The 70,878-nt window shown below is 49.3% G+C and overlaps 2 protein-coding genes and 1 non-coding gene across 5 annotated transcripts in view; all 3 read right to left on the bottom strand.

Moving 5' to 3' along the window:
* Window positions 1-11,617: 11,617 nt before the first annotated feature.
* TMEM268 (transmembrane protein 268) lies at window positions 11,618-46,442 on the bottom strand. Of its 3 annotated transcripts, none has more exons than XM_075560378.1 (9): window positions 46,185-46,442; window positions 40,871-41,200; window positions 30,582-30,691; window positions 26,508-26,615; window positions 25,403-25,552; window positions 21,989-22,099; window positions 19,545-19,625; window positions 18,569-18,754; window positions 11,618-15,385 (listed from the first exon to the last, which is right to left on the bottom strand). In XM_075560378.1, exons 2-9 carry the CDS (start codon window positions 40,977-40,979, stop codon window positions 15,206-15,208), a joined length of 1,035 nt encoding a protein of 344 aa, XP_075416493.1. In that variant the 5' UTR covers window positions 40,980-41,200; window positions 46,185-46,442; the 3' UTR covers window positions 11,618-15,205. The 3 variants fall into 3 exon arrangements, with proteins under 3 accessions (XP_075416493.1, XP_075416492.1, XP_075416494.1); XM_075560377.1 differs by having other exon boundaries at window positions 40,871-41,197; XM_075560379.1 differs by having other exon boundaries at window positions 40,871-41,059.
* Window positions 46,443-51,399: 4,957 nt separating this feature from the next.
* On the bottom strand, window positions 51,400-51,505 carry LOC142460393 (U6 spliceosomal RNA). The gene has a single exon (XR_012786605.1). It is a non-coding gene; the product is annotated as a U6 spliceosomal RNA (small nuclear RNA).
* Window positions 51,506-66,288: 14,783 nt separating this feature from the next.
* ATP6V1G1 (ATPase H+ transporting V1 subunit G1) overlaps window positions 66,289-70,878 on the bottom strand; it is a 6,429-nt gene continuing 1,839 nt past the window's right edge. Inside the window, exons 2-3 of the mRNA XM_075560376.1 lie at window positions 68,743-68,843; window positions 66,289-67,493 (exon numbers count right to left, since the gene is read on the bottom strand). Coding sequence (XP_075416491.1) covers window positions 67,320-67,493; window positions 68,743-68,843 — 275 coding nt within the window. The 3' untranslated portion in view covers window positions 66,289-67,319. The remainder of the gene's footprint in view (window positions 67,494-68,742; window positions 68,844-70,878) is intronic.

Raw genomic sequence — 70,878 nt, 5'->3', positions numbered from 1 at the left:
AATGTTATGGTGGGGGTCGCCACAACATGAACTGTATTAAAGGGTTGCGGCCGTAGGAAGATCGAGAACCACTGTTTTAAAACAAAACAATAAAAACATAGTTGATTCAAAAGGAGAGGAAAAAAAGATGAGCGCTGGCCTTGAAAACCGGAAGAGGGCCGTACTGTGTCCATGGGGGTCTCTCTGAATCACAATCAACTAGGTGGCAGTGAACTTGAGTTTGTTTTTGTTCTTCGCATCCCTGAAGGAGCAACCAGGTCTTTCCCCCGTTGGAAAATCCAACCCACCAGCCTTCTGGTGAGGAGCCGCGCTTACTTGTTTGGGGCACAGAGCTCCGTGGAGTGGGTGCCTCGCTCTTTGAAAGCTCCTCACGGGGTGCTAAAGTGCAGATGGGGCGGAGAACCACTGCTGAGGTGGGCAGGGGCCTGCACAATGCAATTGAGTCGTTCTCAGCCTCGATTACACTTGAGGAGCTCCCAGAAAGTTCCCTTGGTGTAATCATCTAGCTGGGGCTAGACCCTGATGTCTGCAGGACTTGGGCCAGGCAGCCTGGAGGGATGGAAAGCCGTTAAGGTGACCAGATCATAGTACTGCTTTCTAGGTGACCCTCATGGGCTGCTTTACCTAAGGTGACCAGACGGCCTGATTATTTAAAAATTTTCCCACATCCCACGGTGTTTTTTAAAAGTCCCGATTTTTGGAAAGAATGCAAAAGCTAGGGTATGTGGTTTTGGGCTGCCATGTGGCTATTTCACCAGGATCTGAGTTTTATCACTGGTGTCCCACCTTACCAATGTTAAAATCTGGTCATCTTAGGTTTACCCAAACTCTCACAGGTTTGACCTAAGGTTCCATCCCCCCACAGTGACGCCACCACCCGGAATAACTTCCAGAAGTGTGCTTTCTCTGCTATCGTCTCTTCCTGTCGTACCAGGTGCCCTTGAGAAGATCCCAAAATAGCCCTGATTGAGAACATGTTCACCTAGTTTGGCTAGAGAGTCCCAGGTTGTCCTCACGAAAGGAATGGGACCGGCGCCTAGGACGTAAGAGACATGGCGAGGGACTCAAAGGTCAAGTGAGAGCCCTTCTTCAGAAGAACCGCTGGGAAAGAGAATGTCTTCATGTACATATGACTGACAACTACTAACCACTGACTCGGTACTGCATGCTGACACTGTGCTGTTTCTCATTTAATCTTAAAACCCACACAGCAGACAGCTGAGGTAGTTGGTTTATTGTTCCAACCTGGCCATAAACACATGTGGGGTTAATTGAAGGACACAGGAATAAATAAATGGCTCTGTGAGCCTCACCTTTCTAGTTCTCAGGTCTCTTGCTCTCTGGTGGTCGGACCAGGGTGCAGCTGTTTTAGTCAGTTCCCTGCTTCAGTTGGCAAGGCTCACTTCCTGTGAGACATTCCTGAGGAGAAGCCACATGGACCTATCCCCACACAGCCCTGGGTGCTTTCTGAAGCAGCCGTGTGGAGACCCCTGCCAGTGCTGAGATGCTTACACATTCACTGACTTGGCTTTCCTCCTGCAGTCGGCATCATTGCGTCTGTTTTGTGAGATGGAGGAGGACTTTGTGGATTGGTGTCGGACATATGAGTTAATGCGTTAATGTTGGACTTGTGGGCTTGGGCAGCACTGGGTTGGGATGTTTTCTTGATGTGCACTTACCCTTCCTATAAAACTCTCTCTTATACAAAGGAGTGCCTGTGGAGTGGTTTCTCTAAAGTCCCCAGACTGACACAACAGTGCACATTACTTTGGGTGTACTTTCATAACAGCTGAAGCATTCACACGGGACCTGGAGTGGTTGGTACTCCCACGTTGCAGGCGAAGGCACCACACCGGGGCCCTCTTTCCTTTGGAGATCAAATGTGACCCCACTGTCCCCCCTGCCCCCCAGCTGTCCAAGAGCTGGACTTCAGGGCCCTTTCTGAAGCCCTTTCAGAAGACGAGGCCATCTGTCCCAGTGCCTGAGGACAGTGTGGTGGTCAGATAGCCGGGTGCCCAGAAGGAAAGGCAGTTGGGCAAAGGGTCAGCTGACCTCCTCCTCCCTCTTCCTTGCCTTTGAGCTCCATCCGAGCCCACTCTGCTCCCAGCATTCCCTGTTCTCCAGCTCTGTGACATCACAGGCAGCCTCCTCTCCACTCTGCCAGCCGCAGGTGAGTGCAGCCTAGAGGTTAGACCCATAGCAGGGAGGGTGGTTTTCTCTTCTAAAAGGGATTCTGTCCCCTTCGCTCCCAGGACACCTGTTCTGCCCCCTAACTGACCTTGACCCCAGTGTTTTCGCTCTCTCGGGAACTCTGTCTCCCCAGCTGTCCTCTAGTGACCCCTAAGGGCTCCACAGCTCCAGAAGCCTTCCCCTTTAAACTCCACGATCTTACCTGTTCTGGCACAAGTACTATAGGACAGTAAGACCTGAAGTTTACAGTCCACAGGGGACAACCCAAAGGACCTTTTCTTTGGCGCCTGCTTCCCTCTAGAGGATAGCACTGGTATTGCAAAAACTGCCACGTTGCTGCCCTCCCTGGTGGGCCTGTCACCTACATTGCCATCATTCACATTATTGAGAGCAAATGACGCCAGGCATCGCGGGAAGCACGTTATGTCTTTGCAACATTCCATCTTAACCAGGGAGCAAGGTTTTAACATCACCATTCTACAGATGGGAAAATCGAGGCTTCGGGAAGTTAAATTGCTCTAAATTGCACATCAAAGTGCTGCAAGAATTAGTTCCCGAATCCACTTGATGCCAAAATGTGTGCTGTGAATGACTACGCTGCTCTTCTGAGTGTCAGGTGGCTTTTTAAAAGCCATACCAGGAGGGTAGGGGGAAGGTGGGGGAGGAAAGGGGAACCAGTCACAATGATCAATGCATAACACACACTAGCGCGCGCACACATACACACACACACACACACACATCCACCCCAAGGGGATGAACAACAGAAACGTGGGTGAAGGGAGACAATGGTCAGTGTGAGATATGAAAACTAATCATTTATCAAGGGGTCATGAGGGTGTGAAGGTAGGGGAGGGAGGGAAGTAAAAGGAGCTCATGCCAAGGGCTCAACTAGAAAGTAAATGTTTAGAAATTGATGATGGCAGCCTATGCACAAGCATGCTTGATACAATGGATGTATGGAATGCTATAAGAGCTGTAAGAGCCCCCAATAAAATGATTAAATTTTTTAAAATTTCAAGCCACAAGCCATGAAGTGTCAGAGGAGGAGAGTAAGTATCAACAGCCCTTTTAAGAGCAAGCACAGATCGGGCATCAGCGAGGACTGCAGTAGACACCCAGCTGTGAGACTCAGGACCAGTCACCCACCCCCACACGCCCCATGTGCACAGTTGGCAAGGCCTACATTAGGTTATGATTATAAGTTGAATGGGCTTGCCCCTAAACATTAGGGGTCTTCAAAAAGCTCGTGGGGAAAAAATCCCCCTATCTTTGAATTCCATTTTCCCCCAAACTTTGGGAAGTCCCCTTAAATCAGGGCCATTCTGAAATGCTGAGTGAACGCAAGTGTGACGTTCCCTGTTGGCTGTTTCTCCTCCCACGTGCTTCTAAGATGGAGCCATGTAGGAGAATGAGGAAGTCGGGAAGAAGGATGCTTCTATGCACTGCCATCAGCCAAATCTAAAAACCAAACTCACAGCTGCTGAGTCCATGCTGACTCATAGCAATGCTGCAGGACAGAGGAGCTACTGCTGTGACTGGCCCACACTGGAACTGTTTACCAGAGTACAAAGCCCGTCTTTCTCCCTCGGATTGGCTGATGGTTTCCATTCCTGGAAGGGAGAAAGAGGATCGGATTGGGCATACTATTGTCCAATAATAGTCAGAGAAAAAGCAGGTACTTTTCCAACTGAAACGGACAGGCCACCTGCTCTGCACCTCACCCACTGCTCAGTGCTGAAATCTGAGGGGGAAGGGAGCCCACCCCTGCCTCCCTGAGAGCCAAGAATCTCTCTTGTTCACTGTAATATCTCTCGATTTTTTAAATCACACATTAGTGTCTAGACTCTGGGGAGGCAAATAAATAGGGGAGCAATGATACAGTCCGTTCAGCAATTATTTCTGAAGTATGTATGGTCAGACAGGCCTGGTACAATGATGGGGTTAAAGACCATAAGAGAGTGGAGTGAGGGGACTATGGGACCACAAGGAAAAGTCACCAAATTCACCCCAGGCTCCACATATCAAGGGGCACCTGAGCTGAGCCTTCCAACATGAAGGGTGAAGCCTAAGGAGATACTAAGCATTGTGGGTGGGAACAGAGCATGCAAAGGCACAGTGGTGGCGAATTAAAGGAAGTTTGAGCTATGGACAGAAGCTCCTTCTAGCCAAAGACTAGTGAGTGAGGAGGCTGGGAAGGAATGTGGCTGGACCAGAGGACGAGGAATTTGGAGGCAGAGGAGTGACCAGAAGAGGCTTGCATTTGGGGCAGGACTTCCAGTTGGAGTCAGCCATGTAACTACTTGGGAGGATGTGGTACGAGTCCAAGTAAGAGGGTGTGTTGGTGAGGACAATGGGAATGGAGGATGGAGGGGATTTTCATGATATAAAACCAAATGCCGTAGTGAACAATTAAATGTGGTAACTCAGGACACAAAGGAAGAAAGGGGACTTCCATTTCTGATCCCAGACACAGGCAAATAGTGGAAACTGTCCCCAAAATAAGGACCATGGACGGGGAGGAACAACAGTTTTGGGGTGAAGATGGGGGTAGAGGGAAGTACACAAACACACACACACACCCGCACCTGCAAGAGGCAGCCAGACAGCAAACAGTAATTGACCCAAAAACATCAGTTCCCTTGGCATATGGGTGAGGCAAGAAGGATACCATAGATTGACCCAATAACTGGGCACCATAGCCTAACCGAGCCGGCCCATACAATTAGTCAACACTGGTCATTCCTATTTCCCGCATCAGAAGGCCTCTGCCCAAAAGCACACACCTAGAAATCAGGACGCAACCCTGAGTGTACCCACGTACACTGCCGCGCATCCTGGGGTTTGGGTTCTCCTGTTTCAGGATCCAGCAGAGAAGTCGGCATCTTTCAACCACAGCATTGTTTTCCTTTAGGAAACAACCCGGCCCAGAGAATTGTGCCAGACCCCAAGATCTGCTGATTGCACAAGAAGCCCCTGCACAAGAAGCCCCTACAGGTAAATGTTGGCAGAACAGGGCCACCAAGTCCTTTCCCCGGGTAAGAAGATGGCGCACAAGAGGCCTTCAGAGAGCTCAGCCCAGACAGACGGGCCTAGACCTGCAGGCCACTGGGGGCCGCATAAGGTTGGAGAGAAAGGAAGGTTGTGATGTCTGGGGAAAAGCGAGACCCGGGTGACCTATCAATGGGCTCTGGACTTGGGCCCGCAGACCAGAAACCCATGCCCTTCCCTCCCTCCACAGCCCACTAAAACTTGGCTTCCAGATTCTTCTGTTGTTGCATGGGTAGCCAGCCGTCCTCGAACACAGTTGTCGCCTACACTCCACGGTCATCTCAACTTCGCCATCCACAGACCTTTGGTAGGTGCCTGGCCTGGATGCAGGAGCTGTCTCCCACTCACTCCCAGGCGATTTCTCTAGTGCTCGGTCTCCTCAGCCACCTCCTGTTGTGACTGACCAGTTGCTTTCCGCTTTGGGGGTATGGAAGGACAGTCGGGATGCCTGGCTGTCAGTTGCACTGCTAAGAGTGGGCATCAGCTCTATGGCAGTAAAATATAAATTGACTCTAGGAACTGTGGTTGTAAGATCACCAGGTTGAGAGGCCTGTATACCAATTTAAACCCAATTTAAACCCACTAACTGGGTTAAGCAGGTCAGTCTCTGGCTTCGTGATGATGAAAAGAGGCTATGTCCGTGGTTGGGAGGATGAAGATGAGGCCATGTATGGAAGCCCCTCAAATATGCCCCCCCCCAAAGACAGGACTCCACAAATGGTGATTGTATGTGTGTCCAAGAGCATGTCCACAGGGGCTGCCCTAAAACCCTAGAAGCCCTGTTAAGCAAAACAATCACAATGCACAGCGCTCGTTTCTCAACATACGCTCCATCTGGGCCCCTGCTCTCCTGCCAGCGGTGCTCCAGTCTCTGTGCGCTCTTCAATGTACTGCAGGCCAAAGCACCACGGTCGGCACGCTTTACATGTTGAATTTGGGGTGCGAAAAGAAGTCTAAAGAGTCACAATCAGGATGGAGGGTCGAGGGGTCAGTCTCCTAACCTATTCCTATGGGACAGACCTCACTGTCTTCAAGGAACGTATGTGGTCGTGATGGGAAAAGAATTCCTGGGAGCAACTTTCCTGACCTTTTCTCCTCCGAGCTGTTTCCCATTGTCTTAAAACCACATTATCGGGAGCCAGCGGACAATGTGAAATATGAAAATAAAAATACTTTATAAATTATCCAGGGTTCACAAGAAAGGAACTGATACCCAGGGCTCAAGCAGAAAGAAAACATTTTGGAAAAGATGGTGGCAACCTATATACAAATGTGCTTGATACAATGGATGTATGGATTGTTATAAGAGCTGTAAGAGCCCCCAATACAATGATTGATTGGGGGGGAAAAGTCATCATCAGCCCCATGGTGGCCCTTTGCCCTTCAGGAGCAGCTGTCAAGATGACCCATCGGGAATCCCAGCTCTGGTCACCACAGCCTTCTGAGCTGACCTCTCTGCCTTGAACTTCACTGGCTCGGCAGGTCCCTTGGAAGACATTGTTTTGACTGGAGCCTCTTTTATTCCCCAAGCACCCTAATGAGACTAAGACCAGCGTGCTACTGAGAGAGCTTGGCTGCCGTCACTCACGGATCGCCAAGACAAGTTGAAACTTGTTTCGTTTGGAATAAACCAGTGCATGTTTGAACTGAAACACTAGTAGGTAGATGATAGATAGATAGATAGATAGATAGATAGATAGATAGATAGATAGATGATAGATAGAAACTTATCCTGGGATTAGCTGCATTATGCTGAGATAATGAATAAATTCCAAAATCTCAATGGCTGCACGCAGGATGGAGTCATTCTTAGTGAAAACAGTAAAACTTTTTAATGGTTCTTAAGAATTGGAGGGGTCCCTAGACAGAGTACACTCAAGGCAATTCATTCACATGCATGTGACTCAAAGCCTTTAACCAGAATAATCTTCCCACCCACCCCCGCCCCCTGCATTCGTTTCAGATCTGAAAGCAAGCCCTCACCAGAATTCTTTGACCAGAAGACGCCTCAATGACCCCCCCAACAACTGGGGGGCAGTGTCGAGATGCAACTATGGGAGACCCTGAAGGATATAGTCTTGGGGACCCTGGCAGGTCTGCACAGCTGCTGGAGCACCCCCTGGAGTAAGGGGGCGGTGAACAGGCGTCATGAAGACTGATTCACAAACTCCCCGGAGGAGAAGATGTCTGAGCCGTCCCTGTGCCACCAGTGAGCCATCTGAGCTCCTGAAAAAGCCACTGTGAGGGGACCTGCCTCCCATTAAAGCCCTTGGTCGAATCGCACGACAGCATATCTCCTCTTTTCCCTTTCCTCCACCCAACTCCTGAGATTTCCAGGAAGGTGGGCCAATGAGAGCCAGACAGCTCTTTTAAGGCTAAGTGGGTTTGGCACGTGATCCTATTTCCAGTCTCTCCTAAGGAAGCTAACACGTTTTTATCAGCACAGGCCCTGAGGAGGGTCTGGTAGCGGGAAAGGCAGCTGAAAGTGGGCACGGTGGTCGACTCTGAAACTGCAGGAGAAAGTGAATCTCCGGATGACGTTGCTTAGTGTTCGGGGCCAGGGTGAAGGAGGGCAGATGGGAGGTGCAAGGCTTTGCAAACAGCAGCCCTGGCGGGGTGGGAGGTGGAGTGAGGGGTTCAAGGCACAGCCAGTGGACAGACAGACGTGGTCTGTGCTAAAACTATGTGCAGACATGAGCAGCCTTCAGGAGACCCAAGTACCTTCAGGGTGAGCGGAGCTCCGAGGCATGGAACTTCAACCTAATAAGGCAGCTTGGGGAGCACAACCAGGAATGGAATTTGGCAGAGTTCAGGGGGGGCTTCCTGTGTTGCAGACTTGTGCATGGTTAGAACTCACCGCGGGAGTTTTCTGAAGGTCAAAGGGCAATAAGCCAAGCAAGCAGGCAGGGGAACAGTATTTCCAAACAAAACTGCCGATGGGGTGCAAAGGCAGGGAACTGGAAAGTTTGGAATTGCTAAACAGCTGAGCAGCTGTGGTGGGAGGTGAGGGGGTCAGATCAGGCAACTCAGAGCCTGGGATCCAGGCGGAGGGGAGCCACCGACAGGGTCTAGGCAACAAATGGATACAGCAGAGCTTCTAGTCTTTGCAGGATGAAGTGGGCGAATTATTAAAAAGACAGTTTAGCGTGTTCCCACCCCTTCTCCTGGCTGCCTGCCTCAGAAAAGAGACACAGACTGTCTCCTGGCACAGTGTCCCAGCCCGCCTGCCATGGAAAACGCACCTGGCTGCAACTGGAAGGATCCACTGAGTATGCATTGGGGTAATAACACCACTGCTGGAGAGTAGAGTCTGACCGCTGTCAAGCCCGTGGGGCAGAGCAGAACTGCTGCAGGGGGTCTCGGAGGCTGCCAGATGTCACAGAGGCACACGGCTTCATCGTTCTCCATCAGAGTGGGAGGCAGGTTCGAATCACCAAGTTTGCGGTCAGCAGCCCAATGCTTACTTAACCCACTGCATCCTATAGAGCGTTTTCTGTGCCACCTAGTCTTCCGGTTTACAAACACCAACGCAGTCAGCATGCCCCTCCAATGAGGTTGATACTACGACCATCCCAGTTTTATAAATCAGAAAACAGAAGCCGCTACCTCTTTCTCTCTCTCTCTCTCTCTCTCTCTCTCTCTCTCTCTCTCTCTCTCTCTCTCTCTCTCTCTCTCTCTCTCTCTCTCTCTCTCCCCCCCCCCCCAGGTCACACTAAGCAGCACCACTGAGACAGGAAGCCAGGAGATCTGTCTTGGCAGTTCACACTTAACCACCAGGCTGGGCTGCCTGTCACAGGGACAGCAGGGTGATGTTGTGCCCATCATTGCTTGCAGTTCCAAACGGACTTTTCACTGCCTACTCTTTCCGTCAGAGTCCAAATTCCAAAATAAGCGATGGACTCTTTAAACCAGAAGACCTAAAACAAACAAACATATTATTGAGAACTAGGGGGGTCAGCGCATAGACCCAAAACCCGTGTGTGGACAATGGGACATCCCCTCAGAATGGTCATAAGGAAGGGATGAGTCAACCAGGGCACAGGATAGCCACTGACAAAACACACACTATTCCTCTGTTTCTTTGAGGCTGCCTCACCTCCCACTATCTTGACCCCAGTCCTGCCTTTTACCTGGACTTCCAGCTAGGCTGGAGCATATACATTGGTACAGGTCAGAGCTCATGGCACACGGAATCCAGGTCAGATAAACCCCTCTGGAACAGAAACGGGAGTAGTGATGTCAGCAGGGTAGGGGAAAGGTGGGAAGGAGCGCAGAAGAAACCGCAGGGGAAGGGAGACAGCAGTAAGATATGAAAATAATAATAATTTATAATTTATCAAGGGGTCACGCGGGGGTGGGGAGGGAGGGTCAAAGGAGGAGCTGACGCCAAGGGCTCAAAAAGAAAGTATATGTTTAGAAAATCATGATGACAACACGTGTACAAAGATGATACAATTGATATATGGATTGTTATAAGAGTTCTAAGAGCTCCCGATAAAATAATCTTTAAAAATAATAACTTTTCCTTGACCAGCTTGGTGCAGTGTAAGCGCTGTCCTTAGGGGGCACTAGGGAAACGGTGGTGGAGGACTGGGCTTTGCTGGCTGTCCTGGTGCGTCCCCCTCAGCAGGGCTGCGACAGTACAGGTGGCACCCAGCGTCCGCCCTGCATGGGGCTTCTCCAAAGGCACCGGCGACTTCCAGCACCTGGACCCTGCAGTGCCTGCTGCTCAGCAGCACAGCGTCCCCACCACCCTCACAAATGAGCGCACCTCCCATGAGAACCGGTACCATGGACGTTCCATGTCCCCGTGGCCAGCTTCCCTGAACACCAGCAAGTGCACATGCCCGGGGGCAGATTTTTAGCAGACCCGGCCTCTGCCATCCAGAAGCCCTGTGTGGCAGCTTCAGAGGTCAGGATCTCCCCTGAGGGTAGGCATGGGGCTGGGGGGTGGGGGGACATCGGGAGGAGGCCGTTTCTTCCTTGGTCCCTATCTCAGCCCTGGAGATAGCAGCAGCTACGCCAAATTCTTCAGAGTCCTCGTGACGTCTCCCTACTGCTCCAGAGTGTCTTACTGGTGACGCTCTTTATAAGATTTTTTTCCTCTTCAGAGGACTATGTGGTTTGTGTCTTCTGCCGGGTCCCGACAGGTGCATCCTGGAAGTGGTCGGGACTGGCAGTCACAGAGCTGAACTGGGGCAGCAGCCAGCAGGAAGGCGGCCCAGGTTGCAGATCTCTCTTCCCGCGGTCTTTTCCTGTCACTTGTGAATGAGGGGAAGGCTTCCAGAGCAGATGCTTGCTACCCAACAAGCCACACACATTTTTTAACTCACCTCCTCCCCTGCCATCCCCTCAGGGAACCTTCTCTTTCCTAGTTCCTCTGTTTGCTGTTTCCGTTCTCCTTTCAGTACTAACCCTTCTCCATGGCCCTTGGTACCTGCTGCCCGTTTGGTCTCAAGTGGCTGATTCTGCTAACATGCGTGGCGCTCACCAGCCTGCGTGTTCCCATGGAGACCTCAGCTCAGGGATGAGCTCAGTTCCAGATCTGAAGGGTGGCTGTGGGCTCCGGGCTTGGCACCCCCACCAGTCTCCATCCGATCAGAGATGGAGATTTTGAGTTTTGTTCTTCTCCCACCTTATACAGGACCTTCTAATGTGATCATTTGGAGAGCGGTGAGTGGATATTGGCAACGGGCACCATCCAGATCTTGTGGTCATGGGATCACGGAGATGATGTCCACATGATCCTTGGGTCCATTGGCTAACTGCTCCTCTCAAATTTCCATGACTCCTCTGTCCTCCGGACAGGAAGAGACCACTAATTGCTCTTCGGATGACTGCTCCTGAGCATTAGCCACTATTCGTCATGGAGGCTGTTCAACATTGCGTTTATGGGCTATGCTCCGCCAGTTGACCTGTGTCCCCTGAGATTACAATCCTGGCCCTCGGGACCCAGTGATTCATCCCCTCAGGGCGTTTGATTGTGACTAAGAACCTGGCATAACTGTCTCCTGTGTGCTCCACCACATTCATGGATATATTTGCAGCAAATAAACACCCATGCACAAATATCCTCCATCAAACCGATATATATCCATAGCCCCACGCTTCATCACACCCCTGCAGCCTGCGTGCCAACCCATGCATCTTCTCAGAGATCACGATTGAGGGATTGTGCACTTTTCCTCCGGTGCTTTTAACGCTTGCGCAGTCCCAGTGCCTCCCAGAACTTCCATCGGTTTTTGCTGCCCTCCCTCTTAACGGGATGGCCCTCCCCCCCTGAAGTCAGTACGTGTCTACCTCTCTTCCCCTCCTAGCTCTGATAACACCCACAGAATGTTTCTTAGTGGGGAAATCCTTTATTGTTACCATAGTGAGCTCATGCCGTACTGGTCCTCTGTGAGTGACTGATTTCGCTCAGCACAGTGTCTGTCTTCCAGGTTCATCAGGGTTCTGAAGTGCCTCAGAGAGTCATCGGGACTCTTTATGTTGCCTCCGATTCCAGGGGTTACGAGATATTTCCCAGGTAATATGATTCTGGGAAAGGAAGGCCCTGGCTGCTTTTGCAAGGCAGAGAGAGGACGGAGAAGGAGGTGGGTACAAGGCCAGATTGACAGAACACACTGGTATGCAAGGCTGGCACTTCCCAAGGTGGGCCTATTCAAGAGACATCTCCAGTGGAATAGTGGCTATGTATTGGGCTACAATCCACATGGTCTGCAGTTCAAAACCATCCGAAGCTTTCTGGGAGAAAGACTGGACTTTCTTCCCCTGTAACCAGTTACAGCGTTGGGAATACACAGGGGGTCTCAGAGTCAGCAGTGAGTTCCAGGTTTTTGTGTTAATGAGACAGACTGTCAACAAAAACACAGATGGCCCACCCACTGCAGACAAGACAGAGGGAGAGAACAAAATAGCAACCGTGTATTGAGCTTTTATTAGGTTGCAAGCATTTCATATCCACCATCACTTTTCTAAACCTCGAGACAGAGACCTTACAAGATGGGGACACTTATCCCCATTCGGTGGTTAAAGAGCTTAGAACCAAGTCCTTCTCCAACATCCTGCTGCTCCTCCGGAACAGAGCCCAGCACCCGGGCCTGGGCCACGCCCTTCACAGCCATTTCCTGCTACCTCACCATCTTCACCACCTCGGGAGAGTCGGTGGGTGAGGAGAGTCTGCAGGATTCTGTAATAGTGGACGAGTGCATTATGCATTTGACAAACCCCCGGTGCGTGCTGCCCAACGTGCCCAGGTAAACCATGGGCTCTGGTTCTCACAGTGGGCCCGAATGGGTTCAACTGCTACAATGGTAACCATGGGATGGGAAGGCAGGATGTCAGGAGGCAGAGGAAACCATGGGCGGGGGCCGGAGGCGGGGGAGAAGTCTCCATGTGGTCCGCCATTGGCTTATCAAACAAAACAGCTCTGAAAATCAAAATCTTTAGAACCTTACCGAGCACTTCCTAAATGATAATGTTGTCAGAACCCCGAGAGGGGCCAAGCCACGGACACCCAGGGGGCTGACACAGGAAGGCAGGAAGGCAGGAAGGCAGGAAGGCAGGAAGGAAGGAAGGAAGGAAGGAAGGAAGGAAGGAAGGAAGGAAGGAAGGAAGGAAGGAAGGAAGGAAGGAAGGAACAGCTGCCTCAGGTGTCCTCGGTGCCCGCCGGCCAGGTGAAGCCAGCGGAGCCTCTGCAGGGAGGGAAAGGCAGGCTGTGGCATGTCTAGGTGGTGGCTGCGGGCTGGCTGGTTGGTTTCGACTCATAGGGACCCCATGTGATGAAGAAGATTGGCCCCTGCGGCTTTCCATAGCGCTGATCTTCATGTCTATCTCTCAAGGAGGCGCTGGGTGGGTCTGAGTCACTAACCTTTTAGTTAGCGGCCTAACCCAGTGTTTAACTTAAGGCTGCACCCCGGGGCTCCTAAGGGCTCTTTGAGTAGACTTCAAAACTGAACAGCTGCTCGTCTGTCATTTCGCAAACACATTTTTATTCTCCTCAGTCTACATGGTGTGTGGGGGGGGGGAGGGGTGTAAGTAGATGATAAATAGAGGTTTGCAGTGATCCAGTTCACAGGCACCATTTACTCTGTGCCAGATCCAAAAGACCATGGTGATTGCCAGGAATAAACTCTTGGTGATTAAAATCGCCCTGCACATAGGCTGAAGATACATCCCAACCACGGCCACCTCCCGGGCGGGGCTGGCCCAGCACAGGAAGGTGAACAGTCAGGCCCCTCTTTGACAGAGCATGTCTCCTGGGTCCTACCTTTCATGATCCCCAGACTGATTTTTGTAAAGAGGAAAATGGATGCTCAGAGGGGTTGGGTGACCTGGCCACGGCCACACAACTAGGAAGCCGCCGACCCAAAACTAACACCCCAGGTTTCTAGAGAGCTAAGCCAATGTTCCCTCCAAAGGCACAACCAGCCTGGTACACATGAGCCACGCCGGCTGTAGGACCAACACCAGACAGTCTGGAGGCCAGGAGTGAGTGGAACAATATAGAAATGCTTGAAGCATTAACCCTGGAAGGACCCTGAAGAATCACTGAATCTGCCACCAGCCCTTACACAGATGGTCCAGCAAAGGGCCACAGCCGCCAGAAGTCACTCAGCTAGGCCGCAGCAGGGACAGAGACAGGGCGGGGCCTGTGTGGAAGCATCGGGCAGCTGAGTCTGGAGAGTAATGCACAAGAGCCAAGATGTCTCTGGCAGAACCACCGATTCACAAGGGAGGCCGTTTCCTTAGGGGCTCCAAGCCTGGCATCACAAGGATACACCGCAGTCTTGACCTTGGGGAGAGTATGGTGCCCCAAATGCAGGTGCGTGCAATGGCACAGAGCAGTGCTACAGGCGATGTGGCTGGACCCAGAATTTAAAAGGCAGCAGAGAGCAGTGGTAGTGGGAAGGCTTCCTGGATGGGGCACGTAAAGGTGGGTTTTGAAGAATGAGCAGGAGTCTGACAGGGAGAAAGGAATGGATGTCTATCCAGGAAAGAGTCCCAACTGGCAAGGAGTTTCGTAGGAGAATGAAGGCCAGAGCTTGCATGCTGGAGAACCCTGTCATGCCAGGTGGGAGCTTTTGAATTTGGATGTGGAGGGCAACAGATCTCAAACTTCCTGAGGATCAAGTGCCAGAGAGGAGTCTGGGCCCCTGAAAGCGCTTCCTGAGTCATGGATTTCACTGACTCCCTTCACGCTCCTGGACCACGCTACTGACTGTGGCATAACACAACAGCAACCCCCGAGGGTGTGCTTTTGAACAAAGACAAGCTCGCCAGGCCGGCAGGATCACTCTCCTCTGGGCAGCCCTGTTCACGGCCAACTGCCGTTGGGTACTCTCTCTCCTCTGTCTGGCAAACATGTGTCAGCGGACCAGAGCAGAAGTGTCCTTGCTTCTGATGGGAAAGAAAGCCTTACAATGGAAGAAAGCCTGAGACTTTTGTTTCTTCTGATTGGGGAGAAATATCATGTTCGAGGCCGGAGGCCATGCCTTAAAAGGAAGAACCTGCTGAGCCTCAGTTACCCCCTTCTGAACAGAGGGGTTGGAGATGACAGCATCATCAGAGAGTGGACTTTGGATGGCTGCGCTCCCTCCTGTACCCTCGGTGCATTGAGAGGGCTGGGAGACCAGCCCTTTCCTCCACATCCAGGGCTCTACGAAGCTCAAAAGGCAGCTTGACGTGGGACCAGTTGGCAGCCATCCAACTCTGAAAAGGCCAGGAGCCAACAGGGGGTGTGAAGAAGCCCTGTGAAGGCTAGGACTTGGACCTGAGCAGGACGCTGACAGCATCTACTGACACCTTTCGGTGCCCCTGAAGCTTCTCTTCTCGCCTACGCTTCACCATCTCCAACCACCTCAGGATCCTGGAGGAAGACGAGCGAGCACCCGGTCTTAAAACGAAAGCAGCTCTCGGGTCGTTCGGGATCAGTCCTCTCCGGATATTCCTGCCAACCCCTGGGTCACCTGGCCAGGAACGGGCAGCACCCTGGGCCCAGGATGTGGGCCTCTATGAGTTGGCAGGGGCATGGAGTCCGCTCAGAGTCCGTGTGCCGAGTCCCCGCCGCCTGGGGGAGCTGGTGGGTCACCAGGAGCCTGATGTAATACCCACCAAACACCGCCAACAGCTGCCGGGCCATTTCCTAGAAGGAGCAGAGAAGCGTGATGGTCACAGGGAGGCACCATGAGGGGAGGGGGCATACACATACACACACGACAACACCCCCCCTCAGCTGCCATCACCCCTTGTGCCCAGCAGTGAGGTTCATGAAAGAAACACAACAGCAGCTGGGGCACCTGGGAGACTCGTGGACGGGGGTCCAGAGTCTCAGCTCTGTATCCCTCTCATTGTGACAGCCCCGGGCCTCATCCCCAACGTGTGAGCCCACTGTCAGTACAGGAACGTAAAGTGCCCCGAGAGCCCTGCACGGAATGAAGCCAAGGGAAAGACTGGGTGAGATCATGTTCCCCCTGACAGCCGTGTCGATGGCACACCCAAGGTCCCCGCCAGGTTTCTTTGGGACAGCCGGTGCTTCTCGGCGTGCGAAAAGGGTCTGCTCACAGAAACATGCTTGCCCCCCAGAGCAAAGCTCGCTGGTCAAGCCGCTAAAATCACAGGCAGGACTCAGAGACACTGCGGGCTCAGCAGTGCCCGTCAACAGCAATAGAGTGGGTCATCGCCAAGAAGTGAGGCCCACATGTGCTCCGGCTTGCCGGTGTATATGACGTTATGCTGACACTGGGCTGTAGTCTACTGAGGATGCAGCAGCATTGTGAAGAGGCCAGAAGTCCTGCAAGAATCACCGACATGTGACAGAGAGACACAAAGGGACCGTGTGTTGTTGGGAAATGTCATTGATAGATGAAACCTCATTTTCTTTAAACCAAAAGCACAATTCTCTGCAGTGGCCAATGACATGAGGTCTATAAGTACAGGGAAGTGCATCAATTCCTGAAGGGTAGACTTCCGGGCTTTCCTAAGTCCCGCTCTAAACTGAAGAAATAGGAGGTGAGTTATGTCGGGGCTACTTAGGGATGTAGACTTAGAGATTAAGACTAGGACTTAACACCAGCCTGTGTGATTATGAGGGGTCATGGGATCAGGTATCAGGCATCAAAGACCCAGAACAAAAGTCATATTGATATGAATAAGGGGGAGTGGGGAGTGGGGTGTGGAGACCCAAAACCCATCTGTAGACAATTGGACATCCCCTTACAGAAGGGTCACAAGGAAGAGAGGAGCCAGTCAGGGTGCAGTATAGCACCGATGAAACATACAACTTTCCTCTAGTTCTTTAATGCTTCCTCCCCCCCACTATCATGACCCCAATTGTACTTTATAAATCCGGCTAGACCAGAGCATGTATACTGGTACAGATAAGAGCTGGAGACACAGGGAATCCAGGATAGATAAACCCCTCAGGACAAACAATGAGAGTAGTGATACCAGGAGGGGAAGGGGAAGGTGGGGGGAGAAAGGGTGAACCAATCACAATGATCTACATGTAACCCTCTCCCAGGGGGACGGACAACAGAAAAATGGGTAGAGGGAGATATCGGTCAGTGTAAGACATGACAAAATAATGATAATTTATAAATTATCAAGGGTTCATGAGGGATGGGTAGGGGGAAATAAGGAGCTGATACCAAGGGCTCAAGTAGAAAGAAAACATTTAGAAAATGATGATGGCAACACATGTACAGATGTGCTTGACACCATGTATGTATGGAAGGATTGTGACAAGAGCCGTAAGAACCCCAGTAAGATGATTTTTTAAAGAAAGACTCAGCTTTAGCAAACAGGCCGGATGAGAATTTCAGCACAAGGGACTCCAGGCCCTCGCCACTGAAAGAGAGGAGGTAACTGCATCTACCTCGCTGCCCGAGAATGGGATGGATGGAGGCAGTGGGCCTCGTGTGTAAGAAATGCATTCGGGAATAAGCTCATCATCATCGTCACCGTATGAGTCAAAAGAGCAGAAACACTACTTGACCCTCCAGGACCGGTTTTCGTGGGAATTGTCCTCTGTGCTAGAAAGCATTAAGATTCAAATACGCTGCCCGTCACTAACTCAGATTCATTCTCTTGCCAATTGACTCGAAAACCCATAATGTAAGAAGCAAGGGACTGTGGCCAGAAAATGGCCTACTTAAGATCAACACGCCTGGCTTCAGCCCTTGCCTGGCCACGATCTCCCCTGTCCTTGACCTTGGGCAAGTCAGCTGGCCTCTCACAACCTTATTTTTCCCATCAGGGAAGCAGGTAAAATAATCCACATCTCAGAAGATATGCTAAAGAGTCCTCAGAAGGATGAAAATCTCTAACCATGCCAGAGGCTATTACATGGATTACTCTGCCTTTCGTGCTGAGCCTCTGCCGCCAGGTTCATTTATTCCTGGCCAAACTGGGAGGGCGGCTACTTCAGAAGCATGTGCACACACACTGAGACTTGATATTCATGACAGGAAAGTGCGTTACTCTGGGTTGGAATAAACTTTAAAAAAAAAAAAAGATTTCAAAAGACCTGTCTTTAATGGGCTCTTTCACATAAACCTAGACATGCACGTCACAATCAAAGACGTGACCTTATCAATCGCCTCTGCTCTTTGCAAACAACACGTCCGCGGAGTCAAATGTAGAGCTTAATAAATGCATCGTGTCCTCGTTTGCACAGTCCTATCTGCAAGCCTCCCACTTCCCACCAGTGCCAAATGGACACACTGGCCTGGCCTGAACCCTGAAGCCCCAAACCACTTTGCTAAGAAGAAAATACAAGCTTTCCAGACCTGGGGCGCCTCCTAACCGTGGGCCTGCCTGTCCCCAGAGCAAGAGAGAGGCCACACAAGTTGTAAAGCACCTTACCAGATTGCTGGTCTGTCAGCCCTGGGCCAACGGCTTCCATGGATAGCAAGACTCCACACCCCTCTGGGGCCAGAGGAACGAAAATTCAACCCCGAGATGCACGGAACATGCAAACAGGCACAAGTGGATGATGGGATGAGTGGCTGGAAGGATGGACGACTGGATGGGCAAATGGGTACAGAGATGTGACATTGGCTGCGTAGGAACAGCCAACAATCTGCTTAGAGCAACTGTCCAAAAAATAGGATCTCCTGACTTTTTAAATGGAAGGGGGGGAAACAGCAAATACAAGATTATTCCTATGAAGCCAAGGTAAGGAGGGGTGGGGTGTGTATGTGCCAAGATTGGAAACTATCATGTTAGAAGGTTTGTCGTCTTTACCAACTCGAGGAAAGCCTGGTTTCAAGAATCTGGAGCTGGGGCTTCCACAGAAGAAGGTCCTGATGGACCACGCGTCCATTACCTCTGGCTCGGCCTCGGGAACCAGCTGACGGAGCTCAGTCTGCATGAGCGGCCTCTCCGTGGGATGTGGGCTACTGGGCAGGAGAGGGGCTTCCTCTACCATGTCCTCAGGCCCCTCCGCTGTGCTGGGGCTCACCCCGGTCTCTATGACAACGCACAACTGGTTCAACCTGCTTCTCAGCAAGGACTGCAAAGGAAACAAGAAGGGCCTTGGGTTGGGTCCTATGCTGAGTGCCATTGCACAGCAGGGGACACACCCATAAGGACTCGGGCTGACATGGGAGTGCATCCCAGGCTGACCCGAGGTGGTGAGATCAGGCAAGTGCCCACATCAGTACCATCCTCCAGCAGTTCTAAAGCTCTGCCCCGGGCATGGTTTCCTTCGGTGCAGAACAGCCTGGGGTGTGGATATTCCTATCCACCTGCTGCCGATGAACAAACAGGGGTTCAGAGACCTTATCCAGGGGGCCACGCAGCAACTAATGGGCCAGAACCAGGGCAAACCATCATCCTGGCTACCAAGCCCATCTGCAGAGCTTACAGGACCCGGGGAATGGTGGAGCCCAGGACTCAGAGTCAGAAGGTTTGGAATCCAGGACTTCCCAGGGCCTCCCAGTCCCCCTCTGTGAAATGAGGGCAAGGGTGCCCGTGCCCGGCAGGCCTCATGCATTCAGGGTAGGCAGGCTCTCTGAGCCAGTGAAAATGGTCTCAATCTGCGATGCTGTCCCCTGTCCAGGTCTTCACGGTGATTACTGATTATAAGGGCAGGCTCGTCTGTGCTCACGGCAGGAAACATAGAGGTCTTCAGTGAAAACAAGGAAGAGGAAGACCCTTCCCCACCCCACCCTCGGCATGCTTCCTCCCAAGTAACTTTGTCTTCAGTCCTTCCCAACGTGGCGAGAACGTGATTTTAAGCCTTTGGCCTCCTGTGTTTCAGAATCGGGGATTTTGCTTGGTCTTCCCCTAAGACATCTTACCTCTTGGTGAGTCTTCATCTCTTGCACATGGTCTGTCAGGAACTGCACACAGTTCTCCAAGTCGAAGTAGACAAACCAGAGCTGGGGAGAAGGGGCGACGTCGAGGCTCGGAGCCAGCCCTGACCCCAAGTCCTCCTGAGGACCACCCCCACTTGCTTTCCTTGTAAAACTTAGATGAATGTGTGTTCTTATGACACACCTGGCCCCTAAAATTCACCGTGTGAGCTGTTGGAAATACATGGATGTGCCCAAACAGCCCCCTCCCTCTCTGAGGACCCCCTTTCTTATCTTGCTCTCTGGCAGGCCCGTCTCTATAAAATCAGTGTGCCTCCCAAACCCTTCCCAGACACATTGTATCCATATCTGGATTACCGCCTTAGTTGTCAGTGGTCGGATTGCCTTCGGTCAGAAACTCAAACATGCAGATGAGCGAAGCACCTCACCACTTTCTCCCTTGCTGCCCAAGGTCAGATTAGAGGTCATAGGCGTGGATGCCCTCATCCCATCCCCTGCTTCCACCGCAACTTCAGTGGGTGCCCGGGTCAACCACAACCAGGATGAAACCATCCACACTCATGCATTGCAACATCTTCTCGGGACCCCACCGACCACGAACGTGATGAAGTGCTGAAGCAAACGCCTCTGTCCACTAGCCACCCCCAGACCCCTGACTTCCCTCCCCGCGCCCCTCCCAGGATTGTGCCAATGGGCCTCAAGGTCAACCAGTGTCTCCCACCACCTTTACTTCCAAGAACCCTTCTTTTTTAAGAGTCTATTTTTTAATGCTTCTTTTCTTAATGCGTTCTTACACATGCTTCTCAAATGTCGCCGGAAATAGCATGATTCGAGTAATTAAGGCTGAGCCCCTTGTCACTCTGCTTCCACAGCTATCACTTCATGGGCACCACTCCTGTTTCATCTCCACCCTCCCCGACTGCCCCAGTCACCCCTTCCAAGGTTCGGAGGCAAATCCGAGACAGTGTGTCACTTCAGCCCAAAATAGTCTTATAAAACCAAAGCAATTGATTATTTTAAAATATGGGCCACTCATTCCACCCTCTGCTCCTCCGTGCTTTCGACGGACACAAGCCACGCCACTCTTACGCCTATCGACATTACAGAATTCAAAGCAGAGCAGGCTGGAAAGGACCCCCAATCACCATGTCGGTGAGCCCAAAGAACAAGGGGTTCCCAGCCTGCCGTTTCACACTTGAACAGCTGGAAATCTTGTGACACCCTCTAGATCCCCTGCTGATGGCAAGCAAGACGTCCCTGTGTCCTACTGATCTCGGTGCAAGAAGCTCTGTGAGTACAAGGATCTCTCTGCTACAGCCTCTGAGTCTCGGCCAGTGCCTACCCTACAGCCCTACAGCAGGCTCTCCATAGATATCTGTGGGATGAGCGGCCGTGTCCATGAAAAGCTTCTTCCCCACCCAACCTGCACGCCGTGTCCTGGCCACCCTCTGGGTGCGGGCAATGACCAGCGACAGTGCAGATGTTGTATGGGGTGACTGTGCAGCCCACTGGGCAGTCCGGGCAGAGTGGTGCAGTGGGCAGAAGACAGCCAGGATCAGAAGAACTGGAGCTCATCTAGGGCCACTAGTGTCCTAGACCACTGTGTGGCCGTGCCCCAGGCATTAAGATCTCCTCGCTGTCTTTGGGGCAAAGAAGAGCACCTGGCCGAAAGGAATGGGCCTGTGGAGTGCAACCTGCCTCTTCAGCCTCCCTGGTACTCACTGTGTCACCAGACGCTCAGTCACTCTTATGACACACCTGGCCCCCAGTCACTCTTATGACACACGCAGCTCCTCGAGAGCATCCTCCTCTGGCCTGACCGTGGCCTTCTCACGGGTTGGAAGGCCACAGAGCTTACTGCTAACTGCCCGCAGCTGACCCCCTCAGAAGCCAGTGGGCTCCTGCGGGTCAGGGGCCATGCCATGGGCCCCGCGGTGTCCTCTATCCCCAAGAGAAGGATCACAGTGCTCAGAGGACACTGGGCACCAGTGAAGGAGGATGTCTATCCGGGATGGTTAAATATGGTGAGCACAAGCCAATGTGAACTTCCTGCAGGAGGGCTGTTGAGGTGTTGATTTCCTTGCTACGTACACATGTTGTATTCATCATATTTCACTCTCACACACACACAGACACACACAGAGGACTCTACCCAGAGGCAGCCAGGGGCAAGATACCATCTGCTTGTTGAGCGGACATTGAAGGCGTGTGGCTTGGACCGTAGCTGAGCATCCCCTCCAGCCCTGCCACAGGAAGTATGACACCTGCTGCTTACCCACAGAAAGGAATGTCGGGGAAGAAAGGCTGGGGCCGGAGGAACAGGAGGGGCTGCTGTGCACTTTTGGCCTCCGGGAGAACATGGGGCCGGTCGTCCCCATTAGCCCATCTTGGAAGAGGCCTGCAGGGCAGGTCCCTCGGAGCCACAGTACCTGGATCACGCTCTGGCAGCCTTCTACTGTGTCTGTGACCCCCAGCAGCACCCGGTGTCGCAGGAGGGCTCCATTGGCAGCTGCCAGCCTCAGGTCTGTGTTGGTGTTGGCCTGTAAGGAAATGACACACACCCAGCCCCGTGGCCCCACTGCCATGCTGCCTGCTGCAGGTGGACTACCAACAGTAGGAAGATATGGTGGTGGTGGGGGAGGGGGGCACACAAGCACACAATCCTGGAGGGCAAGGGATCCAGGGAGAGAGAGGCCTAGAACTGAGACCCCCAAGAGCTGAGAGGGGCTATGTGGCCCCAGACTTGCCACTTCATTTCTCTGAGCCTCACTGTCTCCCCCACTGGCAGAATGGTCGGTAACACACAGGGCCGTGGAGTCATGCCAACTCCCATGGAGCCCCAGGACACAGAGGTGCCCAGGGGCTTCAGAGGATATCATCTTCACGGAAGCAGGCTGCTTCTTCTTTCTCCTGTGGAATGGCAGGTGGGTTCAAACTAATACCTTTTTGGTTTGCAGCCCACACGCTTAGCCCACCGGGTCATGGGGGTCCTTGAGTCGTCATTAGTAACAATGAACATTTCCTGAGCCGATGATGCCACCCATCATCGGAGGCACCATGCATGCCCTAAGTCACTTCATTCTCACACCGCCCCCAAGAGGGCACTACGGCTACTCTCCCATTTCACAGACGAGCCAGTCTAAGCTACAACTCACTCCTGGGGGCAGAGTTGACCATGCTTATGCTGTCCTGTCCCTATAAAGTGGCTGTGGCCAGAGGGACCAGGCCCCGGCAGTAGCTGCTCATTAAGCGGTGGTCATGACGAGGGAGGAAAGGCGCCTTGAGGAAGGAGCAGCAGTGAGGAGCACTTAGGGGTCCCCAGTCTGCACCTATGAGTAGAAACAGGGTCTTGTTCCCCTCTGGGTCCCTGGGTGGCCTAGCATATCAGCTGCCAACTGAATGGAGGACGGAAGGCAAAGGGGGCAGGCAGACTCGCCAGCTCCCCTGGCCGGACCTGCACTAACTACAACCACAGCCAGGAAGCACCTGCCACTTGCCCGCTCTTCCACTCACTGCTGCTGAAGCAGACCGCTCTGCTTTTCCCCCTCCCCAGAGGAGTTAAGTGCTGGCTCAAAGCATTCTTTATGGGTCAAGAGCAAGGGTCACCAAAGCCTCACCAGATTTTATTAGCCCCAGGGCTAAGCCTGACAAAGATCCATTCAGAATGATTAAGCCGGAAAGTTCCCACTTGTCCCTGTGAACACAGGCCAGGACTGGCCTTCACTCTGCCCGTTCCCATCTCAGGCATCAGGCCTCTCTTTTGGCGTGTCCGTAGACGCTATCCTTGTTTTTTGGAAGGTGGTGATTCAGTTATGACTCTCAGTGACCCTCGTGTGTGCAGAGAACGACTCTGTAGAGCACTGAGCCACTTGAGGGAGCCAGGCACCCCTGGGAGTTTGCTGCATGATCTTTGCTGGATGCCAGGGGCCGGAGGGGGTGGAGGCAGGAAAGGGGCCCCGTGATCAGCTTGGAAGCTAGTGTACATGTATGGTCTGTACATGTATGGTTGGATTATATCCCCAACTATACAGGCTTTCAATCTGAGGCTGTCTGCTTCTGTGACGAATTCCAGCTCTGGAAACCCACTGGGTGGCTCTGCTCTGTCCTATAGGGCGGTGGGAGGTTTGAAAGCTAGAAGTCCAAGTTCAGGACAGCAGCTGTATTGAGAAGGCTCCTCCATCTGCTCTCCTCTGAGGTTCCTCTCAGAGGAGCCCTGGGGACGTCGTAGGTAATGCCTTGGGTTGCTAACCGCAGGTCAGCAGTTTGAAACCACCAGCTGCTCCTTAGAACCATGAGGCTTTCTACTCCCGTAAAGATGTACAGCCTCGGAAACTCACAGGGGCAGTTCTGTGCTGTCCTAGAGGGTCTCTGTGAGTCGGAACCGACTCACTGGCAGTGAGTTTGGTTTGGGGTTTATCATACGGGTGGTGGTGGTCCCATTTGGGATTGGGTGACTTAGACACGTTAATGAGACAGGATTAACACGGGTGTGTTTTGAGATGTAAACAGGATGAAACAAATGAGTAGAGTAAATACAGGGGAAGATATACGTGAAGACGCATAGAGCTCTCCCCTAGGAGCCTGGAGGGAGGAGCAGAAGACGTGATCTCCCTCGGAGCCAGCACCCTGGGTCCCACTGTGAGCTTGTTGAAACCATCCAGGTGAGTTATTTCTTGGAAAGCAGGTGGTGACGGAGGCAGTGTGGTCACAGAACACTATCCCCTACGCCCAAGACACCCAAGTCCTCATTCCCACAACCGGGAATGTGTATGCTGTGTGAGAGGGCAATGGAGGTTGCTGGCCTTAAATTAGCCCACTATAAACACAAGGAACTGTCAAGGTGGGAAAGGGAGGCTGAAGGGTGAGAGGGAAGGAGATGAGGGCGGGACTTGTCCCACCCATGGAGGACGAGGGCCCAAAGCAAAGAAATACAGGTGGGCTTAGAAGCTGGAAAAGGCGAGAAAATGGATCCCTCCCTAGTGGCTCCCAAAAGAGAGCTGGTTTTGTTCACACCCTGATTTTAGCCAAGGAGGCCTGGGTCAGCCTCCTAATTAACAGGACTGCTGGGTAATGAACCCTTGCAATGCTAAGTCATTACGTTTGTGCTAACATGTTACAGGGGCCCAAGGAAACTAAGCTAATCGAGTGGGCTATTAGCTACATTACTTTGTTTGGGCAGCTCCTTGAGTCTCTTGTGTCCTGGTAGGGGAAAATGAGAGTAGCAACCTCTCTCCCCCAGGGATTTAGGGAGGTAATTAATGTATGCAAGGCATTTCACACAGGCCCAGACATCCTACCAGAGGCCCAAGAAGGGACCTCCCAATAAGCTAGGAGCTAGCTTTCTCCTTTCTGAATGCCACTGGGAATCAGAGAGCTCTGCCCCTCCCGCTGGGACCCAGGACAAGTGGCCCACACTCTCTGGCCACCCTTTCCTGGCCTAAAAGGAGGTTGTTGGGGTTAAGGGAGATGGGGGTAAGGTGCCCTGTGAGATAGCTTCAGCAGTCCTCCCAGCCCTGCCCAGGGTGCAGTCCCTGCCACTGAGGGGGAACAGGGAGGGGGTTGTCCTTAAAAGTGCCAGAGGAGAGCTATCCGTGCTCCCCTTCCTCCCCCCAGGTTGTCTTTCAAAGCACAGCCAGCTTCCAGAAAAACCAACTGGGGATCCAAAGGAAAGACAATGAGGGTTAATCATGGTGCATGCAATCCGATTTCTCCTAGTCACCAGGAGTATATGAGCAGGGTGCCCTTTTGTGGTTGGGGGAAGAGAAGAACCAAGAGGGCTTGGGGCATTGGTGCCTGGACGGGCCTCACGGAGGAAGCCCACGTGAACGCTCCCGCCATCTCACCTTCCTCTGCTGCCTCTCGAAGATGAGCAGAAGAGTCAGGGTCAGGGTCACCGCGGCCAGAGTCACGAGCAGCACACCGGCCCAATGGTTCCCCAGCGCGAACATCTGGCTGGTGGAGTAGATATTGGCCCACACCACCACGTAGAAAACCTGCAAGGAGGGAGGGGGAGGGAGACTGTGGTCAGGAAGCACCTGTTGTCAGGTGAAGCAACTACATTCAAAGAGCCCTTCCCCACGCACCACAGGCTCTGACACCTTTCAGGGATTCAGCCAGTCCACATAGCCATTGAGAGTCCAGAGCTGACACTCGAGGGTGTGTGAGTGGGCTGGGGGCCCTGACTTAGAAGCAGTAAATGGTAGAATGTAGCTGTTCTGGTTCCTCTGGTTTTAGGTAAGCCGTGAGCCTTGCAGTGGGAAGAGCAGGGCCTTCAGAGCCAAAAGTGAGTCCCCTGGTTCGTCAGTAGCTCCGCAGCTTTGGAACAGTTATTCCACCTCTGTGAGCCTTGGTTTCCTTCTCTGTAAAATGGGAGCAGTAACTACACTTCATGGGGCTACAGTGAGGTTAGCCAGGGAACATATGTAACTGCCTAGCACTTGCGGGAGAACTCATTGCTGCCTCCGGCGCCACCTCCTACTCCCTTAGAAGTAGACCAAGGGAGTCAGGTGCACTCCTCGGCCATTTCTAAATATAAAGAAACAGCCATTCACAGTGGTTAAGAGCAGAGATGCTGAAGCCAGACTGCCTGGGTGCAGATCCTGTCTCTGCCATATAAAGGTGTGTGTGCACGTGCGCATTACCTGTATACATACATACACATGAGCAGAGCTGGACTGGATCTGTCTATTGAACAGATAGGGAACCCAAGGCCCAAAGAGGAAAAGTCTTGGTCAATCCCAGGCCTTGCGTCTAGAGGTGGGTAACTCTCCGGATTACCAATGCTTTACCCGGGGACCTGGTTATCTACTGAATTCAGATCCATGGGGCACCACCAGCCCCAAGCCCCTGCCCCACACCAGTAGCAGGCTCCAGGAAACCAGGTTAAATTCAGTCAGGCCACAGGGGGCCCTGGTAGGGATTGGTATGTGGGCCACCCTCTCCCCTTACCACAGCGAAGGCCATCCTCATGGGCCTGGAGTTGTAGATGATGTATCTTCTCACTTGGGGTTCCAGGAGGGCGCTCTCAGCTAAGCTCCTGTACTGATCAGCAGGGAGCTGCTCGACCACGTGAGAGAAAGAGAGAGTCATGAGTCACGGGAGAACTACTCCCCACCAGCAAGCACCACGTTTCCAGTGCATGTGACCCTCACATGAAGGAGAACTGAGTGCAGAGGAGGTCGGCACACTGGGGGCAGCTCCAGAGTGCTAGAGAAGAGCGAGCCTCACTGGGAAGAGAGGCTAGACGGAGATCCAGGAGGACTTCTCAGGGAGGGATCCTCACAGCAGGTACACGGAGCCTAATGGTTAGAGCACGGCCCCAGCATCAGAAACCCAGGGCAGAGACAGTGGCCCTGCCACTAACTGCTACACTGTCTGGCCTGGGGCGAGCCCTATCTCTCGGAGCCTCAGTCCCCTCCTCTGTAAAATGAGAATCAGTGTCTCCACCTTGTCTAGAGCTTTGGCACGCAGCTGGGCCCGCAGTGAACATTCAATACATGGGCACCATTATTCAGGCAGCAATATCAGTAATTACAGGAGCCCTGGTGACATAGCCAGACTGCTAACCATAGGTGAGCAGTTCGAAACCAACAGCTGCTCTGTAGGAGAAAAGTGAAGCTCTCTACTCCCAGAAAGAGCTACAGTCTTGGAAACTCAGGGGCAGATCTACCCTTCCCTACAGGGTTCCTGCGAGTCAGCAGTGACTCGATGGCAGTTTTGTTTTGTTTGTTTGTTGTTTGTATGATCAATAACTACTATAGCTGTTGTGGGACACCAAGTTCTATCCTAGAGCCCAGAGCAGAACTGCCCCATAGGGTCAACCTGTCTGCATTCTTTTATTTTTTTTTAAACATTTTATTAGGGGCTCATACAACTCTTATCACAATCCATACATACATCAATTGTGTAAAGCATATCTGTACACTCTTTGCCCTCATCATTTTCAAAGCATTTGCTCTCCACTTAAGCCCTTGGCATCAGGTCCTCTTTTTTTCCCTCCCTCCCCACTCCCCCCTCCCTCATGAGCTCTTGATAATTTATAAGTTATTATTTTGTCATATCTTGCCCTGTCTGACATCTCCTTTCACCCCCTTTTCTGTTGTTCATCCCCCAGGGAGGAGGTCACATGGAGATCCTTGTAATCGGTTCCCTTTTTCCAACCCACTCACCCTCTACCCTCCCAGTATCACCACTCACACTCCTGGTCCTGAAGGTATTATCCGCCCTGGATTCCCTGTGCCTCCAGCTCCTATCTGCACCAGTGTCCATCCTCTGCTCTATCCAGACTTGCAAGGTAGAATTCAGATCATGATAGTGGGGGGGGGGGTGGAAGGAAGCATTTAAGAACTGGAGGAAAGCAGTATTCTTCATCAGTGCTACATTGCACCATGACTGACTCATCTCCTCCCCTAGACCCCTCTGCAAGAGTATCTCCAGTGGCCGACAAATGGGCTTTGGGTCTCCACTCTGCACTTCCCCCTTCATTCACTATGGTAAGATTTCTTTTGTTCTGATGATGCCTTACACCTGATCCTTTCAATACTTCACGATCGCACAGGCTGGTGTGCTTCTTCCATATGGGCTTTGTTGCTTCTGAGCTAGATGGCCGCTTGTTTACCTTCAAGCCTTTAAGACCCCAGATGCTATCTCTTTTGATAGCCGGGCACCATCAGCTTTCTTCACCGCATTTGCTTGTTCACCTGCTTTGTCTTCAGCGGTTGTGTCAGGAGGGTGAGCATCATAGAATGCCAATTTAATAGAAGAAAGTATATTTGCATTGAGGGAGTACTTGAGTGGAGGCCCAATGTCCTTCTGCCACCTTAATACTAAACTTAGGCATATAGATCTATTTCCCCAACCTCATATATATATTTGCATATGTACATATCTTTGTCTAGACCTCTATAAATGCCCTTTGCCTCCCAGTTCTTTCCTCTATTTCCCTTGACTTTCCTCCTGTCCCACTATCATGCTCCATCCCCACCTGGGTTTCATGCCAAGTCTTGTCTCCCAAGAAGTGGCTGCTGGGTTCGAACCACCAGCCTTGCGGTTAACAACCAGACCCTTAGCCATGAAGCCCTGGACTCGTCTTGATAACTATTTGTAAAGTCCCAGTACGGAACCTGGGCCTGGCTGTCTTCCTGCCCATACACCTAGCGGGGCAATTCCTGAAGAGCATAAGGATGTTCTGACAGTATCAGAAAGCAGAACTCAACCATGAAAATTATCCTTAGGAACGGAGCAGTAGAATATGCAAGTCACGTGTGAGGGCCGACAACCCATCCGAAGGCAGCTCCCTAAGAAAGGTGTGTTTCTGTGTGCAGCCTGGAGGGACAGGTGGGAAGAAAGCAATCCCTGTGTGGATGGGGCATCAGCACCCCAAGATAAAGCTGTACTGCTGAGCGAGCGCCGGCATCACCATCAAGTGACTCCCACTTGATGCGAGTCCCACACGTCCGGGGGTGCCCCGGGCCATCTCAAAGGGTTGACACCCGGTTATGGTCTGTCAAGTGTGCGGCAGCTCTACAGAGAACCACGAACGTGAGGCACAGAGTGAGCACGTGTTTTCGGGAAATGGAGCCAATACTCAGGATTGGCATGGGCCTGCAAGTGGTAAACATGTGATGATGATGACAATGATGATGATGATGATGATGCATTATCTGTGAAGCATAATAAAACAAGGTGTGGCTGAAACGCAATGCGGGCTTTTTGTTTGTTTCCAGTCAGGTTATTTATTTCAACAGAATGAGCTCTCCAAAATGGCTAAGAGAAAGGGCTGTGTTCTCTGTCGCTGACTCACAGCCGCCGGCTAGCTAAGGGTAGAATTGAGCTACCCTGAGAGTCCAAGACTGTAACCGTTCACACAACTAGAAGCCCGCTCTTTCTCCCTCCGAGTGATTGGTGGCTTTGAACTGCTGGCTTGGTGGTGGTGCTGGTGGTGAGACTATGCATAGCAAGGCATTCACCACCTCGACAGTGCCCATGTGCACAATCCAGTGACTTGGCCCACCTTCCCTATGTGGTGCCACCATTCTCAGCCTCTGAGGGACTCCTCCCGCTTCACATCAACTCACTGCCCCACCCCCTAAGGTTGCCGTTTTAAAGACACAAATTCTGAAGGCTTCTACGTAAAATTGCAGTACGGCTTCCCGGTTGATAATTGCTCCGCCCTGGTTAGCAGAGGGAAAGTGTCACCAGGTTGAAGCCTCGGGAAGAAGGCAAATCACACCAATGGGCCTTACTAGCAGCAGCGAGCCCCACACTGGAGTTGGTATTGATGACATGCAGGCATGATTTCCACTCATCCTCCAGAGCACCTGACGTGACAGGTATTCATATCACCCTCCTTTTAAGGAAGCTGAGACTCAGTGAAGTTAAGTCTCCTGCCAGAACTCACACAGCCTGCAGTCTGCACCCACACCCACGGACCAGGGCACTCCAGTCACTGTGCAGGCAGGAAGCGCATCGGGCTCTCATGAATCCACGCATCCTTTCTTTGCAGACACATGCCTCTCCCCATTTGTCCTTCCTACTGTCCACCCAGCAAAGTCCTGTCTCTTCCTCAAAATCCCAGATCATGTCGCTGCTCCTAAGGGAAACTTTCATAACCACTGCCTCCCCAGGCTGAATTTGTCAGCTTTCCCATGAGTGTCTTCAGTGCCCTGTCTGTTCCACAACTGATTTATCTGAGTCACGTTCCCTTCCCAGACAGGCACCAGGTCCCATGCAGCTCTATGAGGCTTCATGCCCAGCAAAGTGCCTGCCACCCAAAAGCCCACTTTTGCTAAATGCACTCTCCTTATCTCCCCACCGTATCTAACATGGCCATAATGTTGAATAAGTACTTAGCGGGCAGTTGAGTGGATTGATAGATGGATTAAAGGACAAAAGGAAGGAAGGAGGCAAAGATAAAGGAAAAATAATAGGGATTCAATTATATATATATATATATATACACACACACATATATATATATATATGTATATATATATATACACACACACACACACACACACTCACCTGAATACCCCAGGTCTGCAACTGTTCTTCTGCAGCTCCCAGATCGAATGTGATGGGTGCACAAGTATTGTCGATCCGGAGAACTGTGAGCACCTGGCCATTGTGGAGCTCTAAAGGGAAATTGATGATGTCAGGCTACCAAGACTGAGCATTCTGATCCAAGATTCTATAGAAGGATCCCGATCAAAGCAGGGGGAAATGCAGAACAGAATATAAAATTCTCATGGAATCTAGACTTGCTGGAACCATGGTGGCTGGATGAACACCCCAAACTCCTGCCCGGAGATCATGCCTAAACTCTACACCAAAATTCTCCACTGGCATCGTCTTCTTAAAACCAAGTAACAGTTCAGCTTCACGAAGACAGAACGTCTCCCTCAAGCACTGTGTTCCTTTAACACTAGCTTTACAGGGCGATTCACTCCGACGCGAAAATTTCCTCGGCGAAAATTACAGAAGCCGCTTACATTTACCTCCTACCATCCCTGCTGACTTGTATCCACGTAACGAGACAAATATATAGCCACATCCATTTTCTTCTAAGACTTCAAATCTCAATATTCTCCATGTGGTATACCTGTATCTCTAGGGATATGCATCAATTTGACGCAAACATAAATTGGGTATTAATCCCAGTAAATCAGCTTCATTCATGAAAGCCTGACTTCCATCATCAATATAAGCATAGTCAGAAAGTTCTTTGTGAAGACCACAGGCGAAGACAAACCACTCAGGGGAGACTGTCATACTGACCGGCCCAAGGGACCCCTCTACCTCAAATGCTGAATGATGCTAAATAGTCTACATTGTCTATAAATCTATAGTATCACATCGTTTTGCTTAAAAGTTAAGAGTGTAAGATTAGGTTGTTTTAAAATAAGTTTCTTAAAGGAAATGTGCTCTTTCATTCACCTGTCAACTTGAAGGGCGTCCGTAGAGACAGTGTGTCAGTTACATGGTCTGGTGTCAATTTGAGAGGATTAAGAGTGAAGGGGTGGAATCTAGCCTGTCAATCGGATCATAGCCAGGAGGCCTCTGTGTGGGCATGGCCTTTTCCTGAGAATTCTGAGAAACCCTGTATTCTTCTTGGAGGTGGCAGACACTCTCTCTCTCTGCTCACTCCCTTGGAGACACTCTACTGACAAGACACATGACACTACTCTGATAGACCCCATGCCCTGGAAACTGGATCAGCCACATAGAGACCCCTGCCAGCACCAAGATGTTTATAACACCACTGGATCCTAAGACTTTCTACCCACTGGCCTGTGATCATCCTGCATTCAGCATCATTGCATGACACACATGCAATGAGCCTGAAGAGGAATTTATAGATTGGTATCAGGCATATGGGCTACTATTGGACTTATGGGGTTGGACTGGACTGGGTTGGGATTCTTTCTTAATGCACAATTACCCTTTATATAAAACTCTCTCTTATATGAGTTTCTAAGAATTTGTTTTTCTAGGCCACCCGGAGTAACAGGCAGTTATAGAAGAAATGTCCTACGCCTGGTGCTAAGAGCTGTCTATGAGGGATCAAAGTGGTAAGAGCAACCAGAGATTCGAGAGGAAGCTTAAGGGGAGGAAGGAGTTGATGGTGATGGAGAAGGGAGGAACCACTAGGAAGCGGAGGGTGGGTATGGTTGTACAACTCAAACAATGTAATTGGTGTTGCTGACTTGTACACTTAGAAGCTGTTGAATTGGTGTGTGCTCTTTTGTGTGTGTATTCTCAACCAACTGAATAAGTGAGCTGTTATAAAGGAAGAAGAGGAGGAGGAGAGTAGCTCTCACCTGGCTGCGGAATAGCTACTTTGGAGGGCCCAGAGCCTGATGGCCTCACCCCTCTGCTCTGAGGACCTTCTCCTGGTGAGAAAGGGCACAGCAAACATCTCAAGTCCCTCGTGGACAGTCCTGCGGGAGAAGGCCTGCAGAGAAGGGCTGGGCTTGACCAGAGAAGCCCCAGGAGGCAGAACTGAGGCCAGGGGCGACTGGGACAATGCGCCACATATGAGAGAGAGCCTCCCCTACGTGAGAACTCTCCACCCAAAATATCAAAGGTAGTGAGACTGGAGAGAGACTGCCCATGGAAGGACATGAAGGGGGTGCTGGGGGTGGGGGGGTTCTTTAAGCAGTGCTCAGTAAGCTCAATCAAGTAACTCCTACATGCCCAGTGAGCTTCCAAAGTCTAATACATCTGCCATAATTGATTTTGATAGAATCATATTTCCCCGCCCGCCCCACCCCCACAAAGGTGTCCATGTCCGAATCCCTAGAGCCTGTGAATCTGTTACCTTACATAGCACAAGGGAATGAATGGCAAACTGAATTAAGGTTGCTAATTAGTTAACCTTAAAACAGAAAGTGTTTCTTGGACTTTTTCTTGCCACCACAGAGGCCTGCCTTCCAAGCAGGACAGGGAGCTTGAGGAAGAGTCCACAACCGGAGGGGCTTGTGACCGCGGAACCAGGCACACAGACAGCAACGTTGCCGGCTTTGGAAATGGAGGGAGGGGCCGCAGCCAAGAAACAGGGCAGTCTCTCAAAGGTGGGCTAGGAAAGGACATGGGTCCTTCAGAAAGGCGCATAACCCTGGCTAACCCTTTGACTTCAGCCTAGTAAGACCCACGGCCTTGATCCTACCGAACTGTATGGCGGTCGGTCCATGTTGCTTTAAGCTTCTGCAGGCGTGGTGATTCAGTACAGGAGCCATAGGAAGCATGTCTGCTGACTTATTCAGAGCCTTCCCAGTCACACCCACAAGTGGTGCAGCGTGTTGAGTGCCTAAGGTCAGTTAAGTATCTATTCAAAACAAAAATCACCATACCATAGGCTGGTCACCACGTCAATCCCAGCTCTTGCTTGGACAAAGCATGATGTCCCGGAAAACCTTTTGACTAGGAGTTCCTGGATTCCTGGCAATCACCATTCTCATCTGTCCCTTAAAATGGGAAGAGTTCCTTAGCTGCGGTGAAGAACAAACCACAGGCTGAATGAGGAAGCCTGGTCTGAAGTGAAAGCTCTGGCTTGAAAGTCCCTCCAACCCCCCCACCCCCAGGACAAACAGCTGCAGAGTGTGCAGCCAATCAAGCTCTGCGTGCGGGCACTGGGGGGAAGGGTCACCCTCTCCTGTGAGCCTGTAAACCCGTGAGCCACCCGGCTGCGTTGTGAGCAAGGGTCCTCGCGGGATGGGTTCCAGTCCGGACCGTCTGGGAGCCTGTGATCAGCCCTGCAAGGCTGGGGACCGCTTATGCTGGCCCATTCTCTGAGGCCCTTGCTAAGGAGATGGGCGGGGGGGGGATTGCAGGATTCAAGCGCACGTATGCTTTCCACTTGCCAAAGGGCCAGTTGCTGCAGAGCCCCGTTCTGGGCTATTACCTGGCACTGCTGGGTAAACACTGTACTGCTAACCACTTTGGAGGTTCAAACCCACCACCCGTTCTGCAGGAGACAGAGGAAGCTACCTGCTCCCCTGAAGATTCCCGCCCTTGGAAACCCTATAAAAGGGTGCTATGAATAGAAATCGAGTCAGTGGCTGTGGGTTTGGATTTGAGGAGAGATTTGTGGGGATTCCTGACCCATGAAAACACACCATTTGCTCCCCCAATCAACCACCAAAGCCTGTCAACTGGACTTCCAGAGGCTGTCTAAACTCCAAGTATGTCTGGCATCTTCACGACAGCCCTTGGCCAAAGTACCTTCATCTCTCCCCTACTCCTGCAGTCACTTCATCACCGGCTTCTCCGAGGCTCCTCGTCCTTCCTGCAGTGCATTCTCCCAGCAACCGGAGCGCTCCACTCAACCGGCACAGCAGATACCAGACCCCAGGCAAAACCTCCAACAGCTTCAGCTGATCAAGGCCAAGCTCCTTTACACGAGCCAGCCTTCTGCAGATTCATCTTGAGCCACGCCAGGCTCCTGCGCTCCTTGAACATGCCCTGGTCTCTTACCCTTTGCATAAACTGCTCTCTCTCTGGTCCACTTCCCCTGAACTTCACCCACTTACATCCTACTCACAACTGGGTCTCAACTCTAGGACCACTTCTCCTAGACCAGATGGCCTTCCCTGAGACCCTCAACTCCAACCCATCTAGAACACCCTGCTTATCTCCTTCCCACAAGTACGCGATTACATGATCACATATGTGTGAAATGACTTGATGCTAGTCCATCTTTCAAGCCAGGCTGTGTCCCATGTGGGGTCTTCTCAGCACTGAGCTCTCTGGAGTAGGCTCAGTGCCTGCCATACAGTACACATGAAACAAAAGCTTGGTGTGTAATATACTAATAGGATAAAACTCGCGTGTGTGTGTGTGTGTGTGAGAGAGAGAGAGAGAGAGAGAGAGACAGAGAGAGAATATTCCAAGCTATTGCCAATGGCCTCAGGATGCAAGAGAACTGTACCTCCTGCAAAAATAAGAATTAAAAAAACAATGTTCCTTTCCTCTCCCCGAGTTGCTCTATGAGGAGCCCTGGTGGCGGAGCGGTTACGTGTGCAGCTGCTGATCATACGGTCAGAAGCTGGCCACCACCAACGACTGAGAGAGAAGAGGAGCCTCCTACAGCATGAAGGGTCAGTCTCACAATGGGACGTCCCAGTCAGGGGGCAGTATAAGAAGAGCCTCCTACAGCATGAAGGGTCAGTCTCACAATGGGACGTCCAGTCAGAGGACAGTATAAGAAGAGCCTCCTACAGCATGAAGGGTCAGTCTCACAATGGGACGTCCAGTCAGAGGACAGTATAAGAGGAGCCTCCTACAGCGTGAAGGGTCGGTCTCACAATGGGACGTCCCAGTGAGAGGGCAGTATAAGAGGAGCCTCCTACAGCGTGAAGGGTCAGTCTCACCATGGGACGTCCCAGTCAGGGGGCAGTATAAGAGGAGCCTCCTATAGCATGGAGAGTCAGTCTCACCATGGGACGCCCCAGTCAGGGGGCAGTGTAGTACTGACAAAACACAACTTTCCTCTAGTTCTTTAATGCTCCCCCCACCCCACTATCATGACCCCAATTCTACCTTACAAATCTGGCTAGACCAGAGGATGTACAGTGGTACAGATAAGAGCTGGAAACACAGGGAATCCAGGACAGATAAACCCCTCAGGACCAATAACTAGAGTAGTGAGACCAGGAAGGTTAGGGGAAGGTGGAGGTATCAGGGGGAACCAATCACAGTGATCTATATATAATCCCCTCCCAGGGAGATGGATAATACAAAAGTGGGTGAAAGGAGACAGCGGTCAGTGTAAGGCATGTTCATGAAAGAGGGAGAGTGGGGGGGGGGGCGGAGGGAAATGTAGACCAAGGGCTCGAGTAGAAAGCAAAAGTTTTGAGAATGAAGATGGTAACAAATGTACAAATGTGCTTGACACAATGGGTGGATGGATGGTGATAAGAGCGGTAAGAGCCCCTAATGCAATGGTTCTCAACCTGTGGGTCGTGACCCCTTTGGGGGTTGAACAATCCTTTCTCAGAGGTCATCTAAGACCATTAGAAAACACATAAATATTTCACAATATATAATTATGTATTGTTTTGTGATTTATCACTATGCTTTAATTATGTTCAATTTGTAACAATGAAAATACATCCGGTCTCAGAAATTTACATTACAATTCAAAACAGTAGCAAAATTGCAGTTATGAAGTAGCAAACAAAATAATTTTATGGTTGGGGGTCACCACAACATGAGGAAGTATACGAAAGGGTCACGGCATTAGGAAGGTTGAGAACCACTGCCTTAATGAAATGATTTAAAAAATACTTTAAAAAACAAAAGAGTTGGTTTGGGGGAGGAGAAAGAGGGAACCCATCACAAGGCTGGATATATAGGCCGCCCCCCAGGGGGATGAATACAGAAAGGTGGGTGAAGGGAAACAACGCACAGTGTAAGACATGAAATAACAATAATATATAATTGATCAAGGATTCATGAGGCTGGTAGGGTGGGGGCAAAAGAAGAGCTGATACCAAGGTCTCAAGTAGAAATTGTTTCGGAAATGTTGATGGCAACATATGTACAAGTGTGCTTCAAACGATGGATTGCTACAAAATTTGTAAGAGCCCCCCAATAAAATGTTTTTTTTAAAAAAAAAGAGAGTTCATCTCAGAAACTCACCAAGCAGTTCCACCCTGTCTGATAAGGTCACCGTAAGTCAGAACCGACTCAATGGCCGGGTTCCTTGTTTGTAAGAAGGCGAGAGTAGGGAGGCAAGGCGGGGCTGGGAAAGACCAAGCCGGATAAACGCAGGGTCCAAGTTTACAACTGAGCCTCCAGCCAAGAAACCCTGAGCAACTGGCCCAAACGCCTGTGCCTGTTTGCCCATTTCCACCACAGACAATGTCCTTCCCAACGTGTGGTTGCTGCTGTTGCCCTTAAGGGCTTCACTGCCTTTGAGTCGGCCCAGCTCAGGGCAACCGGGGCAGATGGGGCTCAGTGCCACTCAGCCCTGCGTCAGCCTGTAGTCATCAGACCCAGAGGCTTCTCAGGGCCTGGCTTGCGGCAGTCATTCACAGGTTGCAAACGGAAGCCCCGCGGAAGCCTGCTCCATATGGCAGCACATGCTGCCCGGGCCTGTCCTCACCCACTGGAGCTGCCCCGGCTGGGGCTCACACCTGAGTCTCATCCGTGGAAAGGAGGTGCTACCACTGAACCAAGCACACCTGGTCCCAAATAGTCCAGGTGATTTCAAAACTTCCAGAAAAAGGACGTCGGGCACAAAGCGGAGGCTGAGGAACTGGCTCTTGCTGTTATTGTCATGTAAACAGACTGGTGGTGATGGAGTTACAATACAGTAACACTGTTGTCCCTCTACTTCTTTTTACCCTGCTTATGCTTTATTCCACCAGGAAGGCAAAGTAGCTTCCTGAAAATGAAATACAAGACGGAGAAGTTATGAGATGAAATCTTATCATGAGCTGAGGGAAACGAGAGAGGGAGGGCGGCAGGTGGCAACAGCTTCCAGGTGCGGCCCATGACTAAGGGATGCATCAGGTCGGTACTAAGGATGCTTCAGGGCCACGTTTCCACTCCGCCCTGCGAAGATCCTCAAGGCAGCGCACCATTGTCCCGGGAGAGGAAATGGGCTTCTGAGAAGCAAAGGCCCTGGCCTCATGTAAACATAGGAAACGAAAGCAAGAAAAGAGAAGCGCACAGGCATGAAAGGCAGCACTCAGCAAGCAGACAGTCCTGCCACACGGAGACTCGGACCCCCGTGGGCTGAATGGTGCCCCCCGGAGATGCGCTGAAGCCCTAAGGGCTGGTGACTGTGAATGTGACCTTGTTGGGAAATAGCATCGTTGAAGAAGTCACTGGTTCGTGAGCAGGAGTTCTTACCAAGTAGACTGGGTCCTAATCTACTATCCAAGATGTTCTTAATGTAAAGAGAGAGAGAGACAGGCAGAGACATCCCCCCCCCCCAAAAAAAAAGGCAGGGGGGATGGAGAGCTTTGCATAAACTGTTTGTTCTCTCTGGAAATGTCCTCCTAACTCCACCCGGGTAAATCCTGCTCATGATTTCTACTCGGTCCAAGCGGGAGATTTTAACGAGGCTGGAAAAGGAAGGCTCTCTCTGTCCACAGTGAAGGAAAATCCCTTTCTTGGCTTCTCTGGAATCTTCTCGGCTCTCCGGGGAAATGTCCACATGGCATCTATCTTTTTCCTAGGTGTCTGACTCTTCCTAGCTCACAAACCATTAGGTCTAAAACACCCCCTGCACAGAAAGAAGGTGATCTTGTGAAGAAGCCACTGCGAGTCAAGGAACTGCTGGGCAATCCGAAGCCGGGACAGCCCACAAAGGACCTCCTCCTTCCTCATGCTGCGACCCCGTCATACAGGTCCTCATGTGGCAGTGCCCCCCAACCATAACATTATTTTCGTTGCTACTTCATCACTGTCATTTTGCTACCATTATGAATTGGGCAACCCCTGGGAAAGGGTCCTTTTTTGACCCCTCAAGGGGGGGTCTCGACCCACAAGTTGAGAACCACTGCCCTAGCGCCTTCAGAAGGCGAGTGTGGGCAAGTTGGTTCAGACTTGTGGCCTCCAAACCTGTGAGGTGATACATTTCTGCTCTTACAAACCATGGAGCATGTGGTATTTGGCTATGGCAGTCTGAGGAAGCCAGTACCCTCCCCACATGACAGGATCAAGGGAGAAGGCCACACTGCTGAGGCCTCCTGGGGGGAGAAGTTGCACTGTCCCCGACCTGGCTCTTTGCCTGTGGAAGAACAAGTTTGTCCGACTCAATTGTTCACCGTGGCTCTGCCGGCCTTTCCAGCCACGAGTCCCTGAGCTCCTGGCAGCTGTGTCTCTCATCAGTTCCTTACAGTGAGAAAGCAAGTCCTCCATTTAGAAATGCTGTTTGCACCCCTACAGTAGCCAACGCGATCCTAGAAATGACCAGAGTGGGGGGGAGCAAGCTCCTCCAAAGGTAAAGCCAGTGCGCAGCTCTGCCTTCCGAGTTCTGAAGGGAAATGATTCTACTCTGTTCTCCTATTAGAATGGATTATGGGATGCATAAATTGCTTTTCTAGTAACAGTAGTAATTAAAAGAGAGAGACTGACTTTTAAGCATCCAAATTGCCAATCCCATAAATAAACAGACACATTCCTAGGAATCCCACACTTCCAAGTGGTCTTTCCCCTTGCCTATCCCAAGGCCTTCATGTGTTTATTCACACAAACACTTACTGACCATCTTCTCCGGGTCGAGTCCTGTGCTGGACACTGCAGAGAAAGAGCGAGAAGACCAGCATGGGCCCCCTGGTCTCCTGGGACTTACGGCCCAGAGTGAGCAAACTAGACAGTGGATACGTTCTTCCTCAGGTTGCTATTTCAGTAGAGATCAGAATATACACTTTGGGAGAAACCTAGGAGGGGCCTGGTTTAAGCTGGGCATGGGGAAATGAGTTGCTCAATGGAGCCTTTTGCTTCGGTTCCTTAGAAAAGCAGATGAAGAAATTTCACCTCACATGCTGAGGAGTGACTTCTGTCCTGGTCCTCCACTCCCCGGAGGGCTCCTTACTGTTGTTCAGAATGACTTGACATGTCTTGGGCAAACGGTGAACAACTTGGTTTGATGCTTTTTGGTTTGGTCCTGGGCTGAGCCCTTCGTCTGGGATCGGTACACGCCTTGAAGCGATTGGTCAATACACTGTGTAAATGAAACTGTGGCCTGATATGCAAATGACGTGTCTGTAGCCCACCAACAAGTTGGGGGGAGGGGGAGGGGGCATGGCCTTGAACTTGACAAAGGGTTGGATACATAAGCAGCCAACCTCACAGAGACTGTTGAGGCTGGAAGAAGCAGGAAGAAAAAGGAAGTTCCTCAGTGAGCCGTAAGACAGGTCAAGTACTGTAATACTGAAGACAACATGTGGCCACAGGCCTCATAGGAGCCCAACGGGAGAGCTGACCGCAACAGGGACAGGACCTAGAGGCCGGTCCTATGTGCTGAGGGACGTCACACCAGCTGTGAGAAGCTAACAGAGTTGCCCTGCCCTGAAGAAGGGAGACTTTACCTACTTGTTTCCTGATCCTGATCCGGGTTTGTACCCTGTTCCTTAATAAACCACTTAACTATAGGTCAGGTCTGTGAGTTCTACGTGCCCACTGCGATGGGTTGGAGAGTGGACATATAGCTGACCTCCAACTCATCAGGACCAGCCTTGGCTCCATCTTGGTTTCTCGATCTTGTTAGACAGGTTCTGACAGGTACTACTGTTACTACTACTAGGTGCTTTCCCCACTGCACCATCCGAAAAGACTTCTCGTGGACCATATCTGAGCTGACCCTAAAGGATATGTGGAAATTAAGCAGGCGAAAGCAGCACAGAAGCAAGCCAAGCAGAAGGCACAGCAGATGCAAAGGCCCTGAGGCAGAGCATAAGAAAGAGTGAGCAGGGCCTTGTAAGCCTGCAGAAGATGACTCTTTGTGCAAAGCCCAATGGGAAACCCTGAAGCAGAAATGGTACAATCAACTGTGCATTGTGTGTGGGTATCTATATACTCTCTACCATATGTATATATGTGGATATAGCTGTGCCCTTGACTGTCATACAGAGAATGAGTGGAAGGAGGTAAGCCTGCCCAGAAAGCAACAGCAGGGATCCAAGCAGAGGGTGGCAATGGCTTGGTCTAAGATAGCAACAGAGAGAATTGGATCTAAATGACTGAAACTGGAGTGGCCAGAAACGTATCCCAAAAGGAACTACTGTAACCCCAACATCCAATCATGCTGTGGGAGGCAAATGCAGCATCCCAGGACAAGTGAAGGGTCCTGATCTTACCTTGCCCCCAGCCAGTGGGGCTACCCCCAGGCAGGGCACTCCAGCCAGGGGAGGAGGCAGGGAAGGGGCCGACTGCCCCACCAGGGTCTGCCTGGGGCTCACAGGCCATAGTAGGAAGTCGGCTGGGCTTCTACTTCTCCTTGTTGAAGCTCTGGTGCATTCTGGACCAGCCGAGGCAGCTCCACGTGCCTTCAGAAACAGCACACATAAAAAAGAACTTCAGTCCTGGGCGGGCCTGGGTCGACTGGGCTTCTGACTCTTGCAGCCAATCAGCACAGGGCCAGGCAGTGCTAGAAGAGGCCTCTGGCTGAGCTGGGTCTTCTGATCCTGCTGAGAAAAATGATCACATGGAGTGAGGAAGAGGAAGTAAAACCTTCCAAGGCCTCCACTGAGAACTTGGTCCTGTCATGGGTCTCCTCCGCTCAGCCACATCCAGAGGCACACCAGGGAGTCTAGGTGCTGAGCAGGCCCCATGCCCAGGCTTCTGGAATCTGTTCCTTTAATGAAGGTACCCCAGGGACCTAAGAATCAGCCAAGTATATTCATCATGGAGAACCTTGTTTACACAAAAGATCTCAAAAAGCTTTCTCCAACAACACTTTTCTTTTCCCTTTTAAAGTTGTAACTCTAAAAGAGAGCACATGTAAAGACAGCGGAGGTTTATATTTCAGAGCATGTGCACCAGTCTCAGATGAAGGCGTGGGGTTTAACGGCACAGCACTTCAGCTTCCGCCTCTTAGAAATATCGTTCCCAACCCAAGTGTTGCTGAAAGAAACTGCATTTAAACAAAGCACTCCCCACAAATACTAGCCATTGCTGCTTGGGGGTTTGGCCCAGCTTGCCATTCCTGAACCCGGCTTTTGGTTTTGAGCTTGTGGCTAGCCAACACTGCACTGGAAACATTCCCTTGATCAGTTCTATCTCTAAGGGGAGAAGAGACCGTAGCTACAGCTGCTAAGGAAAATGAAAGCTGTCTCCAGAAGATTCCAAAGACTCCAATGTGACATGGCTGGGAGACACGTGGACATCACACCCTGTTACTTGGATGGACTGAAATGTGTCCTCCTAAGAGATACATTGAAGCCGGAAGGCCTGTACCTGTGAATGTCACCTTGTTTCAAAGTAGCACCTTTGTAAATGTTAACAGTTACTAGGTGCTCATACTTGGGTAACGTGAGACTCAATCAAGTATGACCAGTTCCTTGTAAGAAGCAAAGAGATACAGAGAGACACACAAGGGGAAAGGCCATGTGATGCAGCTAAAAGCCAAGGTTTGTCAGGGACCATCAGAAGCTAGGGAGATACAAGGAAGGATGCTCTGCTGCAGCCTTCAATCAGCCCAGTCCACGCAAGACCAAACTTCTGTTCCCCACGCTATGTGGCAATCAACCCCTGCTCTTTCAGCCACCTAGATTGTGGCCCTCGGTGACAGCAACCACGGGTAACCCAGACAAAAGCAGTGGCCACCTTGATGAAACTTTAGCTGCCACCTCTATACGTCCCATCCGTTTGCATCCACTGGGGGCCTGAGACTCACTCCTGGGCTGGGGAAATCCTGGCTAAGTCTCCTAGCCCTGCTAACCGTCATGATAAAATCCCCACCAACATTTTTTTGTTTTGTTTTATTTTGCTACCGTCTGAGTAGAGTTGCTGGAGACTTGAATGATTTCCAAGCAGTACCTATGGGTTAGATTCCGAGATGGTCACATCAGATCGGGCCCCTAAAACAGATCGCTCGGTCCCAAGCCCTCACCATCCTCTAGCTCCTCCTGGTATTTCTGGCAAGGCCAGCTACAAAATCTGCAGGACTCACTCAGCACAAAGTGACAATGGAGGGCCCTTTGCTCAAAAAGTACCAGAATCTCAAGATGGCAACAGCAGTGCTTGACACCCAGTCTGGGGCCTGGCTGAGCCGGGGCCTCCATGGCTGCCCAGATTGTTGGCCTGTAAAACCCAGCCGTCCTTTGGAACTCTCTCCCAAACAAGAATCCGCCGCGCACGGGCCTGCGGCCATCCCTGAGCGCACCAAGCTGGAGAAGGAGAACCAGAACATGGGAAGAGCATGGACTTCATAGAGTTAAAAAGCAGCCTCATTTGAATTCTCCCTCCCTCGGCCCCATAGGAGCTCTGTGAAAGTCTTGACTGTGAAAGTCAAGGCATCTAACTCCCTGGGTCTTGCTGTCTTCATCGTCTTCATCAGTGAAAATGGGACTATGAAGGGCTCCCGGGGACAGCTGTGGGGAGGAGACAGATGAAAACACAAGCCTGACATCCAGGACCCTGCTGACCAGCATGTTCCAGCCTCACAGGAGGGGAAACGGGGGGTGGGGGGGCTCAAAAGACATGAGCAAGGCCTTGAGACTCCGGCAAACAGCCCTCCACTCCCTGGCTTCTTGAAATCCCCTCTACCGAGTCTGCATTTTAACCAGAACTTCCAGTCCGCCATCTTGCGCAGGCTCCACGTGCCTGCCGTAGCTAGCAGACTACTGAACAGTCCCCTCAAAGGCCTCTTGAGCCAAGGTCCCCAGGGCAGACACTGAGCACCCATTTTCTCCCAGGAACCAGGTGCCCCATGGAGTTTCCCCCTGAAAATTGGCAGGGAGGGGAGACGGGGACGGAGAGTGTGGGGTATGTGTGGAATGGGCAGGTGTGGGGAGGAGGGATATAAATTAGAGGTTTTTTTAATTCACGTGCCCTTTCTGTTGGCTCAATGGCAGTGATCTTGGTTTGGGAATTTTGTTGTTGGTTAGGCTGGAAAGTTCTAACTAGAGCATTAAAGAGGGTAAATCCATCACGGTTCGGGGCTGGAAGAGCTTTGAGAGGCAATGGGCCCAAGCTGTCCATTTTGTAGATGAAGAAATGCAGGCTGTAAAAGAAAGAACCCCTCCCACCTCCTCTCCGCTCACTCCCTGCAAGACACTGCAGCTGACAAGATACATGGAACTATGCTAGAGCCCTGAGCTGGAGGAGCCACATGGACTTCCCCTGATGCATCCAGGCCTCTGAAGCCAGAGAAGCCATGGAGAGACCCCTGCCAGCGCTGAGATGCTTACAATATCACTGGATCCAGGCTTTCTACCCACTGGCCTGTGATCGCCCTGCATTTGGTGTCATTGCATGTGTTTTGTGAGACCGAAGAGGACTTTATAGATTGGCATTGGACATATGGGCTAATATTGGACTTATGGGCTTGGACTGGACGGGGTTGGGATGCTTTCTTAATGTACACTTACCCTGTATATGAAACTCTGTCTTATACCAAAATAAGAAAGAAACCCATGCAAGGTGGAGCCAGTGTGGGTAGAGCCAAGAAGTGACCTCAGGCCATCTTGTGGGCATCCAACCCCATATTCTCTTGGCCAAGTCCTTGTGCCCTGGGACCACCGTCTGCCTCTGAGTGTGTACCTCATAAAGAGTGGGCCCAGGAGTTATGGGGGGGTATGTCCTAACAAGATCCTAAGAAGGTTGTCTAGCCCATGGTCTGGTCCTCCACGGGCACTGCAGATACTGCTGAATATTCACCAATGACCTGCCTTTTCTTTCTTCCTTCCATCCTCTCATGTTGTACCACATAAAACGGAAACCAACAGCAGCGGTATCCATAGGGGTGTCTACGATCCATTTTCCAGACTATGGTCCCAAGAACATCTTGTTTAGGAACCTGGAGCCTGGGGAAGCAGTATTGGAATTTCAGGACAGCCTGTGGGACCCAGGACCCCACCACTACCACCACCACCCTGTTCCAATCAGTGAGGGAGGGATGGAAGGGGCGGGGGGGGGGGGACAATACACAGAGCTTCATGAGAAGACTCCATTGCCATTCATCAAACTAGACTCGGGCTGCTCAAAGTAGCTACCTGAAATCCCACCACCGTGTTGGGACAATTAGTAGCTTCCCACAAGGTCTCTATCAAGAGGACCCATTCCTTCACCTGGAGGCTGTTGAGCTTAATGACTTAAAGGAGCCTGCCCAGCCCTGCTACTTCCCACCAGTGTAACCTTGAACAAGTTTCTGCACATCTCTCTGCCTCAGTTTCCTCGTGTGTTGGCTGTCATGTGGGCTGGAACAGTTGCCATTATGTTGCCTCCAAAGATGTTTCCAGAGAACCTTCTAGGGCTGGACCCTGTGCTTTCTCGACTATGAATCCAGAAATCAAAGATAAAGTCCTGGCTCGCCCTCCTTGCAGGAGCTCACCATGTGGTGGGAGGAGCCAGCTCACAGAGAATTGTAAAACAAAGACTGAAGAAAGTCTTAGGGGAGAGTCCTCTTGGCAGCACCTTAGGGAGGGGGTGGGTGGGTTAAGGAGGCTTCCTGGAGGAGAGAAAGCAAACAGTGCCTTGGAAGAGATACAAGTAGTTTCGGAAGCCACTGGAGAGCAGGAAGGGCTACAGACCAGCGGCTGGGACGGCAGTGTCCAATCATGGCAGCACCAGGGCCCTGCCTCTGTGTGCTCACTCAGGACCCCTCAGGACGCCTGTTGGCCGCCAAGGGCCAAGGGCAGAAGATAGGCCCATTAGTAATGGGGTCCTTGAGTCAGTACCACCTCCCGTTTAGGCTTGTACCCCTTGCAGGGGACACAGGGGGACCCCCGGGTCAAAGTGGGGGTGGACCAAAGCCATTGGTCATCCCCTCCCTGGCTTCTCTGAGTTCCTTTGCCGGGTCTGCGTGCTAACTGAGCATCTTATTCGGGTTGTCCACCTCTGTTCTCCCTGGGTGGACAACTCCCCTCCCCCTCCACGCTCCCCTCCTCCCCTTTAAAAAATAAACTTGTTCAAGGCTCATCTCCAAAGGTCTCCCTGCAGCCCCTGCCGACCTCAGGTAACCGTGGTTCGCTGCGTTTCCCCAGGAATGGGGACTGGCGTGGAGGTTGGGGCGGAGAGCAAGCCTAGCTGACAACATTGAAGTTTCGTTTTTGTTTGTTTGTTACGCGGGCAAAGCCCTAACCAGAGAACTTCAGCGTCACAGGGCTGGGGTGGAAACGTCTTGCGGGCCGTAGGGTCCGCGGCTCCCCATTTTGGAGATGAGGAGGAGGTGCAGGCTGCTGGCGACCCGGCACACACCAGATGGGAACACGGCCCGACCACACGGTGCACGCGGAGGGAGGGAGCCCTAGGGCGCCCGGCTGACCCTGCCCCGCGGTCCCGACTCCACACCCTGCGGGCCCCAAACGCAACCGTGGCAGAGGTGCCCACGCCCAGAGTCGCCGGGCGGGAATCGGGCGCCCAAGACGCACTGGCCCGGCGCGCAGCCACGCACACGCGAGCTCGCGCGCCCCGAACCGCGCGCCCCTGCCGGGCCCCGCGCACACTCACCGGCCACCGCCGTTAGCTCCCCGCCGCCGCCGCCCTGGGAGTAGGGAGCCGGGGTGCCTCCGCCCTGCGCACAGCCTGCTGCAGCCTGGGGGCAGGCCGCCCGCGCCGGTCCCGCCCCCGAGGCCGGGCCGTCCCCTGGTCACTCCACCCGGAGGAGCCGCCTGGCCCGGCCGGGTCCGGCTCGCCCCTGGAGCCAGGAGAAGCCCTTCGCCGGGCCCGCTGGGCGCTGAGCTAGGAGGCTACCTGTCGTCAGCCAGGCGTCCTCTCCCCCCCGCCCCCCCCCACCCCCGGGACACCGGAAAGCGCCTCTGCGCCTCCTCCCAAGACCGCGGTGCTTGGGGCTAGCTCCTGCATGTGACCCTTAGGCGTGCCCTGGGCTGAGCTCCCCACTGCGGGGTTCCCCATCTAAGAGCCCCGGCTTACCTCCCAGGTCCAGGGCCGGCCCAGGCCTCAGACTTGAGAGTCAGCGGATGAGGCCGGAGTGGGGACCAGAAAATGCTCGGTTTTATTTTTAATGGAAAGATGCACGCACGGTTCAATAAAGAGCTTCAGCTTGAGGGGTCACGGTCCTACCTGACTCTAGGTCGCTCCATTTGCTGGTAATTTCATCCTAAGGAAATTGCTTCACCTCTCTGCTGCCTGGTTTTCAGTTTAAAAACAAACATATAATTATAACTATTCCCTGGAGTTGTGTGAAGTGGTAACAACCGGCAGACTGCGCCGGTAGAGCTGCCAGCCCCACCACCATCACATGATTCCATAGGGCCTGCCATAAAGAGCATGTGAAGGAAACCAGGAACCTTGTGTGTTTTTTTCACGCGGTACCTACTGTGCATGTCTGTGTGCCATGTGTGCCCTGGAGTATCTACTATTGTCTGTGTGTGGGTGTGTTTACACAAACGGGAGCTTCTTTTTCCTTCAACGACATACTTAGAAATTCACTTCATGCAGAACACTCGCTTTTGTTTTTTAGAAAATAAAAGAGCTTCCATTTCTTGAACACACATGACAGATCAGCACTATACAAGCCACTGTGTGCATGTGTGCGTGTGTGTGCGTGTGGTTGAGAGAAAAGTTACCCATTGGTTTTTCATTCAGCAGTTCATACGCTTTATAATGAAGGACATTGAAACCCCACAATCTTCCCACTTCCTGTTTGTTTGCTGTTCTTTACCTCCCTCCCCCCACCCCTTGTAGCCATCAACTAATATTTCTTTTCGTGTGAACAGTTTTCCTTGACTTTTTACAAGAGTGGTCTCGTACAAATGTCCGTCCCTTTTGCCGCTTATTTCACTCAGTATGACATCTTCTAGGCTCACCCATGTCATTGGGTGTTTCTCAGATTAATTGGTAGTATTCCCCTGTACTAATATATCCGAGTTTATTCTTCCATTGATGGGCATCTGGGTTATTTCCTCTTGCTATTGTGAACACTACTGAGAATGAATATTGTAGTTTACTGTGTGTGGCAGTTACATCATCTGTCAACTTGTGCGAAGGGGGGGAGTCTAGCCTGTCAATCAGGTCATAGCCAATGAAGCCTCTGGGTGGGCATGACCTTCTCCTAAGGATTCTGGGAACTCCTGTCTCCCCACCTGGAGGTGGGACACGTGCACATACTCTCTGCCTTCCCTTTCCTGCTGTTGAGACACTCGAGCTGGGGGAGACACGTGAAGACCCTTGCCTGCATTGAGATGCTTCCTCTGACACTGGATCCACAAGTCCTACTACCCACTGGCCTATGGTCTTCATTGTATGTGCTACACGAGTCCAAAGAGGAATTTATGGACTAGTACCAGACATATGGGCTAATAGCGGACTTATGGACTTGATCTGGACAGGGCTGGGTTGCTTTCTTAATGTACAATTACTCTTTGATATAAAACTCTCTCCTCTCTCCTAGACACATATGAGCGTCTATGGATTTGTTTCTCTGGTCTAACCAGACTAGCACATAATGGTACCAGGTGTGGGGTACTAGAGAACCACATCATAAAGATGGCGAGTGGATGCTTGCTTGGCCTATGCCTCAAGGTAGTTCTTCTTTGGCTAGCCAGAGGTCAGATGTAGCCATGGAGTACACTGGGTTGTCTTCTGGAACAGAATGGGAAGTTAAAGTTTTTATTATGTTGTTTGGTTGTTGTATTTGGTTATTCCTGTTTGAAATGGTGAAAATTAATATGATTAATGTATATTTTGAGCTCAGGGGATGAAATTGCCCATTGAATTTCTCAGAGACCATGCTGCTTAGTGAAAATGGCTGACAGAAGGCCTGGTCATGGCTTGAGGCAATGCGGCCAGAGGCCTACAGCCATATTTCACATCAGTAGACCAGTTCAGATAAGGATTAAGATAAGATAGATAAGGATTGAACTTGACTGTTCAATTTGAGCTTAGGATCTGACTGGACTAGGTTTACACTGTTTTCTTCTATTTTTATTATATAATGATCAATAGAAATGATTGAGTACCATGAAGCAACAACAGAAAGTAAAACAATAGCTACGACAACAACAACACACATGCCTACACACATACACGAATGAATAGTTCAGGGTCTGTTTGTTTTCCTTCACAGGTGCTTTCCAGTCAAGTCTGATGGGGAGCCATGCCCTGGCACCGCCTCTATCCCTGGGGACTTCATTGCTCTGCTCCCCCACTGCTCTGCTGCACACCCTCAGAAGCTGGCTTCGGCATGGTGAGCTCATGGTGGGCACAATTCCCGCTGTGTGTCTCTAGTGTTGTCCCCAATGGTGCTATGGGTCAATGAGGAACGCTGTGTCCCATGGTGGGGCCGGCCCTGTGGTCATCTCTGTGCATTGCTCTTCTGAGCAGGAACATTGTGCTCAGGGCTTGGTGAGCCAGGATGTGCGTCACTCTTTTCTTTTTTTCCCCTAAGTCCCCTCGCTGGCTCCTGTGTGCTCTGACCAGACCAGTCCTCTTCCCCTCTTCTTGAGCTGTAGCATCAGTGCTGTCCTCTGAAGTTAATTCTTCTTGGGGGGAGGGTGGTGCTGTCCACTTAGTTGGTAATGGGGCCGGCCCCTCAGGCCTCTCTATCGGTTCCCTGCTTCATGTCAGTGTGTTGTGTTCTTGTCTTGGAGCTCCGGGTTGAAGTCTTGTCTCTCTTTCCCTGTGGAAACACAATCAACACCCTCCCCCTGTGTGGGTTAGTGCCCTGTTCCCCCAGCTACCCATACCTTTTTCCATCCTCCCTTTTAATGTATCCCATATGTCCCACTATCATGATCCCAATTCTACCTTACATAACCGACTGGTCCGGGAGATGTACACTGGCATGGATAGGAACTGGAAATACGCGGAATTCAGGACAGATGAGCCCCTCAGAAACAGTGGTGTGAGTGGCAATATCGGGAAGGTGGAGGGAGGGTGAGGGAGAAAGGGGAAACAGATGACAAGGCCTACATGTAACCTCCTCCCTGGAGGACGGACAGCAGAGAACTGGGTGAGGGCGCCGTCAGATGGTGTAAGATATGATCAAATAATAATTATTTATAAATTATCAAGGGTTTAGGGGGAGGGGGACCAGGGAGGGAGGGGAAAATGGAGAGATGATACCAAGAGCTCAAGTAGAAAGCAGGTGTTTTGAGAATGATGGTGGCAACTTATGTATGAATGTGCTGGACACAAATGATGTATGTACAGGTTGTGATAAGAGCTGTATGAGTCCTTAATAAAATGAATTTTAAAAATTAAAAATAAATAAATAAAAATTAAACAAAACAAAAAGAAATGATTATTGAGGAGTAGGAAAATAGAGAACTTGTAGGCTCACTTGCCTGCAGCCATTAATTTGAATCTTTAAATGGGCTAAGACTTGCCTGAAAAGAAGGCTCTGAAAAGCTAAGCCCCACCCAGTGTCTTGAGTGCTTAGGAGAGTTGAAGGTAAAGAGACTTGCCCAGGGGGCTGTTTGACAGATTGAGGGGGGGAAAGGAACCTATTGTTTTTTTTTTTTAATTTTGAACTAGTGGTTTGTGCCAAAAGCTGGAAAAAAAATTGGAGCCATGAAGAGACTCTCATCTCTAGGACTGAGCGTTAAAGGGAGCCTGCAGGCAGATAGAAGTGCACCCACTCATTGAGTGGGAGTGAGAGAAATGCAGCAATAAAGAAAAGGGTTGAGTCTGGCCACTGACACCCGTGGACCTGCTTCACAGGGACTAGAGGAAAAGATAAGAGTGGGTTGACTGGCCCGAAGTTCATGACCTAGTCCAAGGGGTCTAAGGTTTTGAAAGTTTATCACAGGGCCCATGGTCTAAAGGTGAGGTGACCAGTGGGCACCCTGGTGAGGATAGGCAAGGTGGCCCACAATGAGTTGACCAGAACCTGACCAGATGAAGAGAAGATATTTGAGCCTGTGAATTGGTGCATATAGCTACTGACTTTATGGATGGCCTGTCCAGATTCGACTTTGCTTATGGATGCAGATTTACAAAGTTCCAACTGGAATAAAGATTCGTCACATCAAAGAATATGATTGTCTCCTCAGGGTTGATGTAAGTCACTTACATCTTATAATAAGTGGGCAGGATAGAAATTGGATACCCACTATGGGGGAGAGGATAAAGGCATAGGTGGGGGAATGTATTCATAGGATTGTCCGTGTAGGTGTTCACTTAACTGTAATTTTTGCTTTGGTCACTTACAGAATATTCTTAAATGAGGCTGACACATATTGAGCTGTATGCATTTTAGTTGTATCCTGTTAGGTACAAATGTGCTTTTATTATTGTTTTGTTTAAAAACTACATATGGCTAAAGGGTTGTGTAAAGGCGCCAAGTTGACAAGGGCTGGTTTGTGGCAGAGAAACAATGAATTTGTTCTCTGGTCTATTAGACTAACACACTGTTGTTGTTAGGTGCCTTCTAGTCCGTTCCAAGAATGAACGTGGGTGTGCATATATCTATTTATGTCAAGGCTTATTTCTCTGGGATGTATGCCAACTACAGGGATTGCTGGATCATAGGTATTTACATTTCCAACTTGTTAAGGAAGCACCAGACCATTTTTCACAGAGGAGGCACCATGTTACGATTCCACCAGCCGTGTGTAAGGGCTCCCGTCTCTCCATACCCTGGCTAGCATTTATTGTTTTTTGGTCTTTTGTGCTTTTCAATTAACATTGTAGTATAGATTTTGTTGGGCAATTTAATCAAGAATTAGTATTGGATATTATCAGCTTTTCTTTCTTTTTTAAAAAAAATATGGAACACTTCACAAATTTGCGTGTCATCCTTGCACAGGGCCATGCTAATCTTCTCTGTATCATTCCAATTTTAGTACGTGTGCCGCCGAAGCGAGCACTGGTCAGCTTTTCTGCACCAACTTTTGATCATGTTTTTTTATCCTTTATTTTGTTTATGTGATATAGTATATTGATTATTTTTCTAATGTAGGTCTGTGGTAGTTACATAATTTCTCATCAACTGGAAGATATGTAAAAGTGTAGCACTGGTATTCAATCTGTGGATCCGTTAACTAACAGCCTCCTGGTGCCTCCTTGTGAGCGTGGCCTGCTCAGAAAGAGCGCCCAGGGACACTCTGCCCCCACTTTCCAGCTTGCTGGGCTTTTGAAGCCCTGCTATGTTTCTACAGATTGTGCATCCATTTGACTTTGCCCCAACCAGCCTGTGATCTTTTGCATTCTGCATCTTTGCGTGTGGTTGTGTGAGTCTGCAGAGGGACTTAAGGACTAGAGTTGGACTGGGCGGTGATCCTTTCTTGATATATAATTACTCCTTGATTTAAAGGTCGTCCTTACACATATACGAGTGTCACTGGATTTGTTTTTCTAGTCAACCCGGCTGTATTAGACAGGGGTCTCTAGAGAAAGAAAACCAGGACACTTATAATTTTATATGCATATCAGAGGGCAGATATATAAAGCACGAAGGAATATAAGAACTAGCAGTTCAACTCACTTCTGTGGAGCAGTTAATACACTGGAAGTCCTTCAACTTATGAGGTCTGCTGGGTCCAAGGTCATGGAAGCAGACAGCTGAGTCTTCCATAGAGCAATGCAGGCAGTCCGGCCACAGGCAACAATCAGCAGGGCAGGTCACCAACAGTCAGCCAGATGACAGGATCAGACAGTCCCAACCTCAAGCGATATATACAACAGCAGCGTGGCTGGGTAAGTCTCAAAGGAATCTGAAACTCTAGTGACAAGATCTATGGTTGAGTGTCCCATGGGCATAAGTGGAGGCAGAGAACTCCCTAAGGCACTCTCATGCTGACTCGATCACCAGAGAGCGAGAGCGAGAGCGAGAGCGAGAGCGAGAAAGAGAGAGAGAGAGAGAGAGAGAGAGAGAGAGAGAGAGAGAGAGAGAGAGAGAGAGAGAGAGAGAGAGAGAGAGAGAGAGAGAGGCAGGCCTTGCAGAGCCATTTATCAATTTGCCCTCAAATTAAACTGTGACGTTATTAATCCCACATGTTCTTATTGGCCAGGGAGGCACACCGGACTAACACAAGAGCCATCCTTGCATACCTGGTATGAATCTAACTTGGGCATGATGTATTATTTTTTAAATATGTTGTTGCATTCTGCTAGTTAAGGGTTATTGTTTTTTACTGAGAATGTTTGTGTCCATGTCTTTGCTTGGTTTGAATACAGGATTACGCTCACTTCATAAAGTGAATTCAGGAGTATCCTATCCTTTTCTGTATCTTGAAGAGCTTGAGTAGAATTAGTATCAGCTCTTCTACAAATGTTTGGTAGAATTTGCCAATGAAGCTATAAATATGCGCTGAGATTCTTTTTTAATGACCTGATATATTTATTCTTTTGTTGTGGATCTATTTAAATGTTCTGCCTCCATGTTAATTTAGGTAGGTAGTGTGTTTAGAAATGTGTCCCTTTCTTCTAGTTTATGAGATTTCTTGAAGCACAATTCTTCATCTTGTTTTTGCTTTTTGGGGGGAGAGTGCGGGGGCTGTTTCTTCAGTTCTGTTGTGATGTGACCCATTTCATTTCTTTTCCTTATTATTTGTATCCTCTCCTTTGTTTGATGTGAAAGTGGTTTGTCAATTGTATTTATCCTTTTTAAAAACCAGTATCTATGCTTATTGATTCCATTAGTTGATTCTTTTTATTGTTTTTCTGTTTTCTGTTTATTTCTGCTCTACTTATTATTTCTTCTCTTCTGGTGACTCTAGGCTTATTTTGTTGCTCTTTTTGCTAATTGGAGATATTGGGGTCAGATGTTAATCCCAGTTCTTATTTTTTATGTGTATATTTACTGCTATTAGTTTCCCTCTGTGCATTGCTTTGCAATGTCTTATATATTTTCATTCTCGTTTGACTTAAGAGATTAATTTCATCTTTTAAATTTAATCTATAACCTAGTTTTTAAGATTGTTACTCATGTCCATATATTTGATTTTCCATATATCTGTTACCAATTTCTAATATTCTAGTACCACAATCTATATGCTCTGCTTTTAAATTTTATGTTGCTGCTTACATTTTATTTGGCTGTTTTTAAATTTTAGTGAGGTTTGCTTTGTAGGCTAACATATGATGTATTCTGGAGAATGTTCCCTATGTTCTGGAAAAGAATGTATATTGTACTGTCATTGGGTAGAGTATTCTGTATTTGTCTATCACGTTGGCTGATTAGGTTGTCTAGTTCTGTGTCTTTCTTGAGTTTCGTTCTAGTTTTGTCCCTCCTTAAAAAGTGATGCATTTACTTTTTATATTTTGAAGCTTTTTTGTTAGAGGTGTACAGATATTATGGCTACTTTCTCTTGCTCAGTCGACTCCTATCATTTGTGTTAGGCTGGGTTATCTAGAGAAAAAAATCCAATGACACACACTTATGTGTAATTGTGGGAACAGAACTTGGAAGAGAGTGTGTGGGGACAAACTCTCAACATTCCTGCGTTAAGGAGTCTGGGAGGCCAGGGCTCCTGGTGGAGGGAACCTTCATGTTCATGGGCTGGAGATGCATCCCACTCACATTCCCTTAAGGAAAAGTTATTTCCCACAATGTCCCCATAATCATGCCAATTTTAAGGCGCTACTTGCAAACACATGGCTGCTACTATATACACTTGAAGGTCAACTGCTTGAAGGTTATCTGCCTGAAGGTTGTGTCATCAAAAGCAATCGGACACCATTGTTTGCCCCACCCTGAGTAGGGCCCATTGATCCCCTGGAGAAGAACTCAAAGACAGCGAAGGGCAACGCAGCTCAGAGACGACTGAGGTTAGTCTGCCATCTTGACTCTACACATCTTGTTATGTGTGTGCCTTCCTGTCACATGTGCCGCCCCTTCTTAATGGTGTGTACACCTCTAGCTCACCCCCTCATGTTATGTGAATGCCTCTTGCACAACCCCTTTCTGTTATGTATGTGCTTACCATGGCCTGCATGCCCGAGATGATATAAGCTCATGAGATTACATTATGTGCTCTCTCTGCTCTGACCTGGTTTCTGGACCAATCACGGAGGTGAGCCCTTGTATGCTTTATCTTGTCTGAGATCTCTTTAATTTACTTCATAGCTACATAGCCCTCCCCTTGGACCCATTCAGTTGTGGAGACTGGTCCGCCACATGTAATAAAGAGCTTTATATCAAGGAGTAATTATATCTCAAGAAAGGATCGCCGCCCAGTCCAACTCAAGCCCACAAGTCCAGTGCTAGTCCATCTGTCCCTCTTCAGATTCACACAACCACACGCAAAGATGCAGAATGCAGGAAGATCACAGGCTGGTGGGTGCAGAGTTTGCCAAGTTGATGGCCCCACGCTCAGGGGGCGGGGGGTGGGTAGAAATTTCAGGGTTCTGGTAGCTCTTTGGGTCACCAGCAAGCTGGACAGTGAAGGCAGGGAAAGAGAGGGAGGTTACCCCCACCCTCCTTAGGAGAAGGCCACACCCATCAGGAGGCACCATCAGACTGGGACCTGACTGACAAGTTGGATACCACCCCTCCACCTTCATATATCTTCAAGTTGACATTAAAATATGCACCTACCATACATTGTTAGGTGCCGCCAAGGGAGTTCTGGCCCGTATGTACAACCCTTTGTATAACAGAATGAAACAGTGCCTGGTCCTGTGTCATCCCCACATTAATTCCTATGTCTGAGCGCATTGTTATAGCATCTAGGTCAGTGCATCTCTTTGAGGGACTTACTTTTCACTGGCCAACTTTACCAAGCAAGTCCCGTTCTGGGTCTGGTATCTCCTGAAAATATGTCCAAGGGACAAGGGACAAAGTGCTTCTGGGGAACACAGCCTTCAATTCTTCCAAGACAAAGACATATTTGTTTGTTCTTTGGGCAGTCCATGGTACTTTCAGCATTCTTCACCAGCACCACCATTCAAATGCGTCCATTCTTCTCCGCTCTTCCTCATTTAATAGGCAATTTTCACATGCATACAAGGTGATGCATGTGACTTGGGTCAGGTGTGCCCTATTCCTCAAAGTAACATCTTTGCTTTCCAACACCTTAAGGAGGTCTTGTAGAGCAGATTCACCCAATGCAAAGCATAGTGTGATCTCTTGATTGCTGCTTCCATGAGCATTGATTGTGGAGCCAAGCAAGATAAAATCCTCGATAACTAATCTTTTCCCATGCATTATGATCTTACCTAATGATCCAGCCGAGAGGGCTGTCTCTTCTTTACACTGACTTGCATTCAGTAATAAGGCTGCAACCCTTGACCATCAGCAGCAAGTGTTCCAAGGTTTCTCATTTTCAGCAAGCAAGGTTGTCTCACCTGCATATTGAAGGTTATTAATCCTTGCTCCAATCTGATGGCACGTTCTTTAAATAATGCAGCTTTTCCAATTATTTGCTCAGCACACAGATTGAATATGTATGGTGAGAGGATACAACTCTAGCATACACTTTTCTTGATTTTAATCCATGCATTATTTCCTTGTAAAGATTTGCACAGCTGCCTTTTGATCCACATCCGGGTCCCACCAGAGTGCAATGAACTGTTTTGGGCTTCCCATTCATCTCCAGGCTACCTACGGCTTAATGTAGCCACACAGTCGAATGCCTTTGCATAGTCAATAAAATGCAAATATCTTTCTGGTATTCTCTGCTTTTAGCCAAGATTCATCAGATGTCCACACTGATAGCTCTTGTTCTATGTCCTCTTTTGAATCCAGCCCACACCTCTGGAAGTTCCCTGTCAATATACTGTTGCAACCATTGTTAAGTGACCTTCAGTACACTTACTTGCATGTAATAGTAATGATACTGCTCTATAATTCGAGTATTCTGCTGGGTTGCCTTTCTTTGGAATGGGTACAAATATGGATCTCTTCCAGTCAGTTGGCCATGTGCTACCTCTTGAAATGGTTGAATGTCAACCAGTCCTTTTTTGGAAGAGTGACACTGTGTAATCTTTTCATCGTCTTTTGATGCTTTCTGCATCATTCAATATTTTGCCCATAGAATCTTTCAATATTGAAATTCAAGGATTAAAATGTTTTGTTTAGTTCTTTCAGCTTAAGATACTCTGAGCATGTTATTCCCTTTTGGCTTTCTAATTTCAGGTCTTTTGCACATTTCATTATAATATTTTACTTTATCTAAAGCTGTTTTTGAAAATTTCTGTTCCGCTTTTTGACTTCATCATTTCTTCCCATTTGCTTTAGCTACTCTGTGATTAACAGCAAGTGTCAGAGACTCTTCTGACCTTCACTTTGACCTTTTCTTCCTTTCTTGTCTTTAATGACTTTTTGCTTTTTCCATGTATGATGTTCTTTCTATCCTCCCTGAGCTCATCAGAACTTCTGCTGTCAGCGTTCAATGTGGCAAATCTGATCTTGAGATGTTCTTAAAGTTCACGTGGGATATTCTCAAGGTTGTAATTTGGCTCTAATGGACTTGTTCTAATTTTCTGAACAAGCTTCAACCTGAATTTGCATAACTGTAGTCATTGTGTAATGATGTTCTTGTCTCTGATGTTGGTTTTTACCTTAAAATTTGTTTTATCCTAAATTAGCATTGCCATTCTTATATATATTCTTATTGTCATTTGCTTGATGTATATTTTTTTCATCATTTGATTTTTCATCTATTTTGTCCTTGTATTTAAGGTGTGTCTCTTATAACAACATATTGGTGGGCCCTGTTTTCTTATCCATTCTATTACTCTTGTTTTTTGATTGGTGCATTTAGTCCAGTTGCATTCAGTGTAATTATCACAGGTATGGTGTTATCACTATCATTTTGAGGTGGGGTTTTTATTTAATTTTTGCTTGTTTTTGTGCTGCTTTTGAGTGTGTATATGTTTATTTATTTATTTTTTGGTGCTGCTGTATTTTTGTTCCGCATAGTTTTGTGTTGAGTTGATTTTGTGTGCTAATTATTTCCTTCACTGCTGTTATTGTAGTACTTTTAATTTACTTTAAAGTAACCCAATAACTTGTTGATTTCTTCCGACATTTAAAATAAACTTGTTCTGTCTTTAAGTCTACTTGACTTCTTCTCCATTTGAAAGTTCTATATTTATGTCACTTATTCCCTTGTTTTACATGATAATTGTCTTCATTTACAAATGTTATCTCTATTTCCCTATTTTTATTCTTTTAAAAATCATTTTATCGGGGGCTCGTACAACTCTTATCGCAATCCATCCATCCATCCATGGTGTCAAGCACATTTGTACATTTGTTGCCATCATCATTCTCAAAACACTTGCTTTCTACTTGAGTCCTTTGAATCAGCTCCTCATTTTCCCCTCCCTCCCTGCCTCCTTCCTCATGAACCATTGATAATTCATAAATTATTAGTATTTTGTCATTTCTTACACTATCTGAAGTCTCCCTTCACCCACTTTCCTGTTGTCTGTCCCCCTGGGAGGGGGTTATAGGTAGGTCCTTGTGATTGGTTCTTCCTTTCTCCCCCACCTTCCCATTCCCCTCCTCGTATCGCTACTCTCGTGATTGGTCCTGAGGAGTTTATCTGTCCTGGATTCCCTGTGTTTCCAGTTCTTATCTTTACGAGTGTACATCCTCTGGTCTAGCTGGATTTCTAAGGTAGAATTGGGATCATGATAGTGTGTGTGTGTGTGTGTGTGTGTGTGTGTGTTGGCGGCCGGGCAGGGGGTGGGGGGTTAGGGGTGAGCATTAAAGAATTAGAGGAAAGTTGTATGTTTTATCGTTGCTATACTGCACCCTGACTGGCTCGTCTACTCCCCACGAACCTTCTGCAAGGGGATATCCAGTTACCTATAGATGAACTTTGGGTCTCCACACCGAATTCCCATCATTCACAATGATATGATTTTTTTTGTTCTTTGATGCCTGATAACCTGATCCCATCAACACCTCATGATCACACAAGCTGGTGTGCTTCTTCCATGTGGGCTTTGTTGCTTCTCAGATAGATGGCCACTTGTTTATCCTCAAGCCTTTAAGACCCCAGACGCTATGTCTTTTGATAGCTGGGCACCATCAGCTTTCTTCACTATATTTATTTATGCACACATTTATCTTCAGTGACTGTGTCAGGAAGGTGAGCATCTCAGAGTGCTGGATTATTAGAGCAAAGTGTGCTTGCCTTGAGGTAGCACTTGAATAGAAACCCAATGTCCATCTGCTACCTTAATACTAAACCTATAAATATATGCATATAAATCTATTTCCCCATTGTCACATATAGGTTTGCTTCACTTTACATAATTCTATATCTGGATTGACTTCTGGTGATGTCATGTATGTTAATCTCAAGTTGTGTCTGATAGTGTAGATTCTCTTTCTGAAGAACTCTCTGTAGCATTTCTTGTAAAGTTGGTCTCATTTTTATAAATTCCTGTGATTTCTACTTTTCTGAATATATCCAAATTTGCCGTTGTATTTGAGGGAAATGTTCCCGGCTCTGTAATTCTTGGTTGGCTGTTTTTTCTCTCAAAGTCTTGTATAAATCACCCCCCTGTGTTCCTGCTTGCATGGTTTCAGCCGACAAGTTAGAGGTTATTCCTGTGTTCCAATTTGTAGGTGACTTTTCATTTTCCCCAGCTGCTTCCAGGATTCATTCCTGCCTTGGATTCTGGGAAGTTTGATTATGCCTCTGGATGGCATCCCACATAATGCTTAGGCTTTTTATGTTTTTATTATTCTTTTAAAAAATTTTTTTGTTTTTATTATTTATTTCTGATTGTTTCTCTAGTTGGTAAATGTTGAGGGATTTGTTTTGAAGCTCACTAAACCGCTCTTGCTTTGATTCTATTGCTTCATCCTTTTAATGCATTATCAATTTGATGCAATATTAGTAATAAACTTCTGGATTTCTATTTGCTGTTTTGGGACTGTTTTTAATATTCTCATTTCTCGGTTTGTTGTGGCAGTATTTTCCCAATTCTTCGAAAACTTTGCTTGTGTTTTCTTTGATCTTCATGGGCCACTTTTTGGGGCCCTTTCTTGATCTTTATCTCAAGACATTGAAAGTACCTAAGTATTCTTTTGAACTCAAGTAGTTCCAGTGCATTTCTTCCTCAGAAAGGATTTCTGGCTTTCTTTGTTAGCCACTTATTTGAACCAGTCTAGCTCCTTTCTTCATGCCAACTGGAATTGTATGTTGTCTCCATGGCATTATGGTGTATTTATGTGTAACTGGTGACTGCATGTTGATGTGTTTTTAGGTGCTCCCACCTCGCTCCCTATGCTTGTAATAGAGTGTCTGCACCATCCACTGTTACTGTTCACATCGTGCAGTTAAGTGCCCTGGGCTGGTGTTGGCCACCATTCCCTGTCGATCAGGTGGCACAGGGACAAGTGGTGGCCCTTGCCCACTGGGTGGGACTACAAGACAGTATTTGACGCATTTCTCTAGCCTTCCCTCAGAAGTTCACAGTTCTAGGATCATCATCCATATCAGTGTCATCTGGTCTCGTGTCCTTAGTCTAGAGCAATGGTTCTCAATCTGTGGGTCGCAACCACTTTGGGGGTCGAACGACCCTTTCACAGGGGTTTCCCAATTCATAACAGTAGCAAAATTAGTGATGAAGTAGCAATGAAAATAATATTATGATTGGGGGGGGGGGAGTCACCACAACATGAGGAACTGAATGAAAGGGTCGCAACATTAGGAAGGTTGAGAACCACTGCTCTAAGAGGGTCTGGGTAGCATGTCTGCCTAGTTTGCCATTTTGCAGGAAATTCCCTTTGCTTTTTTTCTCTTTTCTTTTTCAAGGTGCATTAAAGGCAACAAACCAACCAGTTGCCTTCAATTTGGTTACAGCTCATGGTTACCATGTGCAGTACATGGCAGAACTGCTCCAAAGTATTGTCAAGGTGGTGACCTTCCAAATCAGACCTCAGGTGTTTCTTGAGGGCATCTGAGTAAGTTTGGACCACCGGCCTTCTGTTTAGTAATAGAGTACTTGACTACCAAGTCTGTGCCACCCAGGGCTTCTAAGGCTACACGAATGTCCATAGATTGCAGAAAGGATTTTTGTGTAACTTGGTCTTCCTCACTTGATATAAAAAGGTGGTTCCCTGCCAGGCCTTTTTCCTCCATGAATATAATACACCCGCCTTTCTGCCAGGATACATTTACTCTGTATTATCATTGCTGGGCACTCAGCTGTCACAAAAGGTTCACAAGGTTTGCAGGTCTGAGAGCTAGCTGCCAACATGATTTAACAGCCTGGATGCAGCAAGCAGAAGGCTGGATGCAGCAAGCACGAGTGAGCCCCTCCTGCCCTGCAGACTTTTAAGTGTGGCAGCAGCTGATACAGAGGAAGGCCTGCAACCATGGGAAAGATAAATGAAAGGGTAAATACCAAAAATTAGATCTTTGTTTTTGGAATTGGTTGGCTAATTATAGATCCACTGACTTTCTTAACTCTTAGGGAAAAAACTGCCCGATATATTGTGTGGCCTGAATAAAGTGAACTAAGTTCTATAGTAATTCAAGCTAGGAAGTCACAGCTGGGTTCAAATTCAGATTTGCCATTAATTAGCTCTGTGATGTTGGGCAAGTCGTTTTATTTCTCAGATCCTCAGATACTAGTGTATAAGAGGAATAAATATACCTACCTCCCACCATAGATGGTGGGAGAATTGGGTTCTGTATATAATACACCTTGAATTGTTCCCAGGATATAACTGAAGATTCATAAATGTAAGCTATTATAATAATTATTTACAAAAGCATGTTCCACAGAAAGTTCCATTCCATCCATTTCAACACCACCAACTGAAGCCCCCTCCACTATGGCATACAGACACGACAGCTCAACAGCACCCGACGCTTGGAACTAACCAGCTGTCCTCGTCAAGAGCTGTGCTGAGATTAAGACAAATTAATCCCTTGCTGTTTGCCAGGAAATTGGGTCAAAATCAGAAGAAAACACCCTCTGAGTTCCTGTCAGGCCGGCAAGCAGTCCGCCTGAGGGCATGGGGATCCCACCGCTTCCCAGCTAGACAAGTGCCATGGGGCAAGTGCAGAGAGAAGGACGCTGGGAACGGGAGAACAGGGAGAAGAGGGAAGGACAACTGAAAGCTATTTGTTTTCTAGCCAGAGAACCCTATCATCAGTCCCTCCCCTTGCCAACCTCATCACACACCGCACAATCCAGCCGCTCAGCTGCATCGTGCTCTTGAATCACCCGCCCGACTCCTCTCCCAGCCTCACCTGTTGCCACTGATGTTAGAACATGGGCATCCTTTCCTCTGCCCAGTATCGTACAAGAGGAGGAAGAAGGGGCATCTGCCCCTGCCCCTTGAAGACCTTGCCTCTCCACAGCACCCACCCCTCTGAGTGCAGTGCGCTAGGCCTTTAAACGCTAACAACCCAGGAGCTGACAGTCAGTGTCATTTGAAATGTTTTAAAAGTCAGAGTAAATGTTGACATGATGATCTGGCAGCTTCCTCTTCCTGAACCAAAGGCCAGATCTTTCAGGAAAGAAAACACTCTCAGCTTGCCTCTCAAAGACCCGCCCAACTCACATGAGAAAAGAGAGAGAGGGGCAGGAGAGGAGAGGAGGGTGGAGGGTGGGGGGTGGGGGTGGTAGTGGGGAGCCAAAGCAAAAACACTTGTGGGGAAACTTTTTCAGTAACTTCAGAGCCACTGAAGTGATGTGAGCTGGGGTGACAGGAGAAAGCACCCTGAGATCTGCCAGATAGTTCCTCAAGGAAAGACAAAGCAAGGGGTGAAAAGGAGGGGCGGCAGGACTGTTGGCAGGGCCTCGCTGCTGCCGGCTTGGCCTGCATTTGCCTTGGGCACTGCGGCTCTTTTTGAGCAACGGACAAACATGCTAAACGTGGAATTTGAGTGGCAGGTGTCAGCCATCCTGACCCAAAAGCTGGACCTGGGTTACAGAAGGCTGAGCACCCACCTGGCGAAGTCCGGCAACCAGACCTGAAGGATGCGGGTGATCGCTTTTCCCAGGAGACCTGGCTTGATTCCGGTTCAGGCACTTCCTTGCTTTGTGACCATGCTCATGCTAAGGCTCTCTGACCCCCAGCTTCCTCATCCATCGAGTAGGTCAATCAGCACGTAGTCTGTCAGGCTGCCACATGCCACATCCCGCCAGCAGAAATGGGCTGTCAGCCTCCACAACAACATGATCTTGCGAAGTTACAGCGTGCCCACTCATGGTACCCCCACACATGCCCAATTAGAACCATGCTCCAAGTTTCTGATGGCTGCTCTTTTGAGAAGTGGACCACCTAGCCTTCAGCCGAGGCAACCTCTGTGTGGAACACTGTATCTATCACCAAACTTGGATAGCAGCAGAGCACACAATTGAACCAAAGGATGCCCAGTTACAAGACCCTTATCACAGAAGCACACAGGCATTCCACGTGGCCTCTGTGGAGCTGCCTCACCTTTCAGAGCCTCCTTTGTATCCATCCATCCCTGAAGTACCAATTCTTCCAGGAACTTGTATAAGATGGGGTCTGCCTTACACTATTTAATCAGGGCAATCTGGAGTAGGTGTGAGCTATGGCACCATGTGGAACGGTCGTTTTTCTGTTCTTGCAACCGGCATTATGGGGAGCACCCTTCTCTCTTAGACATCAGGCCCACAGGTTGAGAAACTGCTCAGAGGACAAGTGAGCAGATAGTCTGGAATTCAGCAGAGGTAACTGAAGCAGGGGCAACTATATTTTAAAGAATCACGTGGGTGAGAAAAGTGCCAAGAATATGCACATCGGTTGAGTACATCCATACTAAACCAAGTCCTACCCTTGGCAGGACCACTGTGCATCCTTGGGCTGGTCCCTAGCCTGAACACCTCATATTGAGGTGTAAACAAGTCGCTATGATGATTATTAGTGTAACTGCAAAACACTGTCTAGGTCTGTAGATGGCATGGAGTAAGCTGCTGCTTCCTAGCATTTGTGGCAGACATTTTACACTCCCTAAACATCTCTTTTGCAGCTAGGTTGGGCTATGTGACCCATGCTGGCTAAGGGCTGAGATCACATCATGTTTCAGGACTGATGCATTAAAGAACTGGGACACATTTGCCAACTTTCTTCCCCACGTCTGGGGGACCCACATGCAGAGGTGGGAGATCCACTAAGAGGTTATCTGAATCTCTGAGTCAATGCATGGAGGCCCACTGCCTGGTGTCACTCAGCTTTCGTGGAAACCTTTGCTGTGTTGAGCTACTGAGCGTGCAGGGCCTGAGTTGAAATGGACTGAACATTACCCAGCATTCTATTCTGAGGAGAGGTGCAAGCTGGGCTAGCAGCTTTCCACCCCCAAGAGACACCATGTTACCTGCTTAAGGCCACTGTTGTGAAGTTCTCTGCAAACATGGGGTAACCACAGTCAGAACTGACGGCAACTAGCATCATTCTCCCTTATGTTCCAGGGGAGTGGGGTCCATGCCTGATTTCCACAAGCATCATCAGGTCTCTCCTTAGTCTGGAGGCTCCAGTGAAACCTGTTCTCATCAGAGCAAAATGAAAACCTCCACGTACAAAATGGGAGGGTCTGCAAGATGCACTTTGAGGCGCCAGGCTGCAGAGAGGCAGGTAAGAATTCTATTCTACCAATGCCCGACTATCAGCCGATATAGCATCCAGGGTCTCAAAGACTCAAAGTTAACAACTAGCTATCTAGAAGCAAATAAGCCCACATGAAAGCAGCACACCAGCCTGTGATCAAGTGTCGATGGGATTAGGTATCAAAAGACCCACAGCAAACAATTTTATCAATGTGTGTGTGTGGGGGGGGTTGGAGACCCAAAGCCCATCTGTAGACAACTGGACATCCCTCTACACGGGGTTATAAGGGGCAAATTCAACCAGGGTGCTGTATAGCACCTACGGAACACATCATCCCTCTCGTTCCTGCATGCTGCCCTGCCCTCCTACTACCATGACCCAGGTCTGCCTTACAGATCCAGCTAGACCAGAGTACACACATTGATACTGGAAAGAGCTTTCGACACATGTAATTCAGGACAGATAAATCCTCAGGAATTGTAGTGGGAGTAGCGATATCATGAGGATAGAGGGATGGTGGTGGTGGTGGTTGGGGGGTGGGAGGGTGTTTAAAATGAGGAAACCCATCACAAGGTTGGATATATATACCCCCCCCCCACCAGGGGAACAAATAACAGAAATGTGGATGAAGGACAGTTTAAGACACAAAATAATATATAATTGATCAAGGATTCATAAGGGTGGAAAGGTGGGGTTGGGGGGAAACAGAAGAGCCGATACCATGGGCACAAGGAGAAAATGTTTTGGAAATATTGCTGGCAACATATGTACAAGTGCACTTAATTCAACTGAATGATGGATTGTCATAGGATTTGAAATAGCCCAGAAATAAAATTTAAACTAAAAAAAAAAAAATCCTGGCTACACCCATTCCTACCCCCAGGCTATGGGAAGGGCCTGAATGCCAACAATCTTCAAAACTACCTGGCTTTGAGGGCTGAAGATCAAATCCCTGCCGGTCACATGGATCCTGCTCCACACAGAACATCCTTCTCGTCCCTCCCCACTCAGCATTCAAACGTGTCATCACCAGCTTCCACCCTCCACTACAACCTTTTCTCCCTTTAGTCAAATTCACTTCACTTTACCCTCACTCTGCAACCCAATTACTGGGGCTCCTCTCCTGTCACCACTCTGTTGACCCAGTGCTGCTGTCCAGATCTTATCTGTCCTGGCCGTTTAACTGACCAGCCATTGCTTCCTTTTAAAATCCTCCTGTGTTGTCAGCAACATTCAGCTGCTGCTCTGGAAGTTAGGTAACAGTATAAACCCGAAAAATTGGTGGCAACCGGGTTAGACGTGGGTCCAAACCAGGAACTACAGGTATTGTTCCCAATTCTTATTTGGGCAATCTGTGTTGGCACCAGGTAGAGGCTACACAGTCACACTGAGCAAGACCCCAGGGTGAAGCCCTAACAAAACTAGGTGTAGTTTGGGACATGCTAAGTTGGGGATGTACATATACACATCAATAGCAAATAAGCAATGTGATAGGAACCCACAGTTCAGGGGAGAGAGGTTGAAAAATTTTGGAAGGCTTTAGGAGAAATGGTGTTCCAAGCCATGAAATAGTCCAAGGAATTGACAGGAGGGGAAGAGGCAAGGTGGCGCAATACTGCGTGGGAGCTACCAGTGGCCTACCAGGAAGTCACTGGTCCCCTGAACAAGTTCTACTAGAAGAGAGAAATAGAACTAGAGACAGAAGGGCCCTGAGATCGCCATCAACCCACCCTGAGTTGTTCCGATATTTATGGTGGGAAGCGGGGAGCATCTACTTCTCATTCAGAACAAGCCATAACATTTTCTCTCATGTTTCCACCCGCCAGAATTGATGTTCTCAAATGAATGCTGGCTCCAGGACTCCTTGTTCAGCGACATGCTAATGTGGTTTCTGCAGGTCCGTATGCTCCCTCCAGGAGGGCATTTTCCAGGGCACAGTGCCCGACTCTGCTCCAGCAAAGGCGCGAAGCCAACTGCTAACGCATTAGCTTTTTGCTGCTTTCAAACTTGCTGTGGTCAACTCACAACCAACTTCCTTCCTGCTTCGATCCCTATCGGGCATGGTTCTAAATGTGAACGGGGACGTCTGTGCTGCATGGACAACACCTGCAGGGCGTCTGGTAAAGCGCGCTTCACATCATCAGAGAGGACAAACAATCCATTACAGAGAATCTTTATTTGTAAGTGAGGATTACCATTACACATCAATGACAAGTAACAGCTTTTATGTGTTAACATCCAGTCGTTTCTATAAACTAAAAGCCGCCCAAACTAGAGGAGTACAGGTATTCCCTAGCTTTTCCTAAATTCAAGTTCCGTCACTTTGCATTTCTTAAAGGCCTCCGTGTGGGCCTGCTTCCGCTCACGGGGAGAAACCCACGGGGTTAAACCCACGGGGTTTTGTTTGTGTGAGAAAAGGCGCACAGAAGGAGGAGCTTTCGGTGTCTTGCAGCGCGCACCCCAAACAGCAAAGCGGCCGCCCTGAGCTCTTGACTGGAGGCCCCACCCTCAGCATCAAGCGGGTGGTTTGGAACCACCCTGTGAACACGGGGAATGAATACTGGTTTGTGTGTTATTTGGTATGACTCGGTGGGTTTGTTTTCTGGAAAGCTCAAAACAATTCCCTCCATAAATTACCATGAAATACTTCTCCACTTTAAGTCTACTCGCTTGCAAAAGCCTTCCCGGGAAAGCTGCACTTTTGGACAGGGGGAAACCTGTACTCGTTGTTCTAACCCTTAGACACACAGAGGGTTATTTTAAGGCTGGCTGCGGTCTACACAGGTTACAAAATAGCTACTCACTACTTTTTTCATTGATAAAGCCCCTGACCTTCAAAGAAAGCTTTAGGGAAATGAAATATTTAACCCACTTCTTTCTTCAAATAATAATTTTTATACTAGATATCTAAGAAAGAAAAGTTTTGCTGCTTCAGCTAAAAAGCACAGGTAAACCGTGAAGACCATTAAATTCATAAGAAATCTGAGGTAAAAAGATAAGAGCTTTGGATAACTCTAAGGCTACACAAAGTGCTTGGTTTGCTACACTGCAGAGAAGGAGCTATCCCATAATATACAGAAATAATGTAATGCGTTTTTGCAATGGCGCTCTAGCCCTGTGACGGCTTCTTGTTCCACGGGAGCACCTGCATTGTCAGTGCTCGGAACAGGCTCGCTCGCCCTTCCTCCCTAGCCGTTGATGCGGTAGTTTTCGTGGATCTCTGGGTGGATGTCACAGATGAATTTCAGGAGGGAATCCAAGACATCATCCCTGTTCTGCCGGAAGTAGGTCTGGAGGAGAGTCATCTTCTCCTCGGTCTCCTTCTCCACCTCCGTGCTGCAACTGCCATGGGATCCCAGAGCCTGGAGGTGGGGTGCAAGGACAGAGATGTCAGGACGGGCTCCGGTTGACTAGGAACAACACTGAGGAGGCAATGTGCTTCCTGTGAGAGAAACCCAGGCTCACCCTGAATGTGAGAGACCAGCCCAGGCACTGAAACGTCCACCTCCCAGTCACGGGTATGGGGGCAAACAGGCACTCCACCCAGGTTCACAAGAGCCCGAACGATGCGGTCACTCTGGCAGCCAACCTAGCAACCAGACTGTGCAATCGTGGATTAGAGCCCACTGCCAGGGTCCATCCCGACCAGGAAAGAGCCTAACTGTGCCGTGGCATTCCAAGACTGGCAATCTTTATGAAAGCGGCCAGCCTCACCTCCCTCCTGGCGGGTTGGGATGGATGATCCCGTGGTTATCAGCCCAGCAGTTAACCTGCCGCACCTCCCCCGCCCGCCCTGTCTTTAAAACTGATTGGAGCACGGGGTGTCGAAGAGAAGGCTGCCTTTCCACAAGTGTCCCCGTGTGGTTTTGGGGACAGTTCAACAACGTACGGCATAAACAGCTCCCAGAGACATTTCAACAGCATGCTGGTGGCCCAAAGATGTACTCTCAACCTATCCTGGAGACTGGGTAGGACGCTCAGAGGGAAAGGCATGGTTGGGAAATGGAAATGGGATCCCGAGCATCATTTAAGTGCTTGGATCCAGATAAAAACCTTTCACCTGGGTTCTTAATTATGTAGCCCTATAAATTCTATCTTGTTTGAACCTGTTTGGTTCTGCTACTTTGTGGCCAAGGATTTTGAAAGTTTTTTCTCTGAAGCCCTTCTCCATCCTTCTTGACCTTGTTTCCTCTGTAGCTAATTAGACCACAGTCGAGTTCTAACACTTTTCACAGTTGAATTTTACTAAGGAGTGCCCCAACTGTATTCTCCAGCACCTACTACCTGCAGGGCCCCCCCGTGAACTGCACAATAGAGACAAGGGGGCGGGAGGTTCCAGATGTTCATAGGGGGAAAAAAATCAGGATCTTTTCAGTCCATTTTTTCAAGAACCTTCTGAAGTCGTTTGTTAAACGACTGAATTAATGAAGGCTAGGATTCAATGCTCTTTAACAGATTATTCTAAGAGCCTCGACCTGAGTATCCAATAGAATACACAATAATAAACTGTCAGAACCTCTAAGCTATGCTAGATAGCTGGAGAGCCAAGGGACAGGGGAAACTTCAGGAAAGCAAAGCAGTGTAGGAGTAATGACAGCAAACGGAGCCCACCGCAGCTTCTTTGGCCTTGAACTCTTTCTCCCTTTGTAGGCGGTACTGTTCAATTTCAGCCTGAGCTTCTTCTTTGGCCTGCTTCAGCCTCCGGTTCTTCCCTGGTTTAGAAGGAGAGTACAATGAGGGGCGGTTAAAGGGCTCCTGGAGAAGAATACTCATAGCGCCCCTGTGGGGCAGGGAAGAAGTGCCCGTGAGTTTCTGAGGCTGTAAAGGTTCGCAGGAGTAGAAAGGCCCATCTCTCCCCCTCGGAGGGACTGGTAGTTTCAGACTACGAAGAGTGTGTAGATCACAAGCCAGCTCGGAGTCACGACACCACGGCGTGTCTCTGAGTTGAAAGCAATTCAATGGCAGCACGTTTGGTCTGATATTTTGAGAGAAGCCAAGAGAAACCATGATGGCAAATGTTAGCAGCAACCAAGGATAAGCACCCGACAACAGTTCCAGGGTGGGGGTGTGGGAGAGCAGGAAAGAAGAAATTCAGAGCTAACTTACAGGTCTTGACTAAATACAGGCTTCACTAACCACAGCCAGATAAAAAAAGGAGCACGGTTTGGGCTGTATCAGAATATTCTCTCAGTCTCAACTACCAAGAACCAGGATAAAATGGGTGCCATTGGCCATCGAGGGGGATCCTTCTTCCAAGAAGTCAACACCTCAGCTTGTTGATTACAAGCTGCTTAGAACCTTAGCAAGGAGACTTAATTTGCTCCCAAGGGACAGCAACCTAAAATGTAACTAAAGGGACAGATGATGTAATATTGGGACGTAAAAACCCACGGCTGTCACCAGGAAGGAAGTGGTGACTGAGAAGGAATGCCAAATGGGGAAGCCTGGCTCAGAAGACCACACCAGTATCTGAAAGGAGAGACAGGAGTGAACAGATTTCTAGGTTGCTGTTTTTGGAATACACTGAAACTGTACAAAACAAAACATATGCCATCTCGATTTCCACATGTACAATTTGGTGCCAGTGACAGCATTCTTCAAGTTAGACAATCATTCTAAGAGTATTTTAATGTACAGATGAAAAAAGGATCTAGATTTTATCAGCCGGTTTTAAAACAACCCACAAGACCAACCAAACCATACTATTTGTTTTGAGTCTGCTCAATAATCAAAGTTCTGAAACATCCAGATGGCAAAATAAGAGGGGCTTAGCTGGCCAACCTGAGCACTTATTTACTCTAGAGCAGTGGTTCTCAAACCTCCTCATGGCGCGACCCTTTCATACAGTTCCTCATGTTGTGGTGACCCCCCACCCACTATAAAATTATTTTCGTTGCTACTTCATAACTGTCATTTTGCTACTGTTATGAATCAGGTGCCCACTGTGAAAGGGTCAGGCGAGCCCCAAAGGGGTCTTGACCCACCGATCTAGAGCAAAAGAAGACTACCTCTGAAACGCTTGTTTGTTTGTTTTTTGCTAACATCAAATATCAGTTGCTCAGGACTCAAGTAGCCCTAATGGCATCAACACATCAGGGTGAAACAATCACCAGGCTCTCTCCAGCCATTCCATGTTTCTGCAATTCTATACTTACTCCATTATTCATAGAGCCGACTGCCTTCCCACCAGAGCCCTGGTAGCTTGGTGAGTTAGGCTGAACCCACCAGCAACTACTCCTCGGGAGAAAGATGAAGTTTTTTTGTTACGCTGAAGGTTTACAGCTTTCAGAAACCCTTCAGATCAACTGCACTCCAGCGCTGCTCTGCGTCAGACTCTGGCAGTAACCTTGGCTTTTTGGTTTGGTTTTCCTGCAACCCCCTTCTACCTAAAGCCCTATGTGCCAGCTGTCCCATCAGCTACATTGAACTACACTTCGAAGCCATGGGTCTTTCCCAGACCCCAAACCCACAAACATTTCCAACTGTACAACGGCAGCTCCATGTAATTTCATAAGACCCATCTCTGATCCTTCCCAGCTCCCACTGCACCGGGAATTAGTTACTCACACTGAAGCGATTTTTCTTTTCAACAAACACCTTCAGAGATCAATCTTAGCAAAACTTCTTGGGGGGATATATATATATATATATATATATATGGATATAACTAGCAATTTACATTTCTTTCATATCTTATTTCTCTTGGTCATTGCATGAGAGTCCTGCATACATTTAGTCCTGTTAATA

Source organism: Tenrec ecaudatus, chromosome 10 (assembly GCF_050624435.1).
Source record: "Tenrec ecaudatus isolate mTenEca1 chromosome 10, mTenEca1.hap1, whole genome shotgun sequence".
Lineage (NCBI taxonomy): Eukaryota > Metazoa > Chordata > Mammalia > Afrosoricida > Tenrecidae > Tenrec > Tenrec ecaudatus.
The sequence above is the reverse complement of the archived record's forward strand: the minus strand, read 5'-3'. Positions and strand labels throughout refer to the sequence as shown.

What these genes read in the sequence shown, in the direction of transcription:
- TMEM268 (XM_075560378.1), bottom strand. Translation starts at nt 40,979, where the DNA reads ATGGCCTGTGAGCCCCAGGCAGACCCTGGTGGGGCAGTCGGCCCCTTC. An exon ending in CCCCACTGGCTGGGGGCAAG is followed by an intron (nt 30,692 to 40,870) that starts GTAAGATCAGGA and finishes ATTTCCCTTTAG; the next exon opens with AGCTCCACAATGGCCAGGTG. An exon ending in TGCAGACCTGGGGTATTCAG is followed by an intron (nt 26,616 to 30,581) that starts GTGAGTGTGTGT and finishes GTGGTCGAGCAG; the next exon opens with CTCCCTGCTGATCAGTACAG.